This window comes from Sturnira hondurensis, unplaced genomic scaffold, assembly GCF_014824575.4.
Source record: "Sturnira hondurensis isolate 20B ecotype Veracruz unplaced genomic scaffold, ASM1482457v3 Scaffold0002039, whole genome shotgun sequence".
In the NCBI taxonomy this organism is placed as follows: domain Eukaryota; kingdom Metazoa; phylum Chordata; class Mammalia; order Chiroptera; family Phyllostomidae; genus Sturnira; species Sturnira hondurensis.
Window position 1 is genome coordinate 209,874 of NW_028074670.1, and position 71,135 is coordinate 281,008.

Consider the following 71,135-nt stretch of genomic DNA (forward strand, 5'->3'; position numbering starts at 1 on the left):
TTTCGGGACCATAAGCCACTTAGGAAACAAAGTTTATCGTCCTTGCAGGGGCACCACCTCTGCCCCCTTTCTCTTCACCCTGCTTGGCCCCCGGGTGGATGTCTGGTTAGCCAATGACGAGTAAGATTCCTCAAAAGAGGGACAACCTAAGACAGGCATGGTCACAAAGGGGCGCTCAGGGAAGGACTTGGGGGGCTATAGAAAAAGGGGGTGATTGACCCTCGCCCCTCAGCTTTGACATAGCCTGAGTCCTGGTTCTGTCTGAAAGAAGTCTCCTAATCTCTTGGTTACCTTACTTCCCCTGCCTGATCTAAGCCTGAAATAATGCCTTAAGCCTGAAACTGGAGGTGGGTGTGGCCCTGTGTTTGAAAGAGCGGGTTCCCTAGGGTGATCAGACCTGAGAAAGAATGCATAAAATCCTATGAAACCTACTTTGCTAATATCCTCCCTTTAAATAATGAGGGTCCAAGCAGGAAGTGAGTTTGTTCCCCAAAGTTTTATGGCGCTTTAACTATCTCACCCTGACTCAGAATAAGCCCTCAGAGCAGTTTGAATGTTATCTATTGTTTAACCATTTCTGCCTGACAATGATTGATGAGCTTTACGTATACACCCTGTATTCCCGAGCAAACTGAATCCAATAAAAGCTTGTCCAGGCAAGCGTGGAGGTGCTCTCCCCTTGAGAGATTGGCTGCGTCATCCCTTTTCCTCCACGGGACCCAGAAGTCCATGTGAATTTGTCTCGTCTCATCCATAACACCACGGACCCCAGGAGTCAGGATCCCTGTCAGGGGTCTTGTCCACTCAGTGTTTTTTTTTAATCTAGGCAAACTATCTCTTAAAAATGAATAAAAAATAAAGACATTCCCAAACAAAAACAGCCCAGATAATTTTGTTGCTAGTAACCCTATCTTATAAGAAATATTAAAGGGTACCCTTCAGGCTGAAACAAAAGAACACTAAACAGTAAGTTGACTCCACATGAAGAAATAAATATGTAGGTAAATATAAATATAAATACACTTATAAAAATATAAATGTTTTTTCTTTGTAACTCCTTTTTCTCTTTTAGATTTAAATTATTTCATTAATGAAATAATTGTAATTCTAGGTGGATGGGCACAAAATGTAAAAAGATGTAATTATGCTGTAATAACAGCATAAAAACAGGGGAAAAAAGCTATGTAGAAGCAATGTCTTCCATGTTACTAAAATTAAGTTGGTATTAATCAGAACTAAATTGTTGTAAATTAAGATGTTAATGGTAAACCCCAAGGCAACCACTAAAAAAATAATTCAAAAATACGTAGTATAGAAATGGCAAGGAAATTAAAATCCAGCCAAGGTTTATCCCAGGAAAGCAAGGATGTTTTCACATCTGAAAATTTATACAATACATTATATCAACAGGACACGATAACAAACATACCATGATCATTTTAATACATGCAGAAAATATATTAGCCAAACTTGCACACCTGGAATGTGATAAAAACACTCAACAAACTAGGAGCTTTCTCAGTGTGATGAGGGGCATCTACAAAACCCACAGCTAACATGCTCAATGGCAAAAAAACCAGGGTGCTCTCCTTCTAAGAAAGTACAAGACAAAGATGCCCATTCTTACCCCTTCCATTCAACATAGTACTGGAACTTCTAGTGTGGAAACCAGACAAGAAAAAGAAATAAGTTTTTGAAATCAAAAAGGAAGAAGCAAAAATATGTTCCCATATTGCATGGTCTTGTGTATAGAAAATCCTAAGGGATCTACTATGAATACTAGAACTACTCATGAGTTCAGAAAGATCATGGGATACAGGGTCAATGTACAAAACCCAGTTGTGTTTCTATACACGTGCAATGAACAACGTGAATGTGAAATTTTTCATGTACAATCGCATCACAGAGAATAAAATGCTTAGAAATAAATCTGGCCCTGACTGGCACAGCTCAGTTGGTTGGGTCTCCTCCCACAAAGCGAAAGGTCACTGGTTCAATTCCCATTCAGGGCACTTGCCTGGGTTTCAGGCCCATCCCATTAGGGGCATGTGAGAAGCAACTGATCGATGTTTCTCTTCCTCTCTTTCCCCCTCCCTTACCCCGTCCTAAAAATAAATAAAATCTTAAAAACATTTTCTAATAAAAATAAATCTGACAAAAGAAGTACAAAACTTAAACACTGAAAATGACAAAACATCACTGAAAATGACAAAACATCACTGAAAGAAATTGAATAAGATGATAAATCAGAAAAAAATCCCATGTCCATAGACCAGAAGACTTAAAATGGTGTTGTTTCCAAAATCGGACTACAGCTTCCACGCAATCCCATTCATTGTTCCAGACAACTTCATAGTATAAATTGATGGTAACATTCATATGGAATTTTAGAGGACACAGAACAGCTGAAATAATCTCGGAAGAGAAGTAGGAGAACTCTTAATTTCTTGATTTCAGTCAGTATAAAGTGCCCTGGCTGGTCTGGCTCACTTGGTTGAAGCGTTGTCCTGTAAACTGAGAGGTCAGGATCCATTCCTAGTGAGGGCACATGTCTAGGCTGTAGGTTTGGTCCTCGGTCAGGGTGTGCATGAGAGACAACTGATCGATGTTTCTCTTTTCTCCTGCCCTTCCCCTCTCTCTAAGATTAATAAGCATGTCCTTGGGTGGGAGTAAAAAAAGAAAACAGTATAAAGCAACTACGGTCAAGACTGTGGTACTGGAATGAGGAGAGACAGCATATAGATCAACGGAATAAAATTGGCAATCTAGGACGAAACCCATACGTAAATCTAAGGTTAATTCGTTTCCACAAGGGCAGCAATAGCATTCAGTGAAGAAACAACTGTCTCCTCATCACAGGGTGCTGGGGCCACTGGACAGCCACATACAAAAGAACGAAGAGGGATCCTCATAACATCTGTAATAACCGACTTAAAATGGATCAGAGACCTAAGTTTAAGTGTGAAAGCTGTAAAATTCTCAGAAGAAAACATATATAAATCTTCATGCATTTGGATTTGGCAAAGAACTCTTAGATGTTTCACACACAAAAAAAAACCACCCATAAGCAATAAAAGAAAAAAAAACAGAAAAAAGGACTTCAAAATTAAAAATGTTTGTGCTTCACAGGACACTCTCAAGAAAGTGTGAAATCAACCCCGAGATGTCTGCTCTCATCACTCTTATTCAACATAGTCCTGGAAGTCCCGGCCACAGCAATCAGACTAAAGGAAGCAAAAGGCATCCAGATTGGAAAGGAAGAAGATGACATCACATTGCATGTAGAGAACCCTAAAGATTCCACCCAAACCTACTAGAACTCATAAATGAATTCACTAAAATAGCAGGATACAAAATAAATATCCTGAAATGAGTTGCATTTTTATACACCAATAATGAGCTATCAGAAAGGAAAACTAAGGAAAAAATCCCATTCACAATTGCTTCAAAAAAGCCCCCAAAACCTAGGAATCGGTTTAACCAAGGATATAAAAGACCTGTACTTGGAAAACTATAAGACACTGAAGAAAGAAATAGAAGAAGACGCAGGTGAGTGGAAGCACAGACCGTGCTCATGGATGGAAAGAATTAACATCATTAAAATGTCCATACTACCCAAAGCAACCTATAGATGCAACACAATTCCTATCAAGATACCAATGGTGTATTTTACAGAACTAGAACAAATATTCCAAAAATGTATATGGAACCACATAAGACCCTGAATAGCCTCAGCAATCTTGAGAAAAAAGAACAAAGTTGGAGGAATCGCACTGTGACAGGATAATAAGAAGCGAGGAAAATTCCTGGGCAAGTGGAATGGGGAAACTGAGACAAGAAAATTAAACAAGGCCAAACAGTTTGAGCAACTTAGAGCAAGCTGGTAAACTGCGAGACCTTATTTGCCCTGACTAAGGACACTTGCGAGCAAACGGCTTCTATCTCCTCCCTAAGCGAAGAATACATAGCTTAAATTTCCCTGGTCTGGGAAATACAGAACAGAGATCCAATTAATGTAATTTGTGCCAGCTAAACCCAAGGACAGATGAAGTCAGGGGAACAAATAATAAAAACCCCATTAAAAGCCAGACAGACCCAAAATAAAACAGTATACCAGACCAAAAAATATTCCCAAATTCCCCTATGTGCTCATTTTGACACATCAGCATATTAAAAATACACCTGGAAAGCTGATGGATATTCTGCTAGAAACCCTCCCCTAAGAGTCTCACTCGCAGAGAAATGATAAAAAGCCCTCAGGGCAGAGACTCAGTGATAGCTCGCTCCAGACCACGCCCAGTGCCCAGGCTCCTTCCCTGGCGTGAACCTTTTATTTCCTCCTGAACTCTGAAGGTCCCCAGGAGACTTGCAGCCAGGGGGGCAGTAGGTCGCAGCAGCTCTTCCTGGGCTCATCTCCAATCCTGTTTCTAGGACCCTCGTTTTCTCTGACCTCCTGGTGAGCTAAAAGCAGTCCCACCTTGGCTCTCTCCAGGTACTTCCTGTACTCTAAGTTCTTCCTTTGTTTCACTGTCCCCACCCTTAAAAAACTTACTCTGAAAATCACCTGGACCTGTGTTGTGAAACCTTTCCTACATGAAGTCAAGAACATATACACTACAGGCTGGCTTGAGGCAGATCTGCTCCAGGCCATTTCTTATCAGGTAACACACTACCTGATATCAAACTATACTACAAGGCCATAGTCATCAAACCAGCCTGGTACTGGCATAAAAACAGACCTATAGATGACTGGAACAAAACAGAGAGCCCAGAAATAAACCCATACCTTGCTTGTCAATGAATGTTTAACAAAATAGGCAAAAAAGACAACGAGGTAAGGATAGTTTACTTAATAAATAGTGTTGGGAAAATTGGACAGATACATGCAAAAACAATTAAACTAGACCACCTTTTTACACCACACACAAGTATAAATTCAAAATGGATTAAAGACTTAAAGGTTAGATCATAAAAATCCTAGAAGAAGAAATAGGTAGTAAAATCTCAGAAATTCCTCATAGCAATATTTTTGCTGAGATATTGCCTTAGGCAAGGCAAATAAAATGAACAAATGGGACAATATCAAATTTAAAAGTTTTTGCACATCAAAGGAAACTATCAGCAAAATGAAAAGACTACCTATTTAATGGGAAAATAAATTCACCAATTATATATCTGATAAGGGGTTAATATCCAAAATTTGTAAAGACCTTATAAAACTCAACACCATAAAAACAAACAATCCAATTACAAAATGGGCAAAGGGCCTAAATAGACACCTCTCCAAAGAGGACATACAGATGGCCAATAGACATGTGAAAAGATGTCCAGCCCTGGCTGGTGTAGCTCAGTGGATTGGGCATGGGCTGGGAACCAGACGATAGCGGTTTGATTCCCAGTCAGGACACATGCCTGGGTTGCAGGCCAGTTCCCAGCAGGGGACACACCAGAAGCAACCATACATTGATATTTCTCTCCTTCTCTCCTTCCCCTCCTTTCTAAAGATAAATAAATAAAACCTTAAAAAAAAAGATGTCCAATGCCACTAATCATCAGAGAAGTGCAAATTAAAACCACAGTGAGATATCACAACTGTCAAAATGGCCATCATCAATAAATTAACAAACAACAAGTGTTGGAGAGGATGTTGAGAAAAGGGAACCCTTGTGCACTGTTGGTGGAAATGCAGACTGGTGTAGCCAATGTGGAAAGCAGTATGGAGTTTCCTCAAAAAATTAAAAATGGAACTGCCTTATGACTCAGCATTTCCACTTCTGTAAACACATCCAAAGAAACCTGAAACACTAATTTGAAAGAATATATGCATCCCTGTATTCATTGCACCATTATTTACAATAGTCAAGATTTGGAAGCCCAAGTGTCCATCAGTAGATGAGTGGATAAAAAAGCTTTGGTCCATGTAACAACAGAATACTACTTGGCCACCAAAAAAGAATAAAATCTTACCCTTTGTGACAGTGTGGATGGACCTGGAGAGTATTATGCTAAGCGAATTAAGCCAGTCAGAGAAAGATAATTACCATATGATCTCACTCATATGTGGGATCTAATGAACAAAATAAACTAACAAACAAAACAAAAACAGACTCATAGATAGAGAACAGACTGACAGCTGTCAGCAGGAAGAGGGTTCGGGGAGTGGGGGAAAAGGTGACAGGATTAAGGAAAATCCTTATAGACACAGACAACAGTATGGTGATGGCCAGAAGGAAAAGAGGGTGGGGGGAGGTAGAAGAAAGAATAGGGGGGATGAATAGGGATGGAAGGAGACTTGACTTGGGATGGTGAGCATACAGATAATGTATTATACAGAGGATGTATCCTAGAACTGTGCACCTGAAACTGAAATAATTTTATTAACTGATGTTCCTTCAATAAATTCAGTTTTAAAAAGTCAACCCATGGATGGGAGAAAATATTTTCAAATCATATATCCAGACTATATAATGAACTTTGCTAAACCATCATTGGAGAAACTAAGTTCAATAAATATCAAGTAGATATTAATAGTAATATCTATAATATTATTTATCTTCAATAAATAATTATTGTATTATTTTTACAATAATAACAGTAAAAAATTCTAAATAAAGAACTCCATGCACTCAGTAATATAAAGACAAATAACTCAGCAAAAGATAATGGCGAAAGACTGAAGTAGACATTTTCCTAAGGAAGATCTACAGCTAGTCAATAAACATATGGAAACATGCTCTACATCAGTGATTTGCAACCCATGTGCCACAAGAATTTTTAAAGCGTGCAATACCTGCCTGTTTAGTCAGAGGCACTGACCTGTTTCCTCTCAGATTATCAAAGAAAAAATAACAACAGCCAGGACAACAATAGCTGTCTGGTGTGCATGCCCTGTCTTGAACCATAAATATATACGTAATATAATATAGAGTTGTAATTTATTGGTCATGTAGCATAATAAGCCTGTATCTGCTTGGTGCCAGAAATCTTTAGATACAAGTATGAGGCATTTGATTTTTTTTTTTTTTTTTTGCTCAGGAAGTGTAGCTTTTTTTTGCAAATTTTTATATATTTTATTGATTATACCATTACAGTTGTTCTATTTCCCCCCTTCATTCCCCTCCACCCTGCACACCCCCTCCCCTTCCCTTCCCCCCCTTTAGTTTATGACCACATGTCTCAAGTTCTTTTTTTATATTTTATTTATTTATTTTCAGAGAGAGGGAAAGGGAAGGAGAGAGGGAGAGAAATATCAATGTGTGGTTGCCTCTCATGTGTCCCCCACTGGGAACTGGCCTGCAACCCAGGCATGTGCCCTGACTGGGAATCGAACCACGATCCTTTGCTTCACAGGCCCGCACTCAATCCACTGAGCTACACCAGCCAGGGCTCAAGTTCTTTAGATTCTATATTTCCCCTACTATTCTTGCCCTCCCCCCTATCTATTTTCTACCTACCGTCTATGCTACTTATTTTCTGTGCCTTCTCCCCCCTTCTCCTCCTCCCACTCCCCTGTTGCTAACCCTCCATGTGTTCTTCATTTCTATGGTTCCGCTCCTGATCTAGCTGTCCTCTTAGTTTCCTTTTGTTTCAGGTGTGGTTGTTAGTAACTGTGAGTTTGCTGTCCTTTCACTGTTCATATTTTTTATCCTCTTTTTCTTAGATAAGTCCCTTTAACATTTCATATAATAAGTGGGTCTGGGAGGCAGTCACCTGGTGAAGCCATCCTGGTTTGAACAATACTGAGTACGAAATGTTAGACTTAGGAATTAATTTTGGTGGTTCCTTGGAGGGTATTGTAATTAGGCCTAACCTATAGAGTTGCAATCACAATTTACAGTAAAAATGTACCCTGGAAATTTTCTCCTGAAGCTAATTTTGATATATCTGCCTCAGAACCCGCCAAACATGTGCCCCGGAGCGCGGGAGCAAGTCCTTATGCTTGGGCCTCCTGTGGCTGCACAGCGGGCACTGTGCTCCCCAGTGCACACAGCCAAGGGCCTCTCCCAGCTGCCACCCTGATGTTCAGAGCTTGGGCAACTTGCTGAAGCAGCCTAAGCCTCAGTTTCCCGGTCTGCGAAATGGGAGTAATAATGGGACTCATTTTGCTGGGTGGTGTGAAGTGCTTAACAGAGGGCCTAGCCTATGTGGGTGCTTGAGATTTGGTTCCTTTATGTTGTCCCCATATGAAGAGCCATCGGAGTCACATTAGACAAGGGTCCCCTTAACTATGCACCTACTACATGCCAGGCACTGTGTTAGACACCTCATATTCATTATTTTGAAACTTTATAACAACTCTTCAGATAAACACTGTTCCCATTATATGGATGAAGAAAGACGCCGCGAAGATTAGGAGAGCTGCGAGACCACACGGGCAGCGTGCAGGGGTAAGATCCGGTCTGGTGTCACGGGCTGCGTGTCCTTGACTGCACCTACCACGCGGCCACTTCCAGAGGCTTTTGGAATGGCATTCATGGATTTGAAACATTTTCCTCCTTTTAGCAGATGGTGACAAATTTCAGTCTTTAATCATGGCACAGCAAGTCTGTTTTTTCTACAGATTTTCATTTTATAAAATTGGAAACGATTTTCCAGGGGGAAATGTCTCTTCCGGCCGTCATGACATCATACGTGGGCACACAGTCTCTTCAAAGTTCAAAACGGGGCTGCACTTTCTAAAAATGCTCACCCAAGGTACATTTATTAATGTCAGAGAGAGAGAGAAACATCAGTGTAAGAGAGAAACACTGATTGGTTGCTTCCCATCTGTGCCCTGCCCGGGGCTCGAACCCATGACCTTTCTGTGCATGAGTTGACAATCCAAGAGCTGAGCTACACCAGCTAGGGCAAAACTGCACAGTTTTGTTGGCTGGGGCTCTAGACGTGACAGCGTAATGTAGCACCTGGCCCAGGGCTGTGCCCAATGTACATTTCATAGTGTTTATGCAATGAATGGACTTTGCTGCTGCCCCACCACTCTCCCCCATGCTACCCTGTCATCCTGGGTAAGGCCAGCACATGGGGCTCTGTTTCTGTGACACTGGTAGGTGGTCAGTGGGGGCTGACATTTAGAAGCAAAGACGGATGTGGGGTGAAAAAGCTAGACAGAGAAGCAGCCCCAAGTGGAACCGTCAGGCAGGATTCAGCCACAGTAACTTGGTAAGAAGCCATGGAGCCCGAAGGGTGAGCCATGTGGTGTGGGGGCCCCATTTGGGACCAAAGGGCCCTGCCAGGTAGCCCGTGCCCACCTGGGTGGTACTTCTGGTCAGGTCTTACACTCCACGGCAAAGCCTCCTGTCTGGCTTTGCATTCCCACGTGATACAAGGAATACAAGCACATCAAAGAGCGCATCGAGCTCAGAGATAGCAATTCATTTTGCAAAACCTTTAGAAATATTTTCTTTAGATGTGTATGCCCCCTACCACTAACCCCCCAACACTCAAGAATATTCCTTGAAAACAAAATATAGAGGAGACAGAAGTGTGGACGAAAAAAGGGGGCCACACACTAAACCTGACCAGCTCAGGGGAGGCCTGCACAGTGAGCCTTACACAATCGGAGACCGAAGGAACCACACAGGATGGTCCGAACATAGAAATCCCTCACTGAACACAAGCATAGCAGGTAGTCAAGTTCTACAGAGCTTCCCTGACAAAGGTCAATCTTTATCTTAAGTGATTCTGTCTGTCATCTCTGCATGTAAAATAACATACCTCTGAAATGTCAGAGCACAGCACAGACCACAGAACCCTTCATTGTTGTTATCTTACTCCCCGAACACCATCCCTCTGTGTTGTAAATGTTAACTGTCCTATACTCACCTATGTAAAAGAAGTATGTGTCTCAGGTTCGATTCCCAGTCAGGGCACGTGCCTGGGTTGCCAGCCAGGTCTCCAATAGGGGGTGTGCAAGAGGCAACCACACATACTGATGTTTCTCGCCCTCTCTCCTTCCCTTCCCCTCTCTAAAAAATAAATAGAATCACTAAAAAAAATAAGTATGTGTCTCTCCATTTTAGTTTTTACCCAATACCAGAGATTTCCCCACTTCGCTTTCTACCACCCCCTTAGTCTACCACTAATGGATTCATGTAACCTTCCTGACGTCTCCTCCCTTGATTCACAAGTATAAAATAAGCTGTCAAACTGCCATTTACTGGAGCATTTTCCCAATCCACTGAGATGTTGCTGCCTGGCAATCGTCATTAGTTTGGCTCTAGGGCAGTGATGGCAGAGAAGGGGCAGCACGACCTTAGACTGCTGGTTCGGACCAGATGCCAGAGTACTAAACAGAAGGCAGCCACAGGACAAGGGTAGCAAATGGAAATTAGTAAGGAGGGAAAAACTACAAACAAAAAACACCCCCTAAAATTCCCCCAAACCTCAGTTCTTGCAAATAAAACTCCTGAAGTCCCGTGACCCTGTATTTACGTGAAAGGTGGGATGAGACTGGCTGAGGGCAGCCAGTCCTGTCCACGTGGCTCTGGGAGGAGCCCTGAGCTCTGAGTTTGCATCTCCTGGGCAAGTCACTCAGCCACACCCAATTCACTTTCTTCATCTGGGAAATCGTGGAATCGAGGTCTCTTCCAGCTTTATGAACCCGTAGAGGGGGCAAGAGAAGAGGAAAGAAGGCCAGCCTTTAGGTACCAGCAGCTTGGCCTTCCAGGGGAGGCGGCCGCAAAAACACAGGTGGGATAAAACCCAAAGCAAACAACGAGCCCTTTCAGCAGTGGGCTGAGGCGGGTGCGGAGAGAAAGGGAGCCGATGGCTTGGACAGACACAGCAAACACACGAGAGATTGAGGCAGTAAAGCACAGCCTCCACGGGCTCCCTGGCCCCCTCCACCTGGACAAGGGAGCAGGAATGTCTGACCAGGTCTCTCTCTTCAGGATGTCGCACCAGGAATGCAAAGTGCACTTACCGGGGCCCCTCTACTTCCTCTGACAGGAAGGTGGGCAGAGAGGCACCATGGGATTTCCTGGGTAGTGACCGCTCAGGTGCCCACCTGCACACTGCAGCACCCCTTCTCAGGGAATTCCCAAACCCCTTCTGCTTTCCAAGGAAAACAGCTCCTGCTCTGAGGCTGCAGCCTGCTGAGCTCCAAGGGGGCTCTGCTTAGTGACATGCTGAAAGGGACTAGATTTGAGGCTTGGCACACGTGGTGTGCACCATGCCATCTGCAGCATTGCCTCTGAAAACATTTTCCAGTAAGAACTTAGATAATGTTTTCCAGGAGCTGGAGGAGACCATCTGGTTCCTCCCACAGCCCCCAGGCACCAGGCACTTCAGACCGCTCCTGTCCGCCCTGCCCAGCCCTATTTCCCTCCGCCACAGCGAAGCGTCCAGTGTCCCTATAACTCGCCTCCATTTTAAACTCTTTCCCCTTCCATCTGGAGGGTGGGGGGCTGTCGATTCCTAGTCCCCGTGCGTGGAGTCCCTAGACCCCAACAGCATTATTTAAAAGGACACTAGTCTACTCGGATGGAGAACTCAGTCTGCTTCCTGAAGAGTTCGCGAAACCCATCTCCTAGCCACACTGCGGTGGGGAACGGCATCCGTGCACGACTGTGGAGTGGGCAGGCCTCGGTGGGAGTCACACTTGCTGCTGGGGGGTGTCAGCTTCACTGTCTCCAGCTGAAAAGGGGCCTGTCAGGAGGCCTTGCATGGGTGGGCGCCCCGGCCTAGAGCCGGTGTGTGGACCCCGCCACCTTCTCCGGGGGTCGGGGGCGGCCCTGGGGACGACCGCCGTCCCCGTCCTGGAGTCGCGCCGCCTCCCGGGCTGGGGCTGGGCAAGCTCCAGGCGCATTCCTGGCCGGGTGGCCCCTCCTCCTTCCCGGCCTGGGGGCCGGCGCCTCCCTCCCCCCTCACCCCCCATTGCTGGACCATGGACTCTGGTGGCCGCAGGCACCCCAGGCCACGCGCACCGGCCGGACTGCGCTCCCCTCCCCTCCCCTCCCGGGCAGCCAGTTGCGCTTCCACCTCCCTGACCCTGTGGGCTGGACACACTCAGCATCTGAGAGACCCACTCCGCATCGGCTGGACACACTGGGCATCAGTCGGACAGCGTTGTTTCCTCCCTGGCAGAGAGGTCTGGACCGGCGAGATGCGGCCCCGGGGGCCCCGCGCTCTCCTGCTGCTGCTGCTGCTGCTGCTCGTCGCCGGCCCAGCGCAGCTCGGTGCCCAGGTCAGTGCCCAGCTCAGTCTCCGCCGCCTCTGGCCGCGCGCAGAACTTGGGCCATGGTCCATTGGAAGCGTGGGCGGGGGTCTTGGGGCGATCTGGGACTGGGTCCGGTTTTCGGAGAGAAGTGCCAGACCCCACCCGTCCTCCAGACGCACCGCGGGTCGCGCTGGGGACCCCGGTCGCCTCGCTCTCCGTGCGCCCCGGCCCGCGGGAGCTCCGCGGGGGTCGGGGTTGGGGGAAGGTCTCCCCGGGTTTGAGACGGTGGTCTCTCCGAGTCCCCTGGAGAGGTGTTCGTTACCAGCTGGGTCGGAGTGTCCCCGCCCTTCCACTTCCCATCTCATGTTTTAACTCCATCTGTGCCACGGCCACCGTTCTCGGTTCTTCCCCTCGGGGGCTGGGTTCGGGCTGCGTGTCCTTTTCCACCCGCGCGGGCTCGCTGTTCACTTTCCCTCCTTGCATTTGTATGCGTTGGAGTCTCACAGAGTTTATTTATTTGACCAGATTCACTTTTATATTAACCAGTAAGAACCATTGATTAAAATTAAGAGTGCACACAATGCAATATACAGAAGATGTATTATAGAACTGTACGCTGAAACTTGTGGAATGTTATTAACCAATGTCACCTCAATAGATTTACTTTTGGAAAGACTGCAGATAAAAATGTGTCTTCCAAAGGCGCAAGTAGAAGTGCCGAATTCAGAGCCAGCACCAGTCGGTGAGCTCTGGTGGTCAGAGGTGCCCCCTCCGACCCGGTGACCTGTGTGGCAGGTATGCAGCCAGCGCCCCACATACCTCCCACAACAGTACCAGCACCCAAGGGAAGGGAAGCCTGCAGGCGCTCACTGTGCCCCAGTGACTGAGTCTGAGAGAGCAGCCCTGTGAGGCCAGGTGACTGCTGCCGTACCATTTTGCAGACGAGGAAGCTGAGACTGTGACTTGCTGAAGGTCGCACAGCCAGGAGAAGTGGAGTAAAAGTAGTCTTTCTCCTTGGGCTCCAGGCCCTTCCCCTTCCCCACAGACACTCTTGCCTGTACTCAATTTCTGAACCAGGTGAGCGCCCCCATGGCTACGCAGAAGCCCCAGGGGTTCAGGGGCCAGGCAGGGAGAACTCAGTGTGGACCAGACCTGGGTGGCATTACGGCAGAAGTGGTCAGCAGGCCACTTCTTCGGAAGCTATCAGCCACCAGGTAGCAGAGGCCTTGAGTGGGGTCATAGTGGACCCACCCGGGGCCCTCTCACCCACTCTGCAGATTGCAAAACAAAACACAACATCAAGCCCAGAGCCAGAGGCACAAACAGATGTGTCCCCAAGCCAGTGGAGGGGTAGGTGGACAGGATGTACAAGGAGATTCAGAGAGCCGTGTCTGCCACCATCTGATTTCATGGGGGCTCTCACTGTCTCTCCACGTTTCCTGGAAAACAGGTGAGACCTTAGCTGTTTTCAGAGGTATGAAACTATTCCTGGGAGATCTAGCCAGTCCCCACCTGGCTTTCTCAAAGTCCTTATCCTCTAAACCTTTGTTTCTTTACCTACAAGGACTTCTGTCCCCCTCACTGGGCTTTGTGAGGGGTAAAGGGGGCAAAGAGATTGTCCACAGAAGCTGGTTTAAAAATTCTGGTGAGATTGTCCTTCACCCAAAGTCCTGTGTGGTTGAAGGTCTCTCCCAGCCACTGTCTGGGGAAGCCTGAGAGGCAAACCATACCAGAGGCCTCAGGAACACTCCGCCGGCTCCTTCTCATCTCCCGTGTCTCTGTCAGAATTAGCACTCCTTCCCAGCTGCTTCCCCAAGCCCACTCTAAACGGGCCCCTCCCCACCCTCGTGTTTTCCTTATGGGACTGCAGGGCTCCAGCACGGACAGGTGATGTTTATAGTGATTCCCTGTGATAGGTTTCAATTTATTGTCTGTCTTCCACAGTACAGGGCCAGGGGCCAGCACCCAGCAGGAGCTCAGTGGAATGCATGGAGCTTGGTCCTGCTGGTGCTGGTCCAAGCGGGCCAGTTGGACAGCCTCCGAGCAGCCTCTGGTCACCGGGGGTATTCTAGAAATCCTGATGCCTGCCTGACTGAGAGCTTCTGACTCAAGTTGGTCTGGGGTGGGCTTAGGCATCACTATTTTTAAACTTGTCTGTAGTGATTTTAATCAAGCAGGTGCTTGAAACCCAGGAAAACTCCAGCTTTGAGAGTTTGAAGCTGTGGACCTAGGAAGGGGCCAAGGGCAGAAGAGTTTGAGTGGACGAAGGACTGAATTCATAAGGGCCTGAGGTGACTTGGTACCTGGAGTCCACCGGACCTGAACCCAGGATGAGCCACGGGCCAGACCTGTTGATTGGACAGAAACTCAGTAGGTGTTTGGAGAATGACTTGTGCCACAGAGGAGACTGGCAGGGCACACACAACCCAAGGGCCCCAGGGGCAGGCGTTGGCGCTCCCGACTGCAGCCCACAGCCTGTCTGGGGTGCCTCCTTTTCCAGTGTGTGTGCTCACTGTACTGTATTAGGTGACAGCACAAGGGAGACATGGTGTGTGTGTACATGTGTCTGTGACTGTGTGTGCACATGTCTTTGTGTCTGTGTGGATGCGTGGTTGTGTGTGTGCACACATCTGTGCTGTGTGTGTGCATGTGTGTGTGTGTTACAGGGAGGGTGCTTCTGTGAGGGTCTGCAGCAGGGCTCCCGTGGAGATGGGCAGTCTCATCTGCTCCTGCGCCCTCCATGGCTTTCCAGTTGTGTTCTTCTCATTAGTACCTCGGTCCTGAGTCACTTTGCAGGTGACCTGGAGAGCAGACTGCCTGATGGAGAGCAGGCAGCCGTGGAGAAAGAAGGGAGGTTGAGCAGTGTGGGGATCCCATGCGTGGGGGCCCTTTCTTAAACCGGCTGCCCACTCTGAAGGGGGAAACATTGAACAAACCCCTGTCTTGGGTGAGCAGGGAGTTCAGGGTCTCGGGTCTCGGCATGCTCCTTGCCCCGGGGGTGGGGGGGTCTGTGGTATCACAGAAGGCTTCCCCCTCCCTGAAACCTCTCTTTGTGGTTAGATGTCACAGGGCTCCAAATTCCACCATCAGGGAGAAGTTAGCTCTTCTGATTGCGCCTCCCATGTGAAATGTCGCCTTTTATAGTGTAATGGGGAAAAATGTGTTTGGTGTGCATTCTACGATTGTAAGCACAGAACTCTGTGTTCGCCCCCACCACCGTCACGGCACGGGACAGTCCCACCAGCCCCAGACCGGCCTGCTTTGTCTCTGCAGTTTGTCTCGTCTGCAGTGTCACAGGAACCCAATCAAAGAGCGCACAGCCTTTGGTCTGGCTTCACAAAAGCAGCCCGGCGCATTTACGATTCCCCCGAGTTGTTCCTAGTACAGGTGGGGTTTTCTCTTGTTACTGTTGCTGAGCGGTACCCCACTGCGTGGGGGCACCTCAGCGCGCCGATCAGTCGCGCTGAACTGAGCGACGCCCCTGGTGTCAGTTCCAGTTTTGGGTGATTATGAATAGAGCTGCTATGAACATCCCCACGCAGCTCTTTGTGTGAATCAAATACTCATTTCTCTTGAGTAAACATCCAGGAGTGGGATTGTTGGGTCGTGTGATCAGTGTGTGTTTAACTTTGGAAGAAACTCCCAAACTGTCTTTCCTATTAGTTGGGTCATTTTACGTTCCCAACAGCTGTGTGTAAAGACCTGATGACTCTGCGTCCTCCCCAGCACCGACCTCAGTTTGTTACCAGGTACCTCTCACAGGTGTGTAGAGGTATCTCGCGGTGGCTTTGATTTCCATTTCCCTAAGGACCAGTTGCTTTGGGAAGTTTTTCATGTGCTTACTTGTCTGTCATATGAGTAGTCCACTGGGTGAGGTGTCTTCTCACGGCTTCTGCCCAATTTAAAAATGCCATGCTTTCTTATTAAGTTTCTAGTGTTCTTTGTATATTCTAAATACAAGGCCTTTTTCAGATATGTGAATTGCAAGTTTTTTCTCTCAGTTGGTCGTGTGTCTAAGTTTCTTTCCTGGAACAAAGCTGTTATGTTTTGATGAAGTCCAGTTGGTCCATTTTTAATTTTTATGGATCATGCTTTTGATGGCAAGTCTTTGCCTGACATTAGGTCATGAAAATTTTCCTCTAAATTGGTTATAGTTTTCTCTAAATTTGTTATGAGGTGTACACTGAGGATCAATTTTTGCATATAAATTTCCAATTGTTGCGGCTCCATTTGTTGAAAAGATTGCTGACTTGCCATTGAATGGTCTTGGCAACTTTGTCAAAAATCAACTCCTTATACACGTATGGATCTATTTCTGCCAGTCACACTCCACCTTGATTACTGCAACTTCATAGGAAGACTTAAAATTGGGTAGATTATATTATTTTTCAAAATTGTTTTGGCTATTCTAGTTTCTTTGCCTTTCCATTAGAATTTTAGAATCAGCTTGTCTGCATCTACAAAAAATAGCCTACGAGAATTTTAATTGGGATTGCATTAAATCTCCCAAACAATTAGGGGCGAATTGGCATCTAAACAATATTGAGTCTTTCAATCTGTGAACAAAATATGCCTTTCCACTTATTTAGAACTTTGATTTCTTTCATTAGTCGCTTTTACTTTCAACATAAATATATTCTGTTAGACTTATGCCTAAGTAATTTATTTTTGGATCTTTTAAAAATGGTATTTTAATTTTTATTTCCACTGGTATATTTGTAGTACATGGAACTCTGTGGGGTTTTCTTCATCTCACTTGCTCTCAGTTTAGGGGTGGGGATGGACTGCCCTGCAGCCCCCCCAGGTCAGGAGGGGTAGTGGGTGGAACAGCTTTCCTCCCCTCTCTCCTTCCTGCGCCTGGCTCCCAACATGAGGCTTCAGCTGCGGCTCTCTCTCTCGGGCACGTCAGCCTCCCCATCTCCAGTGTGGGGACAGTGGTGCCTCCGCAGACTGCTTTTAAGGTTCAGGGTAGGAAAAGTGTAATATTTACAGCAGGGAAGTGACTTGGGAAGGCTGAATGGATAGCAAATTAAAACATCATTTTCTTGAGAATATGTTTAAAACTACAAGAATGTAAGCCAAGAAGGAGGCAGCCCTGTGGTCTAGGAAATGCAGACTTCGGGTCAGGAGAGCTGGACAGATGAGAGCTTGAGCGTGTTCCTCCCACCGAGGTGTGGTCAGCTTACCCACGTCGGTGTAGCTGCTGATTTGGTGGGGGACCTGGCGTCTAGGTTGAGGTGAGTGTTGATGTTAGAGCTCAGCAAGAGGCCACCAGGATTGAGTAGTGTATCTGCCGTGGGCGCAGCACCGGGAGGATCTGCCAACCCCTGCAGTGGGCGTTCTTACACACCAGGCCCTGTGTTTCACCAATGCGTGGCAGTGAGCCGAAGCAACCAGCACGTGTGAACCCTCCAGATCAAAAATGGGGGTGATTCGTAAAACAAGTACACTGTTTGGTGCCTGCAATGGCCTGGGTGCTAGAAACAAAACGGACAAGGAGCCTGCCTGTCTTTGGTTTTGAAAGAGCTGCTCTAGGTCTGGAGTTGGCCTACGGGCGGCTCTGCTCATCTGCTCCAGACTCAGCTGGTCTGGACTGGGCTCCTCGTGGTCTGTGCACAGCCCCCAGGTTGGCTGGGGCTGGTGGGTCCGGGCTGGCTTCTGTGGGCTCTGCTCTAACGGACCTCTCGACTTCCAGCAGGCCAGCCCGGGCTTTCACGGGGCAGTGGTGCAGAGGCCGAGACTGAGCAGAATGCACAAGAGCTCTTGAGACCCTCTCCTCAAATGGACCTGGGATTTAAGTTTTATCCAGGGGTGGTGAGGCCAGCAGATCCGGAGATGCCTGCCGTTGAAAAGGCAGTGTGTTGCACACAGTTCCCAGGAGGAGGGGGCACGCCAGCTGCGGTGGGCCACAGGCGCCAACAGCAGGCGGAGAGAGGGAGGGAAACTTGGGAAAGTTTTTATTGGGTTTTGAGGGAAGGAATGGGTGAGATGGGGTGAGGGAGCTAATGAGGTTATGATTGGCTGGTTGGAGTAATTTTAGCAGGATTGCAGTGTGGGGCTGCCCTAGTTTTCTGGCTCCTGACCTGGGGCTGTTGGAGTAAATGGACTGCGGTGGGTGGGCATGGGGTGTTGGTGTCTCCCAAGTGTTAAGACCAGAAAAGGCAGCGGGAATGGGCTCTGGATGAGCTGCTTTGCAAATAAAGGGGTGCTGGTGGCCAAGGGAGGGTGTTCGGTTGTCCGATAGCTTTAGCTGTTGGCAGGTTTGAGTCCACAAAGCCCCAGATGCCAAAACATCAGACACAGAAACCAGACAACGTGGTTAATATAGACCCAGTCCTGGGACTGGTACATTGCTTCCACTGCACCCTGTCGGCCAAAGCAAGTCACAAGGCCAACCCAGATCTGAGAGGTGGGAAAACAGATTTCCCTCTCTGTGGAACATGCGGCAGTTTCTTTGCAGGTCGTGTGGGCATGGGGCAGGACACCTGTGGCTATTTCTGCAAACTTGCCATCATACAGACCCAGAAATTCACTCCCCGCAGGCCTCTGCGTTTGGACGAAAGGCTGCAATCACGGCGAGGATGGGCAAAGGGAGGCCTTGCTCATGGGGTGGGCTCTCTCCATCTCCACCTTTCTCTGGCACCTTTAGGAAGAGACTCAAGTCCTGCCACAGGCGGTCCTGATTGCAGAGAAGTCAAAACCTCTTTGCCTATTTGGGATCACTTCTGGTCCCTGGGCCTTGGGCAGTGATCGCCAAGGGTGTGAACTGAGAGCAGCCAGGTGTGGTTTCTCTGGTCTGGTCTGTCTGGTGTTTTTGAGTCAGGATCCCATGAGCTCCTGGGCCCATTTGCCCTGGAGGATCCCCTGGATACCAGGTTTAATTCCAGGCCCACAGGCCATCTTAGTCTGTGAAGCTGCCCCCTGCACCATTTGGACACCACGCCTCCCTGCACACACCTGCCCAGGGCTGTGGCCCTGCCAGCTGCCACAGGACAAGTGTCCATCTCTTGACCCTTGACAGGCCTGACTGTTCTGGTCACTCCCTTGACCCATAGGGGCAGTGGTGGGGCTGCTAGACTTCTGCTAATCTTTCCATGGTTGTGAAGCTTTGGGGCCATCAGGGCAGACTTCCTGGGTGGTAGAACTTTCTAGATCTTTTCAAACCATCCACCAGCATCTTCCACACTTCTCAGAATCTTCTTGGGACCTAAAATGAGGCCGTTATACACATTTTCCTTAAGGAAAATTAAGCACCAATAACTGGACACTACCTAACCCTACCCATTTCGGTAAAATGTGCGCCTTAAGGGAGTGATGATTTATGTCCACTGTGTGTAGGAACGTCGGGCCGCCAGAACCCTTCCAGGGGAAACCAGTGTGTCCTGGGGCTGGGTGTCCCAGGAAGATTAAGGAGGCGCAGTTGTTCACGTCGAGGACTAGAGGGGTGGGCAGAGGTCGGTGGAACTCCAGTGACTCCAAAATCCCCAAGGTGCCCCTTGGTCCACTGTGGCCGTCTGATTGGCCACTGACTCTGGTGTTTCACTTTTCACTGGGGATGATGTTACCTCTGGACCCTTCCCAAAGGGGAGGATGCACTGCAGCCCAGGAAGACCCCTCCCCTCTGCCCCGCCACCTGTGTCGGAGGGGCTTGGACCCGATAGCATGACCAGGACCCAGGTGCACTGCTCAGGGAGCTGAGAGGCCCAGATGGTTCCTGGCTGATAGGAAGGAAAGGACAGAGTCTTGGAGCTCCAAGGCAGAGTGTCTGCAGTGTCAGAGGGAGGCAAGAACAGCTGCTCGCAGAGAGGCACCAGGCTGTCACTTACACTGAGGTGGGAACACATGCGAACACGTGAGTACCACCTGAATGCCTCCCACTTGGGCCTTTCCTCTGATTGCACAATCAGAGGTTTTACCCTCCCAGAAGGAGTCTAGCTAAGAAGGTGATGTGCACATTGAACACCTGCATCCTGAGACTGTCCCGCTGCCGGCCAGGTGCTGTTCTGGGGCTGGGAGGCAGAGCAGCAAGGGGAGACAGTGCCCAGTGCCTGGTCCTGTCCTGGCACCTCTCCTCCTGCTGAGAGACCTGGGACAAGTTCCTGCCTCTTGTGACTCAGTGCCCTGCTCTGACCGGTGGGAATAATAGACATGTCCTTGTCATGGGGTCCAATGAAGGAGAAAATAAATGTCACTTAGAGAACCGGGTCTACAGTGAGCTCACAGTACAGGTCAGGGGAGAGAAGATGAGGCCAACCCAGGTCCTGCTGTCCCATAGCTGCCGAGCAGAGAAAGAAAGGCCTAAACCTGAAGTACCACAAGCAGACAACTGGAACGGAGTGCTGTGTTCAAGGGAGGCTGGGAGGCTACTGTGTAGTCAACAGGAAGGTCAGGAGGACTCTGAGAACAGGACTTCTAGTGGAAATGGAATGACAGGAGCCTGACTTTTGAGGGCCAGGAGTAGATTTCCTGGGAAATAGCCAGTGCAAAGGCCCCGAGGGGGGAATGAGCCTGCTGAGGTGTGTGGAGAAACAGAGAGGGTCCAAATAAGAAGCTCAGTGCACAGAGGAAGGCGCTTGACCCGGCCTCAGGTGTAGGCGGCAGGGCTCAACCACACATGGCTCTGCGGGCAGAATAGTGCCCCCTCCAAAGATGACTCCATTCCTATTCCATGAAGCCTGGGAATGTTACTCTGATTTTAGCCCAGTGAGACACTCGTGGGACTTCTGACCTGCAGAACTGTGAGACAATGATTTTGTGTTGCTGTAAGCTGCCAAGTTCATGCTGATCTGTTACAGCAGGGAGTACACAGTCAGCTCCATGGTGAGGAGGGTGCCTAGTTTCTCCTGTCGGGAGCCATTGGCAGGTTTTTAGCGTGGAGCGGATGCTGTCTGGCCTCTGAACTCATAGATTGTGCGAGGAAAGTGAAAACATGGAGAGCAGGTGGGACAGAAATGCCACAGTCCAGGACAGGACCGTGTCAGTTGTGCCCAGAAACACTGGGGATGTTTTTCTGGACAGAGTAGGAAGATCTGAAAGCACCATATATTTTATTTAGCCTTCACAGCCCCAGGCTAGTTCATCTAAGAATAAGAAAACCAGGCCCAGTGCGCAGGCCAGGGCCAAGTGCATAGCACTTGCTGTCCCTCCTTCGGGTTTGCCCATACTTCCTGCCAGGATGGGGCCCTCCCCCTGCCCGCCCTCTCGCCCCCACCTCCCCAGAGCTGACCGCAGAAGATCCGGCCTTCCAGCAAAATCCAGATGTCAGTTTTCAGTACACCCATAAATCTTGGATCACGTGTGGACATGCACACACATGTGCCACATCCTAAAACAACCAGCACCAGTGCCAACGTTCTTGGGAGGGTCTGTGTGTCTTGGGCAGGGGCGGGGAGGACAGTGGGGGCTCAGAGGGCTGTGAACAGCCTGGGAGCTTTCTCTGAGCCCTTCATCCTGGTTTCCACGGCTGAACATGCTCTCCAAATGGAGGGGCGTTAGGGGAGATATTGACTGCAGATAACATCGATGCTATAAAAGGCCAGGCCGCCGATGAATGTGGCAACTGGACAGAACTGAGCTGAGAAGCAGGCAGGTGAAGGGATCGGGTGGGTTTGGGTGGCGGTTTGAGGGAGATTGCCCTGGGCTCACACTGCCTTGTGCCCACTCTCCTCCGTCATTGTCTGTCGGCTCATTCGTGTGGGCTTCTAACGTGCACTCGGGGCCTGTCCTTGGTGGTGAGGGTTCAAAGCTGTCTGTAGCTTGTTTGCTGGCTCAGGCCTGCAACGGGGCCCAGGGAGAGGTGACCAGAGCTGGACATTGAGAGCAGCAAGGGGTGCTGTGAAATGAGCGAGTCAGGAGGCAGGCAGAGGTGGCTTGTGGGTCCTTAAGGGCCCTGCTAAAGTGGCCCTGCCATCCTGTCTTGTCGGGGCCTGGAGAAGGTGCACTGGGTTTAAGTCCTCAGCGTGGCACCGTGGTCACTTGGCTTCCTCGTCTGTGCAGCAGGTGCAGGAAAGATGCTGCCTCCCACAGTTGGTGTGAGCGTCTCACGAGTGACTCGTGTGAAACGTAGCCACAGTTCAGACTCTTGGCACCCACTGCCGTCACAGCTCCCATGGCCATTTAAAAAAATGGACAAGAAAGGGGCTTGGGGTGTAAATGTACAATTATGAGCATCCAGGATGGTAAAAAACCAAAATGCCTCAGCACCCTGGGCCCAGGTCCCAGAGGGAGGCTCTGGCTGAAGGAGACAGTTACTTTTATGTGTCCACTTGGCTGGGCCGTGCAGCCAGACAGTGGGTCAAACACCAATCTAGGAATCACGGTGAAGGTATTTTTTAGGCATGATTAGCATTAAATGGTGTAGCGGGTTGCCCTCCATGATGTGTGTGGGTCTCGTCCAAAAGACCAACATCCCGAGAAGGCAGGAACTCCCCTCCACGTGCCGTGGACTCGAGCTGCAGCCTCCACCCTCCCCAGGTGTCCAGACCGACGCCTGCCCCCAGTTTGGACTCACAGTCCCCACAATCACGCGTGCCAGTGCCTCAGAACGAATCTCTCTACCTCTCATCCTGCCTCTTTCGATATAAGCCTGTGCCACACACATCCTATCCGTTCTGTTTCTCTGGAGAACCCTGACGGCCACAGGGCCTTCCCCCAGGAGCACCCACTTTCTCTCCTCTTCCGCGTGGGTGCCGGGCAGAGGTCCCCGGGACGGGAGAAGTCGAGGGAGTTATGACCCACCTCCGACTCGCTCTAAGATGAAAATAACTTCTGGAGAAAACCACGTGCAGATTCGGCATGACTCAGACGCCGAAGGCCGCGGGCCTTGGCTAGCAGGCACACACTTGGCAAGTTCCCTCCGCCCTCTCACAGACCCGACGGTAGCAAAACAGCTGTGTTCCCGTTAGCGAAATGCTGACATGACGCATAGCTGTGGCTCGGGAAACCAGCCCAGGAGATGGCCCCTCCAGGTCTGAGGGGTCGCCTGTGGCCGCTTCAGGGGTCATGGAGCTCTACTGTCACCAGGGTGATTCTTGGAAAGAGTCACTGTTCCAACACTGACTGTGAGGAGACCGTGGAGCCGGGTCATGTGAGAACAAAAGCCTCGGGACTGTCACCCTGTGCGGCCCACGCAGCCCTGGAGCTTCACCCACTCCTTTCGGTGCCTTGAGAGGAGACTGTGTCTTCAACTTATGTATGAATTGAGCCCAAAAGTCCAGGAGGCCTGGATGGGATGGGGGTCAGGCCCACCAAGTTCCAGCTTGGTGACAGGGGGAGTCAGATGGGGCAACATATGTCCAGGGGTGGGTGTCTCCTCCACCCCTGGGCCCTCAGGCAGGGGCCTGGGTGCGAAGTGGCCCTGCAGGTCCACCTGCACTGAGTGCTGGCCAGGCCCAGAGAAAGGGGAGTCTGGTAAGCTTGGTGGCCTCTCTGCTGGATCCACCACAGTAGGTGCTGTGAGAGAAAGCACTGGGGGGCGATGGGCACGACTTTCCTGGGGGCCGTGTGAGGCGGATGGAGGGGCGTTCTGTGGCCTCATTGCTCCCAAGAGCCTCGAGACCAGCCCCTCCCTCCCAGGTGTCAGCACTGGCCTGTGTACCATGTCTGCCCCCAAACCCCAGCATGGAAGGGCTGGATGGGGTGACCCGGAGCTGCCTCTCTCAGCGGTTCAGGTGTTCTCTGCACACACTGCTGTTGGCGTCCAGTTAGACCAAGTGCCGTCCCTTTGAAGGGTCTCATGACAGAAATGGTCAGAGACGGAAAGCTTTCGCTGAATGTCCTTTCTTGGTTCCATTTCAGATAAGTTTTTAATTCAAAGAAATGGAAACTACTTTACACTACTTATCATCTGTGGTATAAGCTAGGTGTGGAACCAGGTTTTGAAGAGATGGCAACTTCCACCATCTGAAGGGATCTCTTTTAAAGCAAGTTAAACCTGAGGGCCCCTCAAGGGCCCCCCTGCGAGAGGGGTGTGGAGGCGGGCCCTGACACAGGCCTCCTCCGCCTCTGGGACAGGCCTTCCCTCCTGGGTGTGGACTTGACATCCACCCAATCACAGCGGTCGGAGCCTTTGCTTGAGGGGGAGGTCAGCTCCGCAAGCTGCACCAGAGTGGAGCCTGTGGTTGATTAGAGAGAGCTGGGGCCTGAGCCCCTGAGGTGGGAAGGGACTGCCCAAAGCCAGCGGTTTGCCATGGCAGGGCCAGGCTGAAATGCAAGTGGTGACACCTGAAGGTCCATCTTGCTTCCTGTCCCCGAGCCTTGGAGGCCCCTGCAGTCCCTTGGCTGACCTCATCAAGGCTCCATTTGCAAAGAAAGAAATGGTTTGTTCCCAGGCCAGGGCTCTTCCTGGCTCAGAGCAGGAGGCGGGGTAAGTGTGGGAAGGTAAGTGGGCAGACAGATGGAGGGAGCAAGGAGCCCCCTCCCCAGGCTGGAAAGAGCACAGGGAGCAGAAGTGAAATCGAGGCCCAGGTCCCACAAGCTGCTCTGCTTCTCAGTGTCGGATGCTGCCACAACCCAGTGTCAACGAGAAAGCTGACTGAACCAGCCTGTGACGATGACTCTGCGTCTACCATCCAAAAGTGAAAACCGAACAGGAGTTAGCAGTGGTGTCTCTGGTGGGGGGGGCGTGTTCTTTGTTTTGATGTTTTGCAGGGATCAAGTGACATGATAAATGGATGTTTTATGATCAAGTGATACGATAAAGCTTCTTAATGTGAGAAGGGAACGCACTCAAGTCTTCAGTCCCCACCCCATGACCCCTGTTTGTGTCCATGGTGCAGACCTCTTGAACACCTGACTTGGTCTTGAGGATTCCAGCCTTGTCACCTGGCTCTGCAGATGCATTCAGTTACGCCTGCACCCGACTCTGAGGACAGGTGACAGACGGAGCATGGCTCCCGAGGGCTCTGCTCAGCACTTGGGGATCAAGGAGACTCATTGAAAATCAAGTCCCCAGGCACTAAATCTCTCCATTTCCCTCTGCTGGCTCACCAAGACCACAAGAATCTTCCTTCCCCCCACGCTCTTGGGGACTTTCTTTTTGTTTCTTCTAGTGGTTTTGAGCTCTGCTTGCCATACAACATTGATTCGTTTCGGAAGTCCAACAGGGACTCGATACCTGTGTACATACTATGAACTGATCGCCACCATAAGTCTAATTCACATTCACCACCTCATAGAATGACACACTTGTTTGTCTCGTGGTGAGAACCTTTATGATCCACTCCCTCAGCAGCTTCCCAAGACACAGCCCAGCACTGCTGGCTAGAGTCACCCTGCTGGACACTGGGTCCCCTGGGCTTACCTTTGGGACCGGAGCTTTTCGTCTTTCGATTGCCTCCTACTACTTCCACCGCCCCTCAGCCCCAGCCTCCGGCAGCCGCCCGTCTGTTCCCCGTGTCCGTGAGTTTCTTTTTCTACATTCCACATGTGAGATCACACGGTATGGCCTTTCTCTGTCTGACCTACTTCATTTAGAATAACACCCTTAAGGTCTATCCATGTTTTTGCAAAGGGTGGGATTTTCTTCCTTTTTTATGGTTGAATTGCATATATCACATCTTTCTCCAGTCATCCACTTAGGTCGTTTCCATGTCCTGGCTGTTTAAAATACTGCTGTAGTGAACATAGGAGCGTACGTGTCTTTTTGAATTAGTGTCTTCATTTTCTTCAGACTGATACCCAAAGCGGAATTGCTCTCCCCTAGTGAGTGGCTGTGCTGGTCCGCCTTCCCACCAGCAGTGCGCATCCTCGCCAGCACTCCTTCTTTGACTGATTGACAATAGCCATTCTGACAGGTGTGAGCTGACGCCTCATTGCGGTTTTGGTTTGCGTCTCCCTCGTCAGTGATGCCGCACACCTTTTCATGTACCTGCTGGTTATCTGTATGTCCTCTTGGGGAAAGTGTTTATTTGTGCCTTCTGCCCGTTTTTAATAGGTTTGTTTGCTGTCGACTTGTATGAGTTTTTTATATATTTTGAACACTAATCCCTTATCTGATATATTATTTGATATATTATTATTATTTTCTCCCACGCAGTAAGCTGCCTTTTCAGTTGGTTGATGGTTTCCTTTGTGGTGCACAAGCTTTTTAGTTTGATGTGGTCCCACTTGTTTATTTTGCTTTTGCTGTCAAATCCAAAAATCATCACCAGGACTAGTGTTAAGGCGCTTACTACCTATGTTTTCTTCTAGGAGATTTATGGTTTCCCATCTTCCATTCGAAGTTTTAATCCAGCTGGAGTTGCTGTCTGTGTGCGGTGTTAGACGGGCGTCCTGTTCCGTTCTTTTGCGCGTGGCTGTTCTGTTTTCCCAACACCACTGGTTGAAGAGACTCTCCTCCCCCCATTATATATTCTTGGCTCCTTTGCCCTAAATAATTGACCATCTGTGCACAGAGTTACTTCTAGGCTCACAAGATTCTTCTTCAATCACACCATGTTCTGTAGCATCATCCCTGAGAGAGCCAGGGCTTCCCAACCCGCCCACAGCTTCCCCCCCCCTCCCTGCCTTTGTGTTCTTGGTCTGAAGGTTTTCCATTCCTACTGAATAAGCCAGTCTCACCCCTAATGAGCACTTAGGGGAAAGCAGCTAGTGCCCAGTTTCCACGGTGCGGGTGTTAAGGGCTCCGTGAAGTGTCTCTGGACTTGGAGGAGAGCTGTGCCCAGACCTAGCAGCTCTGGGGTTAGACGAACTTGGCTGCTGGGGCCATTCTCCTTTGCACACCCTCCCCTTCTTTCTCTGCTTCCTGGGGCCCCATATCGCCTCCATGTTCCTGACAGAGGTCTTGGACCAACCTTTTCTCCCCAATTTCAAAACAGCCCTTCCATGTCGCTGGTGCAGCTCTGGCCCAGGGAGCCCCCTCCCAGCTAGGGAAGCAGGTGCTTGCTTGGCTCAGCCTGGGAGGGATGTTTCCTTCACTTCGCTGCCTCTCCACTTCCAGCCCTACCAGCTACACTACCCAACCTGAAATTTGCATGAGAGTTAGAAATTCACTCCTGGGGGGTATTTTGCTTGGGCCATCGAGTTACCACATCCTAATGCAAATGAATCAAGAAGACCCCTCACCACACGGGAGCCTACTGGGAACAAATGAGACTGGGCACAAGACAGTACAGAGGGTCTCTGATGGCTCAGGGTGGTGAGGGGTGGGAGCCAGCGGGGTTCCCAGCCTGGCTCCACTACTCCTAAACCCCGTGACCTGGGGAAAGCTGTTTGACGTCCTGCCTCTCTATCTTCACCTGTGAAAGACACAATCCCAAGCCTTCCTCATGGGGTTGCTCCAGCCGGTAGTACTCTTGGAGGTGGCCAACAGCTTTGTAAATTGTGAACTTCACAAATGTAAATCACACAAAGGCATGAAGCTATCTATAAAGCAGCTCTTTTTTTAAGGAAGAGGACGTGGGTGTGGGAAACCAGGACAGGGTGGGATGGCTGTGCAATGCTGGGCAGGTAGGGGCCGCAGGAGGCCACTGGCCAGGTGCCCCAGGCCAGAGTGGGAAGGACACATGGGGGAGGAAAGAGAAAACAAACAGAACTCCTCTTCCCAGCAGCTGCTTAGGGGCCAGGCCCTGTCAGGCCCTGGGCAGGGGAGATGGAGCCAAGGATTCCTCATGGGTTAACGAGTTCCAGGGGCAACTGGGGATTCAGCTTTGTCAAAAGCGCCCATTGAATCAGCCTGATGAGTCATCTGTTCGGCGAACTCTCCAAGGTGCAGCGGCCTGGCAGCCTCCCTGGGAGAGCGGTAGTGACTCTATTTCCACCCTGGTGGCCAGGCCAGAGGCCCCATGACTCCCCGCTGCCCTGATGCCCTTTTAGAAAAAAAATCAAATTATAAAACTAATACTCACTGTAGAAAAAATTTATGAAAAATGATCTAGAAGCCTTTCACTGCAGAAAACCGTCATCGTCTTCTTAATGTTTTCCTTTTTCTGTGCAGGTAATGAGTCAGGTCAGACCGGGCCATGCTGAGGTAACGCACAGCCCCAAGGTGAGCCCCAAGGCCGAGGCCCTATCCCCCGCCACTATATTGACCGCCGCTCCTCCCCCACCCCCTCAGGTCCCTGCTCTTGCAGACAACTGAGATTGGGAACCTTGAAGCTTCTATCTCTAAGAATGATGCTGGGTGTTGCTTCAAGTTAGTCTGTATCGTGAGCAGCATGAGCTTCCTGATTCTGTTCTTTTTTTTTAAGCTTTTACAATATTATCAGAGCTGGGTGTTGACTTTTGTTGAATGCTTCTTTAACTCTATTGAGTTTCTCAATTGTCCTGTTACATTTTTAAAGTATGTGAACCATGGAGCATTTCTGGTTTCCCTGTTTTATAGGCTGCATCACCCACCTGCTTTTAAAAAGTCTGAGGGAGAAAGAAAGAAAAAGTTCACAGAGGCCCATGTTCAGAGCATTGATTTAGAGGGAAGAGCTGGGGAAGTCTCGGAGCAAAGCCTACTGATTATAAGGCATTTTGGGTACAAAGCGTCATCCACTCACCCAGTCACGTAGCATCATCAGTTTTGCCCTTTGCTCTGAAGATGGGAGTTTTTCTTCTGTCGAAGGGTGAATGGGGGCTTCGATTCATGTGGTCAGGGCATCATTTGGTCCGGCAGGAACTGTGGGCAGGGAAGAGGATGCCCACGAGGCCACCTTCGTATCATCCTCGGGCCAGGGCTCTGGGTGGCTTCTGGAAGCCCAGAGCAAGTGAACCAGCCGTAGTGGGTGGTGGCGGTGGTGATCTTTCTGTCCCCAGAACTGCCTCAACAAGCAGCAGGTCCTCACAGCCATCCGCCAGTTGCAGCAGCTGCTGAAGGTTCAGGAGACCCGCTTCAGCGAGGGCCTCCGCAACGTGAGGAGCCGGCTGGCCGCCCTGCAGAGCTCTGCGAACAGAGTGGGTCTGGACGGCCCCCCAGGTGGGTCCCCTAGTTGGCACCACTGGGCACGGGACATTTAGGCCCTTCACCTCTGGGTTCTCTCGCATCCCCACCCGTCACTCTTCACCACGTCTCACAGTGGACGCCCAGGCCTCTCCCTGCCTCGTCTGCGGCTTCCTACCAAACTCCTCCCTGTCTGAATGTCACCGGTTTCCTCTTAGAGCTTTTCATTCTAGGCTTCACAGTACTCACGTCTATCTATTATGTTCGCAGGACCCTCAAAGGGCACCACTTTTACAGCGAGAACTGTTCCCTTCCCCATGCCCACCCAGGTAGATTCCAGTTGTCTCCAGTGTGAAGTTTTAAAGTTTTAGCACCAACTTTTAGAAGACTGTTAAGTACACAGGAAAACTGAGTGGCAAGCACAGAGAGTTCCCACACACGCCCTCCCTGAACACATACAATGTCCCCATCACCACCGTCTACACCAGGGTAGCGCGTCTGGTGCCATCCATGAACCAACGCTGGCTGCAGTCTGTGCAGGCATGAAGACTAGTCCTCCAGCGGGGGTCTTCCGGTTGCGCCAGTGGGGCGGGTTGAGCCCAGGTCTGTCTGCCTGGCCAGGTGACAAGTGGTGGCTCTGACGGACGCTGGGGTGTTCTCCTGCTTGTCCCAGTAATGGCTTTCGAGTTGCCAAGGCCCAGAAGTGGGTGTCGGGATTTCCTCTGGTCTCTTCTCAGGTTGATGGGGTCTCAGGCTGGGGGTGGGGAGGCGTGAGTCTATGTCGTGTCTGACATCATTCACGCACTTAATATGAGTTATCAAGGACCTTCTTAGTTGTGTGAGATGAAGTTTCCCGGGGAAGGTGCTGGATTTCATACCTTCTCAGAGATGATGGTGTCCAATCCAGAGTCTCCACAGTGCTGAGTCAGCTCCTGATCTCCCCAGCTTCCCTGGTGCACAGCCAGACCTGTTAGCCAGGCCCCTGATGCTCCTTCAGGTGCTGTGGGCTCCTTGGGGGAGCTCAGCACAGTTAGACACCCAGAGGCAAGCTGGGGCGCCTGCCCTTTCATCCTGCAGATGGGAAACCGAGGCCAAAAGGAGTGAGTTAGCAGGAGCAGGTCCCAGATCTAGTGACTTTTTCTCCTGCTGCAGGCCCGTCTCCACAGATCCTTTCTGTGTTCGTGGGATCAGAGCTGCCTGCAGCTGCTGGGAGTTTCAAAGAAGAGCCTGTAGCAGCTAACTGATGAAACGCCCAGCCCTGTCTGGCGTGTTGTCCCGCAAACCAAAAGGTTGCCAGTTGGGTTCCTGGTCAGGGCACATGCCTGGGTGGCAGGCCCGGGCCCTGTAGGGGTGTGTGTGAAAGGCAACTCACTGATCAATGTTTCTCTCCTACATCAGTGTTTCTCTCCTTTTCTTTCTCTCTCCCCTCCCTTCTCTCCAAAAATAAATGAAAAAAAAATCCCACCATCCTATATTAGAGGCCTCTGTTGAGAAGTACAGAGAGAAAGGTATATTGTTAAATTACTAATCCTCTTGTCTTCAGATTCAGGGTCTTTCTTCCTTGAATAAATTTCTAGGCAGTCAATTCTCTTTTTTAAAAAAATGCCACCATTCATTCTGTCTGTCCTATGTGCTGGCCGTGGGGGCTGGCAGCTGTCAAGAGCCCCACTGCAGGGTTGGGTGACTGCACCTGGGTCATAGGAGCCAGAAGCTCACCCCAGGTCAAATTGCAGGTAGTGGGAAATTAGTTTTTGCTTTTTTTTTAAAGGGCATTTTCTGAGAGTCAGGAAGAATAATTTCTAGTTCAGCAGAATCCCAGGCCTTTTTCTTTTAGCTTCTGTGCTAAGTATCTCCCTGCTGTTTTCCCAGCTTTTCTTTCCTGGGGATGTTTCATTCACTTCCCTTCGCCAGAGTAGCTCTCCGCTGAGCTCATTTCTTGTCCATCAACCTCATTGTGAGAAGGTGCAGGGGCTTCTCTGGGGCCCGAAGACTCACTGGGATGTGTCTGTAGTGAAATGAACCAGCTGTGGGCGCACCATCCACCGGATGGAGGGCTTTGGCTCCCACTTGGGAAGTGACTGCAAATTGATTTTTGCATTTTTAAAGAATTAATTAATTAACTAATTAATTGATTTTTATCCTCACCCGAGAGCATGCTTATTGATTTTAAAGAGAAGGGAAAGGAGGAGAGGAACATCGATATGAGAGACAAACTAGTGTTGCCTCTGGTCCTCGCCCCAAGTCGGGACCCAGCTCTCAACCTGGTCATGTTCTCTGACCAGGAATCGAACCTGTGACCTTTCGGTTTACAGGATGGTGCTCCAACCAACTGAGCCACACTGGGCAGGGCTGCAAATTGATTTTTAATTATGTATATCCATTCTTTCTTCGAACTAACGTTTGTTGAGCACCGACTGTGTGCCGGGCACTGTTCTATCTGTGCAGGTATGTGAGTTACTCCAGCGGGTGGTTTCTCTTTTTTGACCATTTTAAAGATTTCTCACCCCAAAGAGACTGCAGTCCTTTCCCCCTTGGCATTGGTCCCCCTTAATTCCTCATACCTGCCAGGCACCGGCTTGTCCCCTCTGTCCTGGATTCTGTGTGGTTATGCCTCCACCGTCTTCGGCTCCTGGCTCCAGTGAGGCCTCCGCTGACCTCTCGCTCATGACAATGACCTCACTGTGCAGCCCAGCACTATTCCCTGCTCTGTTTTCCACATGACCTCTTACCTCACTCTGCCCTTTGCACTTGGATCTCAGTTATCTATGGCCTCTCTGCTGCTAGAAAGGGCTTCTGAGAGCAGGGTTCTGTCTGTTTTGCTCACTGATTAGCCCAAGTGCCTGACACAGTGCCTGGCACATAGTTAGAACACAGTAGATACTTTTTCACTTACTCGGGTGTTCAAGAATCGTTTTCGGGGTGCTCACTATGGGGCAGGTGCTGGGCTGGGCTGGGCGAGCAGCAGGGACACAGGCCAGGCATAGCCCCCCCCCTCAAGCTGCATGATAGAGAGAAGACTGACAGCAGATGTGGAGACAAACATGGTGATAAGATGCTTCCAGGGGTCACAGATCTAGGAAGGAAGCAAAGGGAGCTCAGGACACAGCGGGTTCCCTGGAAGGTTTCGGCAAAGTGCGTGGGCAGAGAACACTCTGGAGGGGCTTGCATTCAGGCGGAGACCCATGTGAGTGGGAAGGAACCGGAGATGGGACTTTCTGGAGAACGAACATTCCAGGCAGAGAGAAGAGTAGAAGCCAAGGCCTGAATGTGGGGCTGAACCCAGCCCAAAGCTCCGAGAGTGTCAGGCATCAGCACAGTTGTGGGGAGTCCCACCCTGACCCCCTGTGTAGTGAGGCCCACAAACAGCACTCAGTGTCCCTGAGCCACGGTCTCCTCATCTCTCACAGAGTGGGCAGTTATCACACCCATGATGAGCATGCTCTGAGGATTTAATGAGACATGACATTTATTATGTCCAGCCTGGTGTGTAGCCTGGGGTAGGCCCTCTGCAGAGAGGCACCTGAGGATGAGAAGCCTGGTCCCTGAGAGTGCTGTCTAAATTGCTATGGTCCTTCCTTTTCTCCTTATAGTTTCCTGCCCTGCTCTGAACGCCCCTCCAGATGGCAGAAAGTTTGGAAGCAAGTACATAGTGGATCACGAAGTCCATTTTACCTGCAACCCTGGGTTCCAGCTGGTTGGGCCTAGCAGCGTGGTGTGCCTTCCCAACGGCACCTGGACAGGGGAGCAGCCCCGCTGCAGAGGTGAGTCCTCCTAACCTGCCCTGGGGCTGGGCCTATTGCACCCCTATAAGGCCTCACTGGGGAGAATGGGTCATTCCTTGGAACAATTTCTGCCCGATTCCCCTACCACTCCTCAACTGCAGGACAGCGGCCACCATGTCTGATGACTCAGCTCCATCTGCAGGAGCACCCTAAATCTCCCCAACAATTTAGTCTTGTTTTGTGTATGGGGAAATTGAGGCACAGAAAGATCATGTGTAAGGCCACAGAGCTGGAGGAGCAGGCTGAGCTGATTCACACTCAGATAGTCTGACCCTGGAGTCTGATTCTTAACACCTTACTCTGCTCTTACAGACACTGGGGCAAGATGCCTTCTGTGGTTGTGGGGTGGACATGAGGAGGCGCTGCACAGAAACACTCCTCATGGCTAATTCGCTCTGGGGCTGCAGTTTGTTTGCAAGGCTGTTGGTGACCAGTGGGGTTGGAAAAATTCCTCAGGTGTCCTTTGTGACTGTTTGGGGACTTGGCGTAGACTGGCTCTGGGGAAGGCCACAGGGTGAGAGGGAGACATGAAAGGGTTCTCTTCTCTCTGTTGGACTTGAAAACAGTACTTTCTTGATGTCGAGGTAAATCAGACTTGGCACACATTACATTTTGGCTTTTCAAAAATTTGTGGTCAAAACTTCACACATACCAGTCATTCTCAAGGCAGGTTTCATAGGACATCTGCTGGGGCAGAATGTCCATGATTTTAGCCCAGGAGTTGACGAGGGAACGTAGGTATTACATAAACGAGTAGGTTTGGAAGAGCAGCATTTGAATGCACAAGTAACTTGCAAACATACAGGAGCATCGGAAAATACGCAATGTCCCCAGAGGAGCGTGGGCTGGCCTGGGAGGTGCAGGACAAGTAGCCCCGCATTCATGGGTCTGGACTGTGCTTCCCCTCTCCCAGCCATAAAGAGGTCTGAAGGGTGGTTACAGGTGCCAGCTCGCAGACCAGCCAGGAGATGCAAGCTGCGTGACATGCAGACATACCAGGGGACGTGACAGTGCCTGGATTTCCTCTTGATCTTGAAAGATTCCCATCACCGGATAGAGATAAAAAAAAAAAAAGAAAAAAGGTTTTTTCCTGCTGATGAGAGCTCTTAGGAGTTAGTTACTCTCTTAACCACTTTCCTGCACATCCTACAGCCTTGTTAACTGCTGTCATTTGTGAATTACTCCTAGGACTTGCTTATCTTGTAACTGGGAGTTTGTGTCTTTGCTCCGTATTCCTTATAAACTGGGAGTGAGCTCCAGAGGCTTGACCAGACTCAGGGGAGAGTTTGTTTTGTTCAGGCGCAACAGCACTATAGACTTCTGCTGGGGAGTTCCTGCTGTTGTCCCCTCTCCCTGTGACACTGCACCTTGGTGACATCCACCACCCTCATGGGGACATCTCTTCAGTCGACTCCTCAAGAAGATCCTAAGGGCAATTCTCCAACTTTCAGAAAAGGTGTAGCTTTGCCACTGGGTGTTATCTTGACTGGGTATAAAACACCTGTCTCATATTTCTTTCCTTGAGTATCTTCAATGCATTCCTCCCTGTCTTCTGTTTTAATTGGTACTGTTCTTGCCGTCATGACTAAGAAGACTTTCTGCCTGGATGCCAAGGATATTTTTTTCTTTCTTTTGTATTTATTGATTTGAGAGAGAGAGAGAGAAAAATATCAATTTGACTTGTTGTTCCACTTATTTATGCATTCATTGGTTGATTCTTGTATGTGCCCCGACCTGGGGTTGAACCTGCAACCTTGGTGTATTAGGACAGTGCTCCAACCAACCGAACTACCTGGCCAGGGCCTATTTTTTCTTTTTCTTCTCTTAAAAAAATCCAGTAGCTTTATTAGGCTCCATCTCAGTGCTGGTCTTCCAGGGACAGTTTCCTCAGGTGTGGGCTCGTTTTTTCACTAGGCTGTCTCTGTTCCTGGAGCAGTCCGGCCCCTCGGAGCTCTCAGGGCGCTGCAGGACAAGCCCCAATATTTCGGAGACTCTGTGGGAGGAGAGTCCAAACTGAGCCCAACAAGGAAAATCAGCACAAATGAAAGAGGTGGTCTAGTGAAGAGTGGGGAGAATTGAAAAGGGCGGGGCTGAGCAAGGGTGACCCACTGGAAAACAACATAACTGTGACATCAGGAGTTCGGGAGTTAGAAAAGTTTTGCAGGGGAATGAACTTCTGTGGCACGTGAGTAATAGGAAAGGACTCGTCAAATCCTGTACACACTGTAATAGGGAAGAGGACAATCGAGTCTACAGACGGTGAAGAAATGCCCGGAAGCTGTAACTAACATTTCCAAACAAGCAGCCAGAAATTTTAAAAAGATAAAAAGTATGATAGGATGGCATAAAGAAAAATTACTAAACCTCAGAAGTGAAGTGATCGGAGAACTGGGAAGTTTGAAACTAGATGACAGAAACGCAGGAAGGAATTGGAAATAAAGGGACAAGAAATCAGGTCACACATGCGAACCACTAAGCCCGGTTCCAGGGCCACAGGAAGTGCTCACTGAGCAGCGTGTGCATCCACGGAGTGGTTGCTGGGCTTTCGCCTCCCGGCCCCTCCAGGGCTCCTCCGGTGCCTCTTTGTAGCTCTGAAATCGCCATGCTCGCAACTAAGTGCCACTGTCTGAGACAGACATGACGTGGTGACAGCTGCACTTCAGTCAGGACACCCGTGGGCACCAGGACTGGGCCCCAGGCCATGGCTCGCCTCCAGGCGTGGGTGAAGATAAGAAAGAGTCAGTGTCACCCTGTCTAGAAATGAAAACCCTGGGCCAAACCCTGAGGAGGGGGCGGTGCACAGGGGCCTGGGACACCTGGGCACAGCCCCCACCCCACCTGCACCCCATTGTCCAGGTGCAGCCAGGCTCCGTGCTTCTGCTGGAGGCCAGGCCAGAGACAGACCGTGGCACTGGCCCCACTGGGGCCAGACTGAAAGACACTAGTGTTCACACCCTGGCTTTGCGCCCACAACCTCATAGCCTCCTGGTCTGCTGCTTGCAGACTTTGCCCGTGAGAAAGGATGGGCTGGACAATGGGGTGGAAAAGGGAGCTCCGAGCCCTGTGGCTTTGTGTGCAGTGTGGTTCCAGTCACATTCTTGGAATCGGGTCTTCTGAACACAGAGCCGGTGGGGGCAGCACAGCCAGGCCAAGGTTTCTGAGAAGCTGAGATGGCCCCTCCCAGGACAAGCAGGATCTCATGGTCTGGGTCCTTCTATGAGGCGTGCAAACCGTGTCCTAGTCTCCATGACACCCCAGTCATGAGGGGGCTGACTGGCCGGCCACATGAGGCTGCTGTTCTCATCAGGAGCAAACACTTTTCCTCTCGATGGACACAGCAGGCAGGGATGCTCTGGTACCACCCAGGACAAGGTTCCAACTCGTCCCCAGGGTGCGGCAGTCCACTCAGTGAGTCCACAGACCTGCACCAGGTGCCGGAGGCCGCCACCAAAGCTGGGCTTAAGGAATTCACAAAATGCAGACGGGGCCTAAGGGTTTCAAAAGATCATTGTTTTCTTAGTTAGAAAATTTATAAATATCCATTGTGGAAAAATGTGAGAGGACAAAAAAGCGTGAGTAAGAAAAAGTACCACACAGAGAAAAACCTACTAAACTTTTAAATATGTATCTCTTTCTATATAGCTTTTCCACAGGACTGTTGTATAGATGAGCAAGGAATAGTCTCCTTTTCCACCAGTAAGGAGAGGCCAAGGGTCAGGAGAACTCTCTGGTCCCATAGGAGGGCCGCTCAGAGGGACTGGAAAGAGTGCATTTCCCCATCTCTGTACACTCCATGGGCCATCCCCCCCAAGACTCCTCTGGCCTGAGTCCCTGCCTGAAAGGTTCTGTCTGGGTGCTGACTGACGGGGGCAGGTGATGGGCCACTCCCAGCGGCAGAGCTTCAGGTTGGCCGGGCACGTGGCTTGCTGGGTGGAGGGTGGGCCACAGCTCAGCTTCTGCACCAGGGGCAGTGTGATGGGCAGAGAGGGGAGGGGGAGGGCTGGAGTCAAACGGCCGTGTAAAGAAAGTCCAGCCATCTTCGTGATTTCTTTGTCTTAGAGTCAGCCTCCACACTCTTGTTTGAAAATTATTTCTGTTCGTAGACATCAGTGAATGCTCCAGCCAGCCTTGTCAAAATGGTGGGACGTGTTTAGAAGGAACCAACCAGTACACATGCCTTTGTCCACCAGGAAGGACGGGGAGCCGCTGTCAGCACCTGGCCCAGACGGGTGCGTAGCTGTACGGGGCTCGGCGAGGACGTCCGCTGTGGGGGGGGCTGTGGTCAAGGGTCACCAGATGCAGGCAGGTCAGCGAGTGGGCTCTTCCTCCCCACGTCACATCCACTGATCTCTCTGGTTCCCTGAGGCAGTTACTGGGGATGGAGTTTGGCTCTTTTGTGAACCCAGAATTTTTATTTTTTTATGGAAGAAAATTCAAATGGAAAGACTGACTCACAACCTGAAAACTCCCCAGGTTGGAGTTGGACCTGAGATGTTTCCCTGCTGCCACCTTCCCTGGTCAGTTTTTCCTCTGCAAACCGGACCAGCAGAGTGGCTTTTCCTTCCCAACACTCCCATCACATTCGCGAGGTCCGTAGTTACTATTAGAGATAGGTCCGTAGTTACTATTAGGTCCATATTACTGCCAGGTGTCTTCAGAGCTTGGGGATTGTTATCTGACCGGTGGTGAGGTTGTCCACACGGGGTCCTGACATCTCTTTAGCCAGAAGGTCTGGAAGACACACGGTGGCTGCTGTGCAGAGGACAGGACAATACGGAATCTGTAGGGTAGATGGGGGTTCCCACACCGTGGTGCAACCAGAATGTCCTGTCTAAAAAGGTCAGATCCTGAATGTCCTATTCCTTTGCTCCCAAACCTTGGCATGTCCCCTGATTTTTGTGTGGCATCTTAGTATGGGGAGGAGGAACCGGTGGCTAGTGTAGTGTCTGGAGAGTAGGAGCTTTGTCAATACTTGATGTCCTTGTGGACCTGCCCGAGGTCGCCTTTATGTGTTGCCCCCAGAGACTTGCTGCTTTATGAATCTTGATTCTGTTCAGCCTGCTGGGAGTTTTCTGAGGAGGCTGCTCCCCCGGGAGCCCAGAGGCCCCTCTAGCTCCTGTGTCCAGGGAGGGGGTTGCGGGGGTGGGGGCTGCTCTCTGGGTAAACTGAGGTGGGAGGCAGGCACCACTGCCTCCATAACTTACAAGCAGGACAGAAAAAGAAATGGGTCCCCTTCCAACCCAGATGTGCTGGTGCTGGGCACTGACAGACTTTCAGGCAGTTGTTCCTCGGGCCCAGGGGAACCTAATGTGTAAAGCATCCCATGACCATGACAGGGTGCCCCACCGGGAAGGGAAGGAAGGGCAAAGCCAGCTCCTGCCTCACAGAATCCATGGACCTCCCAGCAGATGTCGGGCTGCTGGCTTGCCTGTCTTGAAAGCTCACTGGGGAAAGTCTTTCTTCTGGTGCCTTTTCTTCAATCGGTTTTTTTCTATCATGGTAAAATATAAAAGGCATACAATTGACCATTTAACCAGTTTAAGTGTGGGGTCTGGTGGCCTCAAGTACATTAACACTGTTGCGCAACCATCCATCTCCAGAACTTTTGTCACGTCAAAAATCTCGGTGGCCATTCCCCTCCTCTAATAACCCTTCTGTTTCGTCTTTGACTCTGGCTCCTCTAAGGACCAGTCAGGTGAGCTCCTGCAGCGTCTGCTTGTGCCTCCCCTCACCTTTGCCCTCTACATCTACCCTAACCACGTGAGAGCTCAGCATTCTTTAAAAACTTCCAAAAACTAACAAATTTTTTGTTAGAAAATTGATTTCTGATCTTGGTTAAAAAAACAAAAAGCTTAGACACTTTAGAAAAGTGAAAAGAGTACACCACCAAAGAACCCCCCAAAGTTTGAACTTCAGTGATGGCTGTGAGCATTGGGCGTGTGGCAAGGTTTTCTGAACAAAGACTCGGGTTTCACCCTGCAGCCCCGAGTGCCTGCCAGTTGTGCCTCTCATCCCAGGGTGGGCCGGTCCATGGGATTTTGGTGAATCACAGTCCTTGTGCCTCCGCCTTTAGATTAAGCTCAGAGGGGCTACCGGTCTGGCTCCCTGACCCTTCTCCAGGTCCACCGGGCAGGAGGGGTTGGCCCTGACGTGACTTCTCCCCGCAGCAGCCGCCCCTGAACGATTGGCGGACGACCCCGCCTTCAGCCGGGCGCCCCGCTGCGCGCAGGTGGAAAGGACTAGGCACTGCAGCTGCGAGGCCGGTTTCCAGCTGAGCCGCGCAGCGGGCGGCGACAGCGTCTGCCAGGGTAGGTAGGCAGGCAGAAGGGGAGGGGACACGGAGCGGGGGTCACACGGGGACTTCCGCCAGGGAAGGGCACAGTACGGGGGGGTGGGGGGGCAGCACAGGAGGGAAGGGAAGATCCCACCGTCCTCCTCCCAGGTGCACTCAGCCCTCACCCAGGGCACAAAGGAGAAGTGTGGTCTCAGAGCCTCCCCACTGAGGTTTAAGGTCATTGCTGACCTAGTGTCTGCTAAGACAGTCACCAAGATGGAGCTAACACCTTGATATTGTGGGAGGGGGAGTCATGAGAAAGTAACCAGAGGGTCCCAGGCTCACTCCCAGTTAGAGCCTGGAGGGGCCTCCATCCAAGCCCTGCGCACCAGTCTGACAGAGCCCCGAGCTCCTCTCTGCACCCTGGCGGGAGTCCACAGGGGTGGGGACTGCTGAGCTGGGCAGGTGCCTGGGGCTCATTCCTGCCCCCTCTGGGCTTAGCTCTATCGGCAGGGACACTTCTAGTAACCATCCTGATCACCAAAGCTCCTTCTGAAAACCACTCAGACCAGCAGTCCAGGCCTGAATGAGACCTGGTCAATTGGTACCAAAGGCTTCATTTTGAAGCAGCACAAACCAGACCCTCTCACTCCATTCCCAAAGATGGGGACACGGACCAGGCCGGCAGTCTGGGGTTGCAGTGGGCTGGCTCTCTGGGCTGCCTGGTGCTAGGTCAGCCTCTGTGGGGGTCTCCCTTTCCTTTTTCACCAGACTGGTCAGCTCCCTCACTCCTCCCTATCCTTCTGGGCCCTTGGCTCAGGAGAATGGGAATGTGCCTGCCCTCCTCCCCGTGCTCTGCTGGGGACAGGGCTCACTGCGTGGCTTCCAGAGTCATACCAGGCACTTCCGTTTCTAGATGTGAATGAGTGTGAGCTCTATGGGCAGGAGGGACGCCCCCGGCTCTGCATGCACACCTGCGTGAACACGCCCGGCTCCTACCGCTGTGCTTGCCCCAGCGGGTACCGGACCCTGCCTGACCGGAAGAGCTGTGAGGGTGAGTGACCCTGCACCAGAGGCAGGTGTTGCAGTGCTGAAGAGGGGCTCTGTGCACCTGGTCACTTGCTGCTCCCGTGACCCGCCAGGGCTTCAGAATGGGGATGCAGTGGGTGTTAGGGAGTCAAAGTCTCAGCTATATTCTATCTTTAAAAAACCACCAACTAAGGGACCTCCCAAATCAGGCTACATTGTCATTCACATAAATAGAAAAGAGAGTTACTTAACCATCCTGGCAAATAGTCTCTTTCGACCTTATGCAAGTAACTGTTTTCAGGGTCAGGTCATGTCCTCCCACTCAGCAATGCTTTCAGCCAGGGTTGGACCCAAAGGAAGAGCAGCCAGTTGGTCCCCATGTCCCACAGTTGGAGGAGGCATGAGGCTCCTGGCATAACACATCTTCTCCGCAGCCGTGCAGGCCCACATGGGCCTCTGAAAGGGATGCACCTTGTAGTCACTGTGTCCTAGTGTGGTCACCCAGGGTCTCTGCTCTGGAACCCCAATGCCATACAGGGTCTCTGGGTTTTGGAAAACTGGGTCTGCTACCCCAGGCCCGCCTCACATTAGAGGAGCGACAGACCTCTGTCCCCCACCGTCACCCATGGAGACAGGACACAGAAGAGAGCTTTGAGCTGCTGGAGGAACAGGGAGGGGAGAGGACTCCTCTGCAGACTGTGGGATGAGAGAAGGCAGCTCCCCAGTGACTCCCTATTGAGGTTCCGCTGCAGGACTCAGAGGAATGGGTAGCTTGGGATTGGAGCAGGAGACGGTATCCAGATAGCCATCATCCATCCATACATCTGTCACTCCATCTTTCTCATCCATATGTTCGTCTGTCTGTCCATCCACCCACCCATCTTTTCTACCGTCATCATCCATCCGGCATCATCCATCCATCTACCTACCCATCCACTCCTGTATTCATCTATTCATACACCAATCCACCCATCACCATCCACCATCATCTACCCACCCTTTCATCCATCCATCCATGCAACTCTTATCCATTCATCTGTCCATCCCGCAGTGGGGAAACTCGCCTGTGAAGGGAGCAGAAAACTCATACAAAAGAGAGTGACACCATCTGCATTGGGCACGGGGTGAGGTTGAGTAAGAAGCTTTTAGTAATTTGATCATTAAGGGCATGATACCAGCCATGGAGAGGAGACTGCAGGGCCCCTTGGCCGAGGAGGAGGCAGGTCTGGCGGGAACACCGTTCTGTGCTGCCCAGTCCCTCTGTGAGTTCTCATTTTCAGGCAGGAGGACAGGATCCTGGGAAGGAGAGTTCCCCACTCTGAGAAACAGTATCAGTGTTGGGAAAGCTCACCACATGTGGGACCCCACATTCCGGTGGCCCCGTCAGTGACAGAGGGGACATTCCAGTGGCCCCGTCAGTGACGGAGGGACGTCAGAGGACTTCACCCTCTCTGGGTGCCCATATTTCAGATGTTGACGAGTGTGTGAGCCCACAGCACCTGTGTCCCCGGGGAACCACGTGCATCAACACTGGGGGAGGCTTCCAGTGTGTCAGTCCCGAGTGCCCCGAGAGCGGCGGCAACGTGAGCTACGTGAAGACGTCTCCCTTGTAAGTATCCCAGGATGGTGGGGCTTCATTTTCCAAAGGTTCATGGGAGAAGGTGCATTTACATACGAGGAAAGAGGAAAGGCCAGGAAAGTCTGGGTTCTCCGAGTCCCTCATTCCCTTTAGTGGTCACATGACCTGCCTTGCTGTTCTGTGCGATCAAGACCCAGTTTGTCCCGACAGGAGTAACTTTGCGGTGCTGCCTGCAGACACAGGGGGTGGTGGCACTTAGCCCCCTGGTGCTGCACTCCAGGGAGGGAAGACCGCTGGGTGACGTCACCCCGGTGGGGGAGGATCACCTTCCCATGCTCACGTAGCACACCTTGCATACTTCGTAGCATTGTATCACCTGGCTTTTCCACTGGTGCTAGAAAGTTTGGCTTCTAGGAACCTCAGCACTTAATAGAGCTCTTTCTTTTCAAAAGGTAAGAGACAGGCCTTTAAGGGAGAAAAACTACAACTATGACAAAGTACATGCAGTTACTTCCAAGAAAGATCACAGGGGCTCTAGCATTGTCTTCAGAATGAATCGACTTCCCAAGCTCAGACACTTGACTGTTTCGGGGTGGGGGCGGCCACAGCAGAGCGGGAGCAGTGGGAAGAGCAGTGAGTGCCCTGAGAGCGGCAGCTATAGGTCAGAGGGAAGACCTCAGGAGCCACCGAGTGAAGGGACGGAGGGGCCTACATGTGATAGCCTTGGGGACATCCTGATGAACAGGCAGGTGTGATACTCCACCTGCATTAATTACCGTGATGTGACTCACTAAGTTAGCTTATCTGCACCAGTGTTTGTATGGGAAATGTCAGAAGCCCTTCCTCATGACCCTGACCCAGATGGCTAAGGCAGACGAGCGTTCACCACCTGCGGAGCGCTGCAATCCAGGATGTTGCCAGTTGCCTGCTGGAGGTCTCAGCAGTTGCAGGCAGCGGGTGCCTGGTTGAATGTCAGCATTGCCAATGCTATTTAACCTTCCATGGCGTTATTCTTCTGTAAAAGCTATAGTGATAGCATATGTGCACACTCACACAGGAACATGCAAATACATATATATGTGGGTTGGGGGAATGCTTCTTTCTTGGCCACCTGGACCCCAGCCACACTCACTTGCCTCTAGCTCTGGGCACCTGTGCTGAGGGACCAGTGGCTAAGAAAGGTCACTCTGGTGGCCCCCGGAAGAGGGCAAGCAAGAACAAGCCAGGTCAGGGCAGCCCCTCTGTGCCTCCCCAAGGCTGACTGCCTATATCTTGCCCCCCTGACCCAGTCAGTGTGAGCGAAACCCCTGCCCCATGGACAGCAGACCCTGCCGCCACCTGCCCAAGACCATCTCCTTCCACTACCTTTCTTTGCCCTCCAACCTGACAACACCCATCACACTCTTCCGCATGGCCATGGCCTCCGTGCCCGGCCGACCTGGACCCAACAGCCTTCGGTTCGGCATCGTGGGTGGGAACAGCCGCGGCCACTTCGTGATGCAGCGCGCGGATCGCCAGACAGGGGAGCTGATCCTTGTCCAGACCCTGGAGGGACCACAGACGCTGGAGGTGGACGTTGACATGTCGGAATACCTGGACCGCTCCTTCCAGGCCAACCATGTGTCCAAGGTCACCATCTTTGTGTCCCCATATGACTTCTAAGGGTGCATGAGTACGGAGTGTGGAGATAGGGGCTCATGTCTCCCCTCCAAAGGCTCAGCCCTGGGTGCTGACTGTGAGACACCCTCCGCACCGCCTGGCTGTGCGGCTGCTCGTTCACGCAGGGGTGTAGCATAGCGCTGCACTCTGGCCACCGTGCCCAGAAGGGCAGTCACAACACCCAGGCTGCTGCCGTCACTTCTGTTTTCTGCTTTAAAGTTATTTCCTTCAATTATGTACTAACTTTTTAAAGTCTCTTTTCCGGGGGAATGGGCAGCTTTAGAAAGTGCTGTGTGAATGCCTCTGTGAGTTTGAATTAGCGGGAGAGGGGAGGCTTGAGGTCTGTGTCTGAGGGGCTGGTCAGCCCTGTATTATCACAGGCGTGCTGAGCGTCACACCGTGCCCTGTGTGCACGGCACTGGGGTGGGTCCTAGGCCACGCCCCAGGGTTCTGCTCTGATCTGTGCCCCTCCGTGACATGCTTGCCAGCCAGAGAGGGATACAGGGCCTGGCACCCCCACACAGATGCTTCCAGAACAAGATACCAACATTAAAGAATAGATTCTGAATTAATCCTTTTTAAAAAATCATATCTCAAAACATAACCTGGTATTCTAACTGAATTAATAAAGCTTATTGCTTCTCCCTGACCACCTTGCCTGTCCCTGAACATGAGCTGGCCTGCTCCTTGTGGGAGGGGACTCCTCGATCTCTTCTTGTCTAGGCTGCACCCGCTAAGATAAATGATTAAGAAAGAACACAGGTGAATGTGGGATTGCCACCCCCCCGCCCAGTGGAAATCTGGCCTGACCAAATGGGAGATTGATAAGGCATCTCCTGGCCGTGAGGAGCTTAAGAAGATACTTGAATTGCCCTTGACCCCAGGCCTTTTACTTCTGATGAATGAACCAGGGGAGATGCCCTCCAGGGACCAGCTAGGGCTGGGCATGGGGTGGGTCCAGGTGGGGTGGGGTGGAGGACGGCATTCAGGTTAAAATTTAGAAGTTGGCTGAAGTTTGAGGAAGTTTCAGTGTCCAAATACATGTTAATCTAGGTGAGATTTCACCTCAGATGTGTTATTTTAAAACTGTTTGCATTTGCCTTGGTATGACCTGGAGCCAGAGGGCATGCGCTGCCAGGTTAGTGGTCAAGCCCACATCAGGATGTTTCTGGGGCTCTATCCTTGTCTTATTCTGTCAGAGGAAGAGTGAGACGCACTCAAAAGTTGTCTTTGTTGTTTTTCTCCTTCTCCCATGGGCTTAGCTGCCATCTCTCCAAACACAGAACCAGGACTTGAAAATCTGCTAGTCTAGGTTGCTACAAGACTCTTAAGATCGTTGGCCACAGATGTGTGTCTCCAAATGCTGCGGTGACGGATCAGAAGCCCACAGGCCCCCGGTCCCCCATGCAGAGCAGCAGGTGGGAGAGTCCGAGGGCCTGGCCGTCCTGGGAAGGAAGATGCACAGCACCGTACTCATCCCCCTTGCTGGGGGCAGGGGTGGCTCCCAGACACGAGCCTCTCGCCTCCCAGGTGAGGCGTGCAGAGGCCCCCCAGATCAGGTGTCCCACCTACACTGGTGTACAACAACTTGGATGCCCCACAGGCCCAGTCTAAAGCAGAGGTTTGTGTCACCGAGATTCGTCCTCGCAGCACCACATAGAATGCAGGTGCCTGGGCCCCGCCTGCGGCTCATGCCTGGGCCTTCCCCTTGGGTAACCTTGTGTTCTCTCTTCTCTCTCACCTCATTTCCCTGTGGGAAAGAACTCTCCTTTGTCCTTTTACAGCTCCAACCTGTGTCAGCTCAGAGTCTTCACCCAGGTCCAGGAGACGTAGTTTCATATTTGGCAGCGGGGTTTTAAAGCTTTTTATCGTGCACAGTTGCAAACACATTCGAAAGTAGAGACTAGTGTAACGAGCTCATGTCTGAATCACCAGCCTCCGTGATTAACACATGGCCAGTCTTGTTCCATCTCTATTCTCACCCCACCTGTGACAATTTTGAAGCACATCCTGGCCATCAGTCATATCATTTCATCTGTACATATTTTAAGCATGTTTCTCTAAACCACAAATACTTTCAAAAAGTACAACCTCAATACCAATCATACTTAAAAAATCAGTGATACCTTAATACCTCCAAATATTTGTCCTGTCAGTCTGTTTGTTTGAATTGGGTCCATGATTTGTAATTTGTTGATATGTCCCTTAAGTCTCCTGTGATCTGTACAGTGAATCTCACGTCTTAGTGATGTTTGTAGAACCTGGAAGCTTGTTGGAAGACGGTACCGGGTCATTTGTCCTGTAGAATTTCTCAGTCTGGGTTTTCCTGAGTGCTTCTCTGCTAAGTCGTTTGTTCCTCCGTCCTCTCTGTTTCTCACATATCAATATTTATATCTGGAGATTTAATCAGGGGCCGGTTAGGTTTAGTTTTGCAAGACTACCTCCTCGGTGGTAGTAGGTGCTTCTAGTGGGGGCCGTAAATCTCTTGTGGACTCTGCTTGTACGATGTTAGCGCCTGTGATGTGTGTTGACAGAACCTAGGACGCCTTTAGGGGTTGCAAATAATATTCTGGTGCTGTTGTTTCTTTTTTGTTTATTAGCTGGCACACTTTGTAAAGAGAAACCTCTTTTCACCAATTAGTCCATTATCTTGAGCTTTGATGTGAATAGGAAGGGCAGCGTAAATCCCTGACTCCCACTCGTTTGTGAGGTCCAGGGTGGACACGGTTGTTTGTTTGCTGAGTACATGGTGAACGCATGGTTAAAACACAGTGAATGTGTGTTTCAATCCACCGCAGTCACTGTTCTTCCTGTTGCTCAAACTGTGCTCTTTGGCCCTCGGAAACTGCTTCAAGTTGCCTGATTCCTTTTGATGAGACCCTGGGGGGCTTTGCTGGTTTCGTAGTCATCTTGTGTGTTCTGTGCCCCAGCCATGGAGTCGTCCACTGCCCCAGGCACCCTGGTTCCTTTCGGGGGAGGGTGATAATTGTAGATAAAGTCAAGGTGCTAGCGGTGCTGTGTGGTAGTGGTTTGGTCTTTGTTTCTTGGTTTCAGTAGACAGAACTAGGAAATATGTACTCTTAGCTTTTGTGGGTTTTTTTTTTTTAAGGAAAAAACACCACATGAGTTTATATTGGTATTTTGAATTAAACTCAGAGTGCAGGGTTTTTAATATAACCTCATTGACCATAAACCTGCTCCTCTTTCTCTCATTTGGAAAACTGCCTTCTCAAAACCACCAAAATAATTGCACGTTGTTTAAATCCTCAGAAGAACAACGCCAAAATCATCAGAAAAGTAATTACTGAAAACAGTTACAGTTTTCTCCTGTCGTTCTTACCGCCCTCAGGGTCCATGCCCTCAGGGGTGTACAGATGACTGTTTTAGAGTAACTTGGAACAGTTCCTCCCCCAGCGGTTTTACCCCGAACTAGAATTACGGTTAGGGTTAGTCACTTGGTGTTGCTTTAAATTCTTAGAGACTGCTTTTTATTTTAATTTTTTAAATAACTATGTCAACTATCTACATGGTTCCAAAGCCAATTCACAAAATGAACTGTATTCAGAGTCTGTATCCCATGGTCCCTCCGTCTCATTGCCTTGTTCTGCCGTAGATAATTGACCCCTTTTCCATGTTGCCCTTTCATTTAAAAGATATAAGCAAATGGTAAAGGATAGCTTACTATTTTATACTTTCCTCGATCTTGTATTTCTTCCTTCATGATATATGGAACATCACTCCATAGATCCAGACAGAACATTCTCCTACAAATGGTTCTGCTATAAGGACATACCAGTGTTTATCTAACCAGTCACTGCTGACTGACATTTGGGTTGTTTCCAGTCCTTTCATATTAAAAATACTGCAGCAACATGCCTTTGTCTTTTGGTATTTTTGCCTTCGTATCTCTCTGTGGCCACTTGTTCCTCTGTAGGGATTCTCCTGCTTTCTCTCCCCAACAATATATGAGTCATATTCCTGAATCAAAGAAGGCCCTGGGGCGTCCCTGGTTCTCACATCCACACATGGCACCCGCCCCCCACTCCCCGGAGAACGGAGAGGCAGGTGCGGAGGGCTGTTCCGCAGCCGCCCGCCGCCCGCTCACCCTGGCACTGTGGTGTCCGTCAGCAGCCACGGGGAGAGAGGAGACGAGCCGACTGGATCCCTGGCTCCTCAGTGATGGAAAGGTAGCTAGGTCTTTGGATAACTTTTTAAAAATCCTCTTATTTATAAAGTGTAGTATTTCCCATACTAGCAAACAAAAAGGAAAATGAGTTTAAAGAAATATGTCACTGCAAAGTCACAGTAAACTTGATGGGCTGTGGGGACGTGGACATGGGCCTCGGGGAGACATGACGTCAGGTGGTCCTGTCCCACCAGCCCCCGCCTCCGCTCTTAGCAAGCTCACACTGGGGGTTAGAAGGTGGGCTTTTGCTACTTTTACCTTGTACATTTGAAAATCTGTAGGTTTTCTAAGATGCATAAAAATTCCTGAATGACTCCCACACTCCAGCAGCAGTTTTAGTTGCTTAGGATCTAGTGATGGCCAGACAGACAGGGACGCCGACCTCGCAGAGCTGACATTTCGGCGGGCCAGACGATCACGCACGTGTAACTGAGGAAAGACTGTGATCCCGGGATCGTGCTGTGAAAGCAAAAGCAGCAGGCGAGGGTGGCCAGCACCTGGGAAATGCGTGTGGCCCAGATGCTGCGAACACCCATCGTGTGGAACGGCAGTGAGATCCTGGCTCCTGTGGGTTGGACTCTGGCTCAGAATTTTGAACGAGCAAATGCAGCGGTGATAAAAGGAGGCCTGGGCCAACCCACTGGGCTCGTGGGCACAAAGGCAGCATCATGGAGACAACAAAGATGCTGACTTGGAAAGTGAGGGAACCGGAGGCCCTGGGGGCCTGCAGGGACAAGACCCATATTAGTGTTGTTATAAAATATCCTCAAATTTAGCAGCTTAAAACAGTTATTTTCATCATGCTCATGGATTATGGGGCAGGAATTCAATGGAGCACAGGGAGATGGTCCAATTTGCTCAACAATATCTACACCCACCTCAGCTGGGCACACTCCCAGCGGGGCCTGGATTACCTAAAGGGTCGTGCTGGCCTGGGTGGAGAAGCCTTGCAGGCAGGACTGACCGGCAGACGGCTTTCCTTGGCCTCTTCTTGTGAATTAGCTTCTTCAGAGCACAGTGGCCTCGGAAAGGCAGGACTCCCGACATGGTAACCCAGGGTTCCTAGTGTGAGTGTCCAGAAAACAAGGTAGAAGCCATATGGCCTCCACGACCCCCCAGGAGCCACCTAGGGTCGCCCATGCCATACACTGTGGGTTGAAGGAGTCACCAACAACACTGAGTTAAGGGAAGTGGACTCGGACCAGTGAGTCCTCACCTGCTGGGGTGAGTTGAACTGAGCTGTTTGAAAGGGTTCCAGGGCCATGTTTAAACTGCCACTCCTTGTCTTCTGGGTGGGGTCCCATGAAACCTGGCCTCCTGCAGGTTTACCAGAAACTGTGTCCTTTCCCTGGTGCCTCAAGTTGTTATGGGTGTTCTGTTTAGACAGACGATCCCTACCAGGGGCAGGGTTTATACTTGCATTGGGGGAGGTCTCACCTCTTCCTCCAGAGAATACCTCTGATTCAGTAAAAGTGGTCAAAGCCCAATGGCGCTGTAAGCACGCCAGGGTCAGAGGTCAGGGGAAGCGACCACTCCAGGGGCGGGACCATGAAGAAGGTGGCACTTGAAATGTTCTGGCTAGAGGAACTCTGGTGGGAGATGCAGGCCACACTTGGGGGCAAGGGGAATTTCCAACCAAACCAGCATCGGCAAGCCACAGAAAAGGCAGCTGACTTGCAGGCCAGAGAGTGTGACTTGGAAGAATTTTCTGAATCTGACCACCTTTAAAAAGAAAATTAGACTTTTGCAGTTCAGTCCTTTATCTCCAGGAAGCTCTTTAGATCTACTTTCGAGGGGAAAGCAGGCTCGTGGCAAGCACCTCGCTTACCTACGCAGAGGCACTGTACCACCGCCTGCCCGCCTTCCTTGTGCAGCTGGCTGAGTGGCCAGACAGGCGTCTGTAAAGATCTCTGCTACTTCAGCCCACTTGTCCTCCCCACCAAGCCATCAGGTCCCTTCCCAGGAAGTGTTCCTCACCCTGACTGAGCCCTGTAGGCACCACACCTCCATTCCTGCCTTCAGCCAGCAGGGAGTACCGGATGGGGTTGGAGGCTGGGCCCCGAAAGCTGGAATTCTCTCACACCAGTGCAGGAGCCTGCCCATGCGACAGATGGGTTGCTGCAAAGTATACGCTGCCCCAAAGGCAGCTGGATCTCAGAGCGCAGCCCCACCTCCCGGAGCCCTGAGTGATCTGGCCCGAGCCCACCTCCTGGCCCACACTGAAGATACTCCTGCACCCACACGCACCAGCCTCCTTTCTACCCTTTGATGCAGTCAACCCCATTCCCACCTTGCTCAGCTCTTCACTTGGGGTGGCTCAAAGCTCGCCTTCTCTGGCTGTCCCAGCCACCCTGGCCAGTGCTGCTCTCCCCTCTGCAGGCTTCCCAATCCCCTTACCCTGTTCTATTTTCTTCAAAAACACTTTTCACTACCTGGAATGAATGCGTTTCTTACCTGGTGTTTTCTCTCTCTCCCCAAAGCACAGATGCTGTTGGTTCCATTCCCCCTTTCCTCCTTGTCATGGGCTGAACTGTGTCCCACCCCAAATTCCTGTGTTGAAGTCCTGACCCCCAGGGCCTCAGAATGTGGCTGTACTTGGAGATGGGGCCTTTAAAGACGTAAGGTTAAGGTGAGGCCATCATGGCGGGTGCATATCCGGGACGAGTGGTGTCTTTACAGAGGTGAGGAAGCAGACGCACACAGAGGAGAACCAAGTGAAGACCAGAGAGGAGAGGGCGGCTGTCTGCAAGCCAGGGAGAGAGGCCTTGGAAGAAACAACCTTGCCGACTAACACCGTGACCTGACTTCCAGTGTCTGGAATTGTGAGAAAGCACAGGTTTGGTGCTTTACCGTGGCAGCCCCGGCAAACACACACTCCTCATTCCAGCCTGTGTCTCAGAGGAAGTGACCGCCACCCTTGCCACCTAGACTCCAAGGCAACCACAGCGAATCACCCTGGGCCAGTGAGTGTCCCAGGCCAGCCCAGGGCAGCCATGCATGGCATTCCCCAGGGGGCTGTGACATGTCCACGTGTCCAGGGACTGTCCCAGGCAGCGTGAAGTGAAGGGCTCTTTTCCTACCTGGGTAAAAAGGCCTCTTCTCCACTAAATGAGAAGAAATACACTGGAAGTTATTTTTTTTTCACAACGAGAGAAGCTGGTTTTGGGGAAGAACATGCCTCCTGGTGAAAGGCAGAGCCAAGGGAGGTGGGGCTGGGGTCCTGGTCAGTATCTGCCCAGACCTTTCCCGCCTCTGGGCTTCCTGTTCCAGGCAATGGCACGGCCATGGTGTAAGTGGGTCTGAGATGGAGTCTTGGTGTTGGAAGCCCAGAGCATCCTGGTCTCCCAGACTAGAACCCCAGCCCCCCAAGCGCAGGCCTCTTGTCTGCATGCTGGTCAATGCCACCCCAGCCCCTGCCCACCCTGCTGGGTGCTCAGTACTTGTCTGTGGACTGATGATGGATGAGACCAATGTGAATGTGTTAAGGGGGGGCCACCCATCGCTGCCACCAACAAGTTGGTTTTAATTTAGTTTGTCAAGAGCAAGGCCCTGAGACAGTGGGTTGGGGAAGGGAATATTAGAAAGACAAGTGTGCCCCGGGTGGTGTTACCCAATGGTTGGAGCGTTGTCCTGTACACTGAAAGGTGGGGGTTTGATTCCCCATCAGGGCACCTGCCAGGGTTGCAGGTTCACTCCCCAGTCTGGGCCCATATGGGAGGCAACCGACTGATGTTTCTCCCTTGCATTGATGTTTCTCTCTCTCTCACTTCCTCTCTCTGACATCAATACACATATTTAAAAATTTTTTTAAAAAAGATGAGTGTGAAGAAAAGAGGAGTGAGGGTCTCTACATATGCAAATTCTTCACAGAAACCACAAAGTGACAGAGAAGCTACAAAAGAAACCAGATGGTGTTTGTGGCACATGTTGGTGGATTTGGCCAAATGCTTCCCACCGTCCCCACTTTGGGCCCGTGGTAGGCTGGCACTTCTGTGCCCGGTGTCTGGGCCTGGTGGGCCAGGTCCTGACTAAGTAGGGGTGCAAGTCTCCCAGGGTCCAATCGCTGTGTGTCCTACAATTTTAAGTGAAACAAGGTATACTAAAACCAGTTTTACAACAGGCCAATTGATATAAACGTGGTTAAGTCCCGACAGATAGGTTCTCAGCAGTGCGTAATCGAATGACACTGAGGATGTGCTGCACGACCGGCTGTGACAGCAGAGCCCCAGCCTTCTCTCTCCTCCCACACAGCAGCGGGCCCTGCTCCGGTGAGGCCGTCCTGTCAGCCCAGGTTCCCCGGTGATACTGCGGGCTGCTGACCACGCTGTGAGCAGAATGTGCAAAAACCCGTCCTTTGTTGTTTTAGGCTATGAGATTTTAGGATTGTTTGTTATTCCAGCACAACTCTCCTGAGTGATACACAACAAAAAGAGAAAAAAGAGAGACTCCCTCATCATTGATGGTGATATCAGGCTATGGACTGAGGAGTAGAAGGAACTCAGCTCTTTACATCAGCTTTACAAAACACATACAAGAAACCCATACACATGCCTGCAGCTGCCAGACCAGCCTAGAATGGTGCGTCTCAAGGTTGAGGCAGACTTCCCAGTGACATGGAGGAGTTTTAGATCCTGAAGGCAAACCCAGCTGTCCTAACCTCTTGCCTTGGGAGAAGAATAGGCCTTGTGTTGTTGGCTGAACTGTGTCCTCTGAAAAGGTACGTTCAAGTCCTAACACCTGGTATCTGTGACTGTGACCTTGCTTGGAAATAGGTTTTTGCATGTATAATTAGTTAAATTAAAATGACGTCATCCTAGAGTAGGATGGGCCTTAATCCAATGACTGGTAACCTTATAGAAAACTAAACAGAGACACAGACACACACAGAGGCAGAGGGCAAAGGCAGAGACTGGAGTTAACACCATCAGAGCCAAGATATGCCACAGATTGCCGGGAGCCACCAGAAGCTGGAAGGGGCAGGAAAGACCCTCCCCTCGAACCTTCAGCAGGAACTTGGCCCTGCCCATGCCTTGGTCTCAGACTTCTGGCCCCCAGATGGCAAGAGGACACATTTGTTGTTTCCAGGCTCCCAGGCTGTGGTCCCATTACAGCAGCCAGAGGACACTCAGATACCATGCACCCCCATCTCCCTTCCAGAGCATCTGTTGAGGGTCACTCATCTCTGTCTCCGGGAATACGGACAGCCACCACCTGCCAAGCACATACTTCTCCTGGAAAGCCTGCTGCCCAGCCCGGCTGTCCCTCTCCTTAGCAATCCCAATCACTGTGTCACTGTAACCACTGCCACAGGAGACGCAGAGAAGGCCACCTTGCAATGAGTGCGGGTCACACAGGGAACATAGCGAAGGCTGACTTTCAAACATGGTGTCCGTTTTTCTCTTTTTGGAGAGAGATGTCGTCTAATTTTATAGCAAGTAATGATATAATTCTACTTTTTTCAGCAATAAAAGCTGAAACAAAGCGTCAGCATGTTTCATAAAGAGGTTCCTTGACTCTGAGGGTAGGGGAGGATTAGCCTGGAGGACTGGGGACAGAATGAGAGCCACTCTCCCTCGGGCTCTGCAGGGTCCAGCCCTGCTTCCCCAGGTGCGGTCCCTCACCTTCTGGGTCCAGCTTTTCGGAGGCTGCCTCAGGACTCACACAACCTGTAAACTACGCGCATCAGAGCACCCTCGTCACCCATGGCTGAACGTAAACACCTGACACCAGCTCCTCAGAAAGACACGACCCCTCACTCTGCCAGTAACTACCTGACACACCAGACACACCCCTGCCAAGGAGGACCATCCCACAACTACCTCTGGTCTCAAATCTCCATAATTATCTTTCCCTAAGACCCTCCCGCTGAGATGTCACAGTCCCCTGAAATGCCAGCTTTCTCTTTGTGCAGCAACTGATGAACCTGACTTTGTTGGCTGTAAGCGGGGTCCAGGCGGGCTTTGAGAGATGGGCAACTCCCAGCTTAAGCAACCAGTGGTCTTCACCCACGGGTGTGGCCATGAGGTGCGTACTCGGCAGCTGGTCACCAGGACTGGTTAAGAGTCCCACGTTTGCAAATGAGAAAGGAAGAGGGCTTGCTTGGCAGGAACTGTGCTAAGCCTTGGAGGGCACCTCACACATGCATTCGACTGTCCCAGAGAGGGAAGCACTGGGAATCCGCTGCTGATCACTCACACTCTCTTCTCTCAGTTACCTTATCTCCTCTCCTTTGTTTCTGCCTGGTCTGGGGAATTCTTGAATTCCAGACAGACACACCACTCCCATCAGTGTTGTTTCTTGGTTTGCCACCACCACCACCGCAAACCTCGTTGAAATAATCCTTTTCATTCTTTCACCTAAAGACCACCGTTTTTCTTGTGGTTGGGGGACAATAGCAGTTCCCTTTCAATGTTTAATACTTTAATGATTTAACGACTATTGAGTGGGGGCTTTTCATGTGCCTGATCTTCACAGGGACATGGCCTTGAACAAGACAGAAGGCCCCTGTGCTGCTTCCAGACCATCAGGGAGGGTAATTTAAAACAAGGGTGTGAGAGCTGCCGAGCCCAGAAGAGGGAAGGGAGAGGGGCTTGGCCTGGTGTTCAGGGCAGCTTCCCAGACAGCTGGGGACACATGGGGGTGAAGCCTCAGAGGAAGAGAAAGGCCAGCTCGAGACTGGGCTGCAGGTCCCTGCTCTCCTGATCGTCCACTTCCCAGTCCTGTGACCGGCCTGCAGGGTTCTGGACCACAGCCCCTGCTAACCTGTGGGTGGTCCTGCCTGCAGCCCCGCACCACACCCCTCACAGCAACTGTTCTGAGATTTCGCAGGGCACCAGCAGTGCCTTCCTGGCCGACTCTCTCCGAGGTCTCCTTATTCCTCACAAGTTTCCCCTTCCATCTTGCCTTTTGGCCCCCAGATGGAGGAGGATCCTGCACATCCCATTGAAAAAGTCAAGGGCGTTTTTCCCTCTTGCCTTTTCCTGGTACAAATCTGGGCGTAGGGTGCGTCCCAAAGAACACACAACCTGCAGAACGGCTGGCAGCCAGCGTGGGAGCAGCAGGGTCTGGGGAGGCGGCCTCGGCCCACGTCGCCTCCCGGGCTCCTGAGAACACAGCACCCTTCACGGCAGCACAAGGACAGGCTTTCAGCCCCTGAGACAATCAGGAATTCACTGGGACCAGGTCTGCCTTCTTCAAGGACTGAAATGGCTGTTTTATGTGCATTTGGCTGAAATAAGGGGCCCTTCTGTTGATTCCGGGTTTACCTAACTGAGCTCAGCTACAGGAGGAAGTTTAAGTTGGCTTGCAGTCTGCAGGCACACGGAGAGCTGAAAAGAGCTGGTTTGTCAGCAGATGTGGGGCTGAATCACAAATTTGTTCAGGAAATCCAAGATTAAAAGTCCAGTTTATATTATTATGTAACAGATATACCTGCCAAGCAACATATCCAGGCAAATAAATTTGAAGTATTTTTTAGTACAGTTGGAATACTAAACTTGTATTTACTTAATAATTATGTGAATGACAAATAAGGCCACTTCTGTGGAACCCCTTAAAGAAGCAGTTTAAAATTCTAGAGCTGGGTGAACACCCCGAATACTCGGGAACGAGGAGCCTCTCACTAGGAGGATGAGTTCAGGGAGCGCCGGGAGGAAAGGGGCGCTCCGGAAGAAGGGGACTTGAAGACAGCACGCATCAGTCCTCCTGCCAGCACGGACAACTTGCTCCAGTGCAGACAGACGTCGAAAAAAGAAGGTATTGTGGTGTCAAACAACACTCAGGAGAGAACAAGCCTTCCACTTCTGGAAAAGTGACCAAGGATCTCTGAGAATCCGCTTCACAAAAGTCATGGGAGAACTCTGGCAAAAACAGTCTGAAGCTATTTTTTTCAGAATTCTGGAAATTAAGTTCAAAAAGATGGATTCAGAGAGAATTCACTGAGGACAAACAGCTGAGCCTTGGTAAACGGCTGGGGCAGATAACTGCCTGGATCTCTCTCTGCTCCCCAGCCCACAGCTACAGTCCGTAACAACTAGAACCCGGGGGGGTGACCAGTGAGTGGGAAGGTCTGGAGCTCGAGAGGCACCCAGACCATCACTTTTGATCTAGATGACAGCTCGATGAGAAGCCATGTTCTCAAGGCATCATCTGACCAGACTCGGGAGCGATGCAAAAAAATTGGGGCTTTGAGAAAGGGCTGATTTGAGGACTGAGGTGGGAACATACAAAAGGAGTCCGGAGCACCTCTGCCAAGTTCATTCAGGTTGTTGGCAGAACTCAGCAACCAGTGGCTATAAGACTGAAGTTCCCATGGCCCTCTCGCAGCACGGCGACCTCTTCAAGGCTGGCAGAAAACCCCCCTGATGGGTCTCACTTTTGACCTCAGAAGGGCCCTGTGTCTTTTAAGGGTTCATCTGATTAGTTAAGACCCACCCAGGAACATCTCCCTTTCAATTTAACTCAAAACCAAGTGACTTGAGACCTTGATTATACAAAGGTAAAATTGCTTCATCTTTGATGGGTATCATAAGTCAATCCTAAGAGTGAAACCCAACACTCACAGTAATGCCCACTCGAAGGGAGGGGTTCGAGTACACCAGGTCATGGGGTTTTGGGAGCTGTCTTATTGCTCTGCCTCCCACAAAGAGGACAGGGGATGGGGAACAGACAGAAACCACTCTTGTTCTGGCTGGTGTGGCTCAGTGAATTGAGCACCAGCCTGCAAACCAAAGGGTTGCCAATTTGATCCCCAGTCAGGGCACATGCCTGGGTTGTAGGCCAGGTCCCCAGTAGAGGGTGAGTGAGAGGTAACCACACACTGATGTTTCCTTCCCTCTCTTTCCCCTCTAAAAATAAATAAATAAAATCTTTAAAAAAAAGAAAAGAAACAACTCTTTTTTGTAACAAACCTTTTTGTTTTTAAAATTTATTAGTCCAAAATAAATTTTGTAACAAATTTCATTTCACAGTAAACTTCTGACCTCATGCATATATAACTTTAGTTTAAAATTATATTCAAATCTAATGTGTCACTAAATAAAACCCACCACTTTTATGCACCAATAAAAGTAAAATGCCAAGTAAAATGCAACATTCTATCAACTGTAAAAGACAATCCAATCATAGTGATGTTAGCTATAACAATGTGTATCCCAGAATAAATGACACAACCAAGTTTACTTTTCCACATTTTTACATAATGTAGCGTCAGAAACTTCACAGCAATCACCAACAGCACTCTGAGGTGAGCTGGGCAGTTCAGCCCTCCCTACGAAGCAAGTACATTCCCTCCTTTCTCACACCGATTCTCACTGCATGACATCAGTGGGGGTCCAGACTGAACAAAGCCTTCGGTGCAGAGGGGTAAGGGGCAAAAACATGGACTTGGATGGATGAATGCAGGTTTGATTCCTGGCTCACATTTATCATCTTGCCTTTGGCTGCAGGTAAGAGAACCCAAGTCACAAGGGCTTAAACATTTAAAAAAAATATGTATTTTTATATGTATATAAAATTCCATGTGGTATAACATGCATTCTGAGGGCTGGCTGACTCCTAAGTCTGGTATATTGCATGGCTCAGTTATCAAGGACCCGGCTTCTTAACTTTCTTCTCTGTCATCCTCAGCTGGTTTGCTAGTTCCCCTTGAAGTCATTAGGCAGCTGCATCCGTTATGGGCGTCATATGCAGACACGGCCATGTCTAGCCTCTTCCTGTGTATCTTAAGAGATGATCACTTTTCCAGAAGTGTACCGGAGGACGCGTATTCCTATTTTAAGCCTAAACCAACTGCTGCAAAGAGTGGCACTTCCAGTGTTTGTTGAGACCAGTGGTTTGCGACTTTGGCAGTGCTTTGGAATGACCCGGAGGCTACTGAAAACCTCATGTCCGAACCCCAGCCCCACCCCCAAGTCAGAATTTCTGGGAGTGGGCCCCAGACAGCAGTATCTTTTACAAGGCTTCCTGGGTGAACGCAGTGTGAAGCCAAAGTCAATAACCACGACTTTAGACCCTTGTTGATACACCACTAAGGGTTGGGGCCAGGGCTTGCCATCCACAAAGCACAGACAGTGCCACAGAGGGAAGGACATCTCAGCACAAGTGGAGTTGTTAGGAAGGGGAGCACAGATACGCGTTGGTACACACCCAGGAACATGAGAAGGAGACCTTCTTATACACATGGTTTCCTCACTGATAAACAGTAACAACTGAGTTCACTACCGTAACCCCAGTGAGAGAACTGTGATAAGTATTAAGAAGGATTTTATGTATATGATCCCAGCATTTGTTCCACAAGTGCTTCCCCTGAGAGACTGATCTCGCTAAACCCCCAATGTGGGCTTGGTGCTTCTAACCGGAAACACAAGCCCCGTAACTTAGGCTGGATCACTGAATCACACTATTTTGACCTATACAAGTGACCTTGGAAGAAATCAGCAACTGTAACCCTCCCCTCCCCGGCCCCCAGAGGTTCTGATTATCAGAAACTAGTCAGCGACCTGAGACAACTGTGCGTCCGGAGATCCATGAAGACGGGACCAGTCACTTAACAGCTCTGGGTCTGGATTCCTTAAGTTCACCTGGATCAAGTCAAAACCCCAAAAGGCTATATATACTTATCTTACAAACTGGCCAAATTTGAGTTTTACTGTCATGTGGCTTTTAGTAACTGAGCACAAAAAAAGTTACATGAGACCTGTCACACAGAATATTTGAAATGAGAATTTTGTCCATTATATTCAGTGATTTCCATAATGAAGACCTACATAAAAACTGTTTCATGAAATTATTATTAGGAGAGGTTTTGCATCCTACCTTTCTGATAATAAAAGGCAAACAGATTACCTCTTAATCCTTTTTGTTTTGGCTCCAAAAAGAATCAAATTTAATACAGCCATGATAACCACGCCAGTCACATATATGTGTGTGTGTATTTTACAGCTTTCTTTACAACTTCCTTACTGGTATTTCCTCTGCTCCAGGTTATTTAACCAACTGTGGTTCCATTACACACACACTTGCTTGGAGCTGCAGGGGTCAGTGGGATTTAGTTCCCAGGAGGAAGCCAAGGGAGGCAGAGAGGAGCCAAGGGCAGCAGGAACTAAATCTCAGCAGGCTGAGAAGGCGAGACTAGAGAATTTAAAACTAGGCAGACAAGCAGATCCTGATTCAGGGTATTATCTCACAGTAGAGGCCCGGCTGAAGCAGTACACTGGAGAATCTGCTCTAACTAAGGAAAGGAAAGTGGACTAGAGGAGGCAAAGTGGAAAATGGAGGCACATCAGCTGGAAGGTGCTGTAACAACGCAGCTCTAAGAGACCCACAGCCTAGTGGCTGCTTTGGGTGCATGGGGTATACTTAAGAGAGTGTGTCTCTTTTAACTTGATTGAACACAATTTAAGAGATTTTACTGACACATTTGCCTCATCATTTCCTCTCTTTAGTGGACTAGGTTGCAACCAAATGCTTTGATTTATTTTTTGGCACACTCTATTTAGCAATTTAGCGATGTTGTTATTTTTCCCAGCAACAAAACAATATAATAGTTTGTTTCACAGGAACTAAAGTATACAGTTTGTATACTAAATATACAGTTTGTATACTAAAGTATACAGTTTGTACACTAAATATACAGTTTGTTTCACAGTATTTTTCTAATCATCATCAATACCACTATGTAAAAGTGCCTGTTTAGAATCTCATTATTTGTGTTTGGACAATTCCGTATTTCAGTACCATGTTGCAGGCGTCATTACACTACCAAAACTTACATTTTATGTAAGTGTATAATCTGACCACGATTTTTGAGCCAATGAGAATGATAACCATTCTTATATCTTACTTAACAAAAAAGTTAAGAACTCCAAGTTTTGGAATGGTATAGTAAGAGTCTGTGTACCATTTTTATTTTGAGTAATTAGAAACAGGAAACAACTTAAATGTCCAATAACAAAAAACTGGTCTTAAAAAAAATCACAGAACCACAATTTAAGTCATAAAATAGAATTGTGAGCAACCATTAAAAAAATACTGTACAAGCATTCAATGACATGAAAACTTCTATGTATCCATGTTCTATCTATTACTCCGTCTTCCAAGAGAAACCCAAGTTTTCTCTCTTCAATCTCGCACCTCTTCATTCATCCTCACTCAGCCTAACCCTACTTCCTATTTTACTGAGAAAACTAGATGAATCAAAACAGACTTCTGTAATTTCCTGCCACAGCGTTTACCTAGCAGCTATGCCACCTGTCTCCTCTCCCGCTCCAACAGCCGAACGGCCAGATGAAGACAACCCCTCACTTATCCACTGATTCTGTCCCTCCAAGGGCGCCGTCCATTGAAGAAGTGACATGTCATCATAATGATACAAGAGGGTGCTTTTTAAATGAGGAATCCAGTAAACCACTCCAGATGCCCAGTCTTGAACAGTCCTGAATGTACGCAAGAACACTCTTCGTCTATACAAAGCTACAGAAGAAAACAGAAAACAAAAACACCTCAGCTGGTAAAAATTAACGAACACAGCCACCCTCATCCCTCCGCCCGAAAAACATACAGCAGAAGAAAACAGTAACACAAAAATCCAAACTGAATTAAATATCTGTTTGGGAATCTAAAAAAGCAACTTGAATTGAAATTCAAAAAACTAAGGGCATAAGTGAACAAAAAATCAGAAGTAACGAAACAAGAGTTGACTAACTTCAGAAATAATATAACAAAAAAAATCATATGAAAAAACGAAGACTATTACAAAAAATTTGAATGGAAACTTAGTAAGGGTTATTGGACTAAAGTGGAAAAGAAGTCTAAAAATGAGTTGAAGGAAGTAAGTAGTATTTATTAAAGAAAGAAAACACATGGAAAGGGGAAACATGCAGATGTAATACACACATTAACTATAATATAAAATGACAGAAGCTAATGCAAATGTTTAGTCATTTAAATAAATGTGAATGGATTAATTCACTTATTAAAGAAGAAAAGAATTTTTGGTTTGGCTCACAAGCAGAACCCAGTCGTATGCTCTATATAAGAAATAAACCTAAAACTTAAATCAGAAAAGCTAAAAATAATGTGGTGGGCAAATAAACATTAAAAGCAAATAAATGCAGGGGTGAAATGGTGATAGGAGACTTGACTTTAGGTGGTGAACACACAATGTGATATACAGATGAGGTGTTAAGAATTGTACACCTGAAACCTGTATAATTTATTAACCATTGTTACCCAATAAATCTGATTAAAAATAATAAAGTACTAGAAAAAGCTTTTTAAATTAAGTTTTCTGTAAAAAAAGAAAAAAGTAGATGCAAACAAATTTCCAGCTGTAATGCAGAATCTGAAACCACATCAGGAAAGTTTCTTCAATGTTACGTGAAAATTCGTTAGTCCACATTGCATGCTGGGCGACTGGTTTACCCACGCATAATTTTGTAGTAGTGTCAGGCACTGTTTATTTGGAAAATGTTAGCTTAATATTTTGTGCAGATTTTTCAAATGTTCTATTACAAAGTATTTTAAAAATCACATTCTTTAACATCATCAACCAACCGCATCAAAAAAAATCTTTACGTATAGAAAAGCTTTCAAGCTCACAGAGGCACATAAAATGTTCCAAAATTGTCCTTATGCTCAACTGCCAGAATTTTATAATTGAAAACAAATATTTTCAGTTGTTTTCTTTGAAGTGACAGTCACTCCATTCGCTTGTGGAAAACTGCCTGCCAAACCTGCACATCTGAAGAAACCAGTTGGCCCCGCAGTTGTTCTTTTAAGTAAAGAGTATTCATAAAAAGCAAAGCACAGATAATTCAGCTTGAACTCACATGACAGCACAAGTGTTCATGTTTAGAATACCACTTAGTGTGTAGAAATATTTGGTACATCTTCCTATTTTGCTAGACACAATACCGAAAGACGGGCACTCAAGAACTGAGGTTTAATAGCGTGCATACTTGTTACTGCTTCATTAAGGGAACCCTTAAATGCAACTGGTACCTGATGTAGATGTTTTCAAAGGAGAACTCTCTTCAACGTTTAGAAACTAGACAGTCCCACTGGACTCTTCCAGTGGAAATGCCTCTACAGTGAGCCGATTAAGTATGATGCTGACTTTCTAAGTATAACGTATCATGTTAAAAAAAAAATCCACCCAATGATCTCACATGTAAAAATACTTAAAGATTCCACAAAAAACTGTTAAAAACAAACAAATTTAGCAAAGTAATACGATACACAGTCAACAAACAAAAATCTATTACATTTCTACACACTAACAATAAGTAATCTGAAAAGGAAATTAAGAAAGTAATTCTATTTACTGTATCACAAAAGAATTCAAATACTTAGGAGTTAACTTAGCCAAGAAAGAGAAACACTGTACCGTGAAAACTACGAAACAATGCTGAAGGAATTTAAAGACATAAATAAATGAAAGACAAGCCCTTGCTCATGAATTAGAAGACATAATACTGTTATGATGTCAACACTACAGAAAGTTACCTACAGACTCAACGTGATCCCTATCGAAATCCAGAAGAGAGAACTTCATCCCAAAATTCACACAAAATCTCAAGTGGCCTCAATTAGCCAGAACACATTTGGAAAAGAACAAAGACCAATGGAATGGAATACATAGAGCCCAGAAACAAACACTCACATACTTGGTCAGATGATTTTCAACAAGGAGCCAAGATCCTTCAATGGGGAAGGGACACCTTTTCAACAAATGGTGCTGAAAAAACTGGATATCCACAGGCAAAGGAATGAAGCTGGAGCTTACCTCACAACAAACACAAAATGAATCCAAGATCTAAACATAAGAGCTAGAGCTATATAACCCTTATAGGAAAACACAAGCTAAGTGGGGAAGGGAGGTTAAGGGGTGGAGGGATTAAGCAAAAAGGAAAAAGGACTCAGACATGGCCAACAGTGTGGAAATTTCAGGAGGGACAAGGGTAATGGGAAAAAAATTAATGGTAGTGGAAAAAAAATTTCAAAAACAAAACATAGGACAAAAGCTTCACAACATTGGATTTGGCAGTGATTTCTTGAATATAGCACCAAAGGTACAGAAAATAAAAATAAACAAATTGCACTTCATAAAAATTTTAAAATCTTGTGTAAGAAAGAATACTATCAATAGAGTAAAAAGGCAATCCACAGAATCAGAGAAAATACTTGCAAATCATATATATTCTAAGAGACTAATATCCCGAATGCATAGAGAACTCCTAAAACTTAACAACAAAAAACACCCCATTCAAAAAAAGGAAAGGGACTTCAATATACAATTCTCCAAACAAGATGTGCAATGGCCAATAAACACATGAAAAGAAGCTCAACATCACTAATCATTAGGGAAATGCAAGTCAAAACTATGAGATACGACCTCACACACCCACACACAAAGTGCTGGTGAGGCTGTGGAGAAATGACAACACTGCACTGTTGATGGGAATGTAAGTTGTATAGCTGCTGCAGAAAACAGTATGGCGATTCCTTAAAAAATTAAAAATAGAGGGGAGATCCAAGATGGCAGAGGAGTAAGTGGAAGCTACACTAACCTTCTACCAAGACCTTTCTGGAATTACAACTAAATTATAGATAAATTGTCCTGAATAACCAATTGAACAGTAGCTGGAGAGAAGCCTTCTAACCACGGGCAGATAGAAGAAACCACTTCACCACAACGTGACTGGTAGGGAGTGTAGAAAAGGTGCGAGAGGGCTGGCTGGGCTCCCACAGGTGGCATCTAAAGTTCCAAAGGGATATTTCAGTGGCCCTTCTTAGGGGGTGGTCCTCCTAAGAAGTGTAGGGTCTAAATCCCAAGCTGAGCTCCCCAGTCTATACACCAGAGCCACAAAGGATCCAAGAGAACACCCAGCTGTGAAAAGTAGACGGGTTTCTATCCACCAGGGACAGATGGCTGGAGACACATAGAGACTCTTAAAGGGTCAACACAAAAAATTCTGTTTGCAGCCACTTACCCTGGGCTCTAGCAAAGGAGGGAAAGGTGGACTAAAGACACATGAAGAGAGTGTGGGGTTGGTGGTTCTGGGGAGAAAACTGAAGGAACAGCCACCAGGATCTCTGTGTTGAGTCATCCTCCATACTGCAGAAGCCATCTTTCTCAGGCAGAGCTCTCCTCTCCAAGAGGTATCAGCCTGAGGGGAAGTGATAGACTCGCCTGCAGGAATTACTCTGCCCTACCCAGTGGAGCTTAAGCCTGTGGCTGATTACAGATTGATTAGTTTAACAACTGATCAGTTTAACAAGATTAGTTTAACAACTAAGGCAGAAAATACAAAGTAGCAACCAAAAAAAGGAAGACAAACAAAAAGACCCCAAATAAAAGAATGAGAGAATTCTCCAAAAGAACCAGATGAAATGGAGGCAAACAATTTATCAGCTAGAGTTTTCGATGTAATGATTACAAGGCTACTCAACACCATGAAAAAAGACATAGAAACCATAAAAAAAAGGACCAGTCAGATATAAAGAAAGGTTCTGGCTNTCCACCAGGGACAGATGGCTGGAGACACATAGAGACTCTTAAAGGGTCAACACAAAAAATTCTGTTTGCAGCCACTTACCCTGGGCTCTGGCAAAGGAGGGAAAGGTGGACTAAAGACACATGAAGAGAGTGTGGGGTTGGTGGTTCTGGGGAGAAAACTGAAGGAACAGCCACCAGGATCTCTGTGTTGAGTCATCCTCCATACTGCAGAAGCCATCTTTCTCAGGCAGAGCTCTCCTCTCCAAGAGGTATCAGCCTGAGGGGAAGTGATAGACTCGCCTGCAGGAATTACTCTGCCCTACCCAGTGGAGCTTAAGCCTGTGGCTGATTACAGATTGATTAGTTTAACAACTGATCAGTTTAACAAGATTAGTTTAACAACTAAGGCAGAAAATACAAAGTAGCAACCAAAAAAAGGAAGACAAACAAAAAGACCCCAAATAAAAGAATGAGAGAATTCTCCAAAAGAACCAGATGAAATGGAGGCAAACAGTTTATCAGCTAGAGTTTTTGATGTAATGATTACAAGGCTACTCAACACCATGAAAAAAGACATAGAAACCATAAAAAAAAGGACCAGTCAGATATAAAGAGTTCAATTCCCAGGGTACACGCCTGGGTTGCAGGCCAGGTCTCCAGTAGGGTGTGCTTGGGTGGCAACCACAAGTTGATGTTTCTCTTCCTCTTTTTCCCTCCCTTCCCCTCTCTAAAAATAAATAAAGTCTTTTTAAAAAATCAAGAATGCAATATCTGAAATAAATAATGGGCTGGAAGGAATAAACAGTAGGTTAGATAAAGCAGAGGATCGAATCAGTGATTTGGAAGATATGGCAGAAAGAAAACACCTAGGCAGAGCAACAAAAAAGATAAAAGAATTTTAAAAAATAAGGAGAGCTTAAGAAACACTTTGGATAACATGAAGCATAACAACATCTGCATCATGGGAATATCAGAAGGAGAAGAGAGTAAGCAAGGGATCGAGAACCTATTTGAAGAAATAATGACCAAAAACTTCCCTAATCTGGTGAAGGAAAAGGATACACAAGTCCTGGAAGCTCAGAGAGTCCCAAACAAGTTGGACTCAGAGGCCTACACTGAGACACTTCATAATGATAAAGGGAACAATCCAACAAGAGGATATAACCCTAGTAAACATTTATGTACCCAACCTAGGAGTACCTAACTATGTAAAGCAAATATGGATGAACATAAACAGACTGACAAAAAAACAATCATAGTTGGGGACTTTAACACCCTGTTGACTTCAACAGATAGATCTTCCAGACAGAAACTGAACAAGGGGACAGCGGCCTTAAATGACCCACTAGATCAAATGGATTTAATTGGTACCTTCAGAGCATTTCACCACAAAACAGCAGGATATACATACTTTTCAAACGCACATGGAATGTTTTCTAGGATAGACCACATTCGGAAACAAAACACATCTCAATAAAATTAAGAAGACTGAAATCCTATCAAGCATCTTCTCTGACCATAATTCTATGGAACTAGAAATCAATCACAAGAAAAACACTGAAAAACACACAAAGACATTAAAGCTAAATAACATTTTGTTAAACAATGAGTGGTAAACAATGAGATCAAGGAAGAAATCAAAAGATACCTTGAAACAAATGAAAATAAGGACACAACAACCCCAAATCTGTGGGACACTGGGAAAGCAATACTAAGAGGGAAATCATAGCATTATGAGCCCATCTCAAAAAACAAGAACAAGCTTAAGTAAACAACCTAACTTTACACTTAAAGGAACTTAAAAAAGAACAATAAGTAAAGCACAAAGTGAGAAGGAAGTAATAAAGATCACAGCAGAAAAAAACAAAATATTGTCTAAAAAACAATAGAAAAGATCAATGAATCCATGAGTGCTTCTTTGAAAAGATAAAGAAGACTGACAAACCTTTAACCAGACTCATTAAGAAAAAAAGAGAAAGGACCCAAATAGATAAAATCAGAAAATCACAAATGAAAGAGGAGAAATAATAACTGACACCAAAGAAATACAAAAGACCGAAACAAAATATTATGAACAACTATATGCCAACAAACTGGAAAACCTAGACAAAATGGATATATTCTAGAAACATATATGTAATCTTTTAAAATGAAATCAGGAAGAATTGGAGAATCTGAATAGGCAGATTACACCTAGTGAAATCAAAGCAGTAATCAAACAACTCCTGACAAAAGCATGGACTGGATGGCTTCACAGGTGAATTTTACCAAACGTCCCAAGAAGAACTAACACCTCTCCTTCTCAAACTATTTCATAAAAATCAAGATGAAGGAAGGCTCTTAAATTCCTTTTACAAAGCCAGCATTATCCTAATTCCAAAACCAGATAAAGACACTACAAAGAAAGAAAATTATAGGCCAATATCCCTGATGAACATAGATGCTAAAATCCTAAACCCTAAATCCAAAACACATTAGCAAACCAAATACAACAGTGCATCAGAAAGATCACACACCATGATTGAGTGTGATTTATTCTGGGAATGCCAGATTGGCACAACATTTGCAAACCAATAAATGTGATTTACCACATAAACAAAATGAAGGACAAAACTACGTGATCGTATCAGTAGATGTAGAAAAAGCATTTGATAAAATCCATCACCATTTTATAGTAAAAACTCTCAGCAAAGTGGGAACAGAAGGAACATACCTAAACATAGTAAAAGCCATCTATGACAAACCCACTACCAGTAGTACATTCACCGGGCAAGAACTACAAGCGTTCCCCTTAAGACTGGGAACAAGACTGGGATGCCTGCTTTCATCTCTCTTACTCAACATAGTACTGGAAGTCCTAGCCACAGCAATCAGACAAGAAGAAATAAAAGGCACCCAAATTAGAAAAGAAGTAAAACTGTCTTTATTTGCAGATTCCACAAAGAAACTACCAGAACTGGTAAATGAATTCAGCAAAGTAGCAGGACACAAAAGTAATATACAGAAGTCAGCTGCATTTTTATATGCCAATAACAAAGGGAAATTAAGAAAACAATCCTATTTACAATTGCTTCAAAAAGTATAAAATACCTATGAATAAACCTAAACAAGGATGTAAAGACCTGTACTTGGAAAACGATAAGACACTGAAGAAAGAAACTGAAGATAACAAATAATTGGAAGCACATACTGTGTTCATGGATGAGAAGAATTAACATCATTAAAATGTCCATACTACCCAAAGCAATCTATAGATTCAATGCAATTCCTATCAAGATTCCAATGACATATTTCACAGAACTGGAACAAATACTTCAAACATTTATATGGGACCACAAAAGGCTGTGCGTAGAAACAGTGATCCTGAGAAAGAAGAACAAAATTGGAGGAATCATGCTACCTAGTATCACGCTATACTATAAGGCCATAGTAATCAAAACAGCATGGCACTTGCATACAACAGACACAAAGATCAATGGAAGAGAAGGGAGAGCCCAGAAATAAACCCATAGCTTTACAGTCAGTTAATATTTGACAGAGGAAGGAAGTACATACATTTGGCTAAAAATAGTTTATTCAATAAATGGTGTTGGGAACATTGGACAGATTTGTGCAGAAAAATGAAACTATGCTGCCTGCTTACACCATATACAAGAGTAAATTCAAAATAGATCAAAAACTTAAATGTTAGACCCCAAACCATGAAGATCCTAGAAGAAAACATAGGCAGCAAAATCTCAGACATTGCTCCTAGCAATTTTTTTATTGGATATATCACCCCAGGCAAGGGAAACAAAAGAAAAAAAATGGAACAACATCCAACTAAAAAGTTTTTGCACAGCAAAGGAAATCATCAACAAAATAAAAAGGCAATCCACAGAATAAGAGAACACATTTGCTGGTATATCTTATAAGAGGTTAATATCCAAAATTTATAAAGTACTTACAAAACTCAACACCAAAAAATCTCCAAAAAACCCAATTAAAAAATGGGCAAAGGACCTGAATAGATACCTCTCCAAAGCGGACATACAGATGGCCAAAAGGCATCTGTATGAAAAGATGATCAATGTTACTAATCATCAGAGAAATGGAAATTAAAACCACAATGAGATACCACCTCACACCTGTCAGAATGGTTATCAACAAACAAGTGCTGTTGAGGACGTGGAGTAAAGAGGAACCCTTCTGCACTGCTGGTGGGAACGCAGATTGGTACAGACACTGTGGGAAGCAATAAGGAGGCATCCCCCCAAGTTAAAAATGGCCCTGGCTGGTGTGGCTCAGTGAATTGAGCATCAGCCTGAGAACAAAGAGTCACTAGTTCAATTCCCAGTCAGGGCACATGCCTGGGTTGCAGGCCAGGTTCCTAGCAGGGGGCGCACAAGAGGCAACCACACATTGATGTTTCTCTCCCTCTTTATTCCTCCCTTCCCCTCTCTAAAAATAAATAAATAAAATCTTAAAAAAAAAGAATTAGCATATGATCTTGCAATTCTACTTTTGGGTATATATTTAGAATTACAAGTAGGGTTTCAAAAAGATATTTATATACCCACGTCCCTAAGAACATTATTCGCAACAGTTAAAACATGAAAGCACCTCAAGTGACCACTGACAGGCAAATGAGTGAGTAAAATGTAACACCGTTTTCTGCCATATGTAATGTGCACCCATGTTTTTGACCCAAACTTTCAGGAAAAATTCTTTAAATTTTTTTAATCAACTTTTTCTTTCTTTACATTTATATACCTTTCTTTGGTATTATAAAAGAATTTTAGCATTTATTTTTGAACATACAGATATCGTTATTGCTTTCTAGAGTTTAACTTTTAATGCATAAGCATAAATAAAATGAAAAACATTAACACTGAGAATCAGAACTACCCATGTATAATGTGCATCCTTATTTTTCCCTTAAAAATTTGGGCAAAAAGTGCACATTTACATGGCATTTACATACAATAAAATATTATTCAGCCTTACCGTTAAATAAAAGAAATAGTTTTGATTCTTCCACTCTCCTTTTATCCACAGCCACACACCCTTTTTCATGTAGTCTAGCAGTTCCTCTCACAGAGAAAGGGCACAAAGTAGAGTACGATTTCTACTCCTGGCCACTGGGTTGTGAGTAAATGTGAGGAAAAAAGGGCCTCTTGAGCTGCTATGAAATGAACACGCCCAGCTAGCCCACGGATCCCAAAAGGACAAATGTGGGACACAACCATCCAATCAACCTACTGCATGAAGTAGAGCCAACCCAGCCAACCTGCAGATGCATGAAATAAAATTTTATTTTTACATGGTATGGAGAGAGTTTGTGGTTGTTTGTTAAAATCCATTATTGTGGCAAATTTTAACTGATAATTTCCAAGGGATTAAAATATAAATAAAAAAAAGTAAAACTGAGAAAAAGACTGTCAAGGTAAGTAATTCAGCTCACTGAGACACCTCAAAAAAGTGAAAAGCGAGCCCACCAAACAGAAGACCTGCCACGTGTATCACACAAAGGGTTGTACCAGCAATCCATGGAACCAACCTACAGAGGACAATCGGCCCAACGGTGAGACTCAGAAGCTAGTAAGAAAGGAACTTGAATTTCTTGAAAATAAAGCCATGTGACACCATTTTTACACCTAGTAAATTGGTTAAAAAAAAAGTCTGAAGAAAACAAAGATCAGTAAGTGGATCAACAGTTCTTTTACACAGTTGGTGGGTGTACACGTACTCACAGAAGATTGGTACCATCTTAAATTTTAAGATGATATAACAATTCTAGATATTTTTAAATATTTATTTAAGAATACTGTATTTATTCTTTAAATCCTAAATATTAAGATAATACAACAATTCTACTCCTTGGTATGCACGCAGGACAACTCACACACATTTATACCAGGAGACAGGAACACAATTATTTGTAGTATTTAAAAAACTGAAGAAAACCTCAGTGTCCATCAATAGTAGAATAACTAAATAATCTACAACATTCAATGATTGAAATGTGATGTAGGAGTAAAAATGAATGAATGACAGCTGCATGCATCTATATAAATCTTAGAAGGATAAGCCCTGGCTAGTGTGGCTCAGTGGACTGAGTGCCGGACTACAAACCAAAGGGTCACTGGTTCAACTCCCAGTCAGGGCACATGCCTTGGTTGCAGCCCAGGTCTCCAACAGTGGGCACTCGAGGCAACCATTGATGTTTCTCTCCCTCTCTTTCTCCCTTCTTCCCTCTCTCTAAAAATAAATAAATAAAATCTTTAAAACAATCTTAGGAGGATAATGTTCAGTGAAAATAGCAGATCACCAATTAATACAGAGTATGATACTATTTTAAAAAATCCAAACGCAAGCATGACTGAATATACTATTTAGTGAATCATGTACCTTCAATGAATTTACAAAGAAACAGAAGAGGAAAATAAAATATAAAATATGATGACAAATCCACAGGAGGAGGCTGGTCCATGGAGACCCGCAATATCCAGGGTCCAGCACAAATAACAGCCCTACTTTATTACAAAATTTTTCATTACAAAATAAGCATGCAATTCTGTAATATAACAATATCACATTCAAGTATAACACGTGATATTTTAGGTCAAATATTCAAATTGAACCTATAAATTATTACGCCCATAACACTGCCCTACCAAATGCACTCGAGCAGGCGTTAATTCTGCTAAACCCTGTATATCTGCGCCTATGTACCAAATATTTAAAAAATTTTTCAGTAGGGGAAGAGAGAGAAAATGATTTTTTTTAAAGAAAAAGTAAAAGCCTTGTTTCCATGTCAATTTCCAGAGGTGTTTAAGAAAAAAAGAAATGTGCTAAATCTTAATTTTACCTTTTTAAATGTATTTTATTTTCATGACTTCTTTTCAGTATCCAAAACCTAGTATAAAAAAAAAATCACAATTGTTTTTATGCATTATCATGTATATCATCCTACTCTGGTAATTTTCTCATGATCCCAATAACATTCATCCTAGTAATCATCTCATACTGACTGGAAGAGAAACTAAAAAACAAATTTTATATGTCATTTTTCCATATATATTTCATACTAATAATGACATATTGGGTACGACTTCTAATGCCAGA

The 71,135-nt window shown here is 47.9% G+C and overlaps 2 protein-coding genes across 4 annotated transcripts in view; one reads left to right on the plus strand and one right to left on the minus strand.

Annotated features, from left to right (window-relative positions):
- Nucleotides 1-11,881: 11,881 nt before the first annotated feature.
- On the plus strand, nt 11,882-44,309 carry FBLN7 (fibulin 7). 2 transcript variants are annotated; one of them, XM_037038636.1, is made up of 9 exons: nt 11,882-12,184; nt 28,092-28,142; nt 28,898-29,057; nt 32,612-32,782; nt 36,907-37,032; nt 38,974-39,111; nt 39,994-40,131; nt 41,577-41,715; nt 42,975-44,309. In XM_037038636.1, the coding sequence occupies exons 1-9, from the start codon at nt 11,885-11,887 to the stop codon at nt 43,345-43,347; spliced, it is 1,596 nt and encodes a 531-aa protein (XP_036894531.1). In that variant the 5' UTR covers nt 11,882-11,884; the 3' UTR covers nt 43,348-44,309. The 2 variants fall into 2 exon arrangements, with proteins under 2 accessions (XP_036894531.1, XP_036894526.1); XM_037038631.1 differs by having other exon boundaries at nt 38,971-39,111; nt 42,975-44,308.
- Nucleotides 44,310-59,926: 15,617 nt separating this feature from the next.
- ZC3H8 (zinc finger CCCH-type containing 8) overlaps nt 59,927-71,135 on the minus strand; it is a 34,287-nt gene continuing 23,078 nt past the window's right edge. For both annotated transcript variants that reach the window (XM_037038653.1, XM_037038644.1), the window contains exons 8-9: nt 70,879-70,926; nt 59,927-60,001 (exon numbers count right to left, since the gene is read on the minus strand). In XM_037038653.1, the coding sequence (XP_036894548.1) occupies nt 70,900-70,926 (27 nt within the window). In that variant the 3' untranslated portion in view covers nt 59,927-60,001; nt 70,879-70,899. The remainder of the gene's footprint in view (nt 60,002-70,878; nt 70,927-71,135) is intronic.

Excerpts from the sequence above, each read along its gene's own strand:
- FBLN7 (XM_037038631.1), top strand. The coding sequence starts at position 11,885 with ATGGACTCTGGTGGCCGCAGGCACCCCAGGCCACGCGCACCGGCCGGA. Across the intron at positions 39,112-39,993 it reads CGGCGACAGCGTCTGCCAGG|ATGTGAATGAGTGTGAGCTC; the intron begins GTAGGTAGGCAG and ends TTCCGTTTCTAG. Across the intron at positions 41,716-42,974 it reads TACGTGAAGACGTCTCCCTT|TCAGTGTGAGCGAAACCCCT; the intron begins GTAAGTATCCCA and ends CCCCTGACCCAG.